This window comes from Rutidosis leptorrhynchoides, chromosome 8 (assembly GCF_046630445.1).
Source record: "Rutidosis leptorrhynchoides isolate AG116_Rl617_1_P2 chromosome 8, CSIRO_AGI_Rlap_v1, whole genome shotgun sequence".
In the NCBI taxonomy this organism is placed as follows: domain Eukaryota; kingdom Viridiplantae; phylum Streptophyta; class Magnoliopsida; order Asterales; family Asteraceae; genus Rutidosis; species Rutidosis leptorrhynchoides.
Genome location: NC_092340.1, coordinates 109,982,112 through 110,054,200, shown reverse-complemented (window position 1 = coordinate 110,054,200; position 72,089 = coordinate 109,982,112).

Genomic DNA, 72,089 nt, shown 5'->3' with positions numbered 1-72,089 from the left:
TCATATCCAAACGAGTTCCTAGTGCCTCCTGTAGTGATTGCCAGAACTTTGAGGTAAATCTACTATCACGATCAGATATAATGGAAATAGGTATTCCATGCCTTGAAACAATTTCCTTTATATATAATCGTAATAGTTTCTCCATTCTATCCGTTTCCTTTATAGGCAAGAAATGTGCAGATTTGGTAAGACGATCAACAATTACCCAAATGGTATCGTATCCCCAGGCAGTCTTTGGTAACTTCGTGATGAAATCCATGGTAATACCATCCCATTTCCATTCTGGGATTTCTGGTTGTTGAAGTAACCCTGACGGCTTCTGGTGTTCTGCTTTGACTTTAGAATAAGTTAAACACTCTCCAACATATATTGCAACGTCTGTCTTTAAATTAGGCCACCAATAATGTGTCTTAAGATCTTGGTACATCTTTCCAACTCCAGGATGTATCGAATATCTTGTCTTATGTGCCTCGTTCAATATCAACTTCCTTAATCCACCCAACTTCGATACCCAAATACGATTTGCAAAATATCGAATTCCATCTTCCCGCATAACGAGTTGCTTCTCATACTTCTTCATTATTTCATTTCCTATATTTTCTTTAGTAAGTGCTTCTCGTTGAACTTCTTTGATTTGTGAGTTGAGATTCATGCGAATTTTTATGTTCATCGCTCGTACTCGAATTGGTTCTCGTTCCTTTCTGCTTAGTGCGTCAGCCACCACATTCGCTTTCTCGGGATGATAACGAATTTCACAATCATAGTCATTTATTAACTCAACCCACCTACGTTGCCTCATGTTCAGCTATTTCTGATCAAAAATATGTTGAAGGCTTTTATGATCAGTAAACACAGTGCATTTAACCCCATACAAGTAGTGTCTCCATATCTTCAATGCAAACACGACTGCTCCCAGTTCTAGATCATGAGTCGTATAATTCTGCTCGTGAATCTTCAATTGTCGGAATGCGTATGCAATAACTTTCTTTCGTTGCATAAGAACACAACCAAAACCTTGTCGCGAAGCGTCACAATATATTTCAAAATCATCGTTCCCTTCTGGTAACGATAAAATAGGCGCCGTAGTCAACTTCTTTTTCAGTAATTGAAATGCACTCTCCTGCTCAGAAGTCCATTCATATTTCTTCCCTTTTTGCGTTAACGCTGTCAACGGCTTAGCTATTCGGGAAAAATCTTGAATAAACCTTCTATAATAACCGGCTAAACCCAAAAATTGGCGTATCTGCATTGGTGTCTTAGGAGTCTCCCATTTTTCAATGGCTTCAATTTTTGCTGGATCAACCTGAATTCCTTTGCTACTAACAACGTGACCAAGAAATTGCACTTCTTTCAACCAGAAAGCACACTTAGAAAATTTAGCGTATAGCTGTTCTTTTCTCAACAACTCTAATATTAACCTTAAATGCTGCTCATGCTCTTGCTCACTCTTGGAATAGATAAGAATGTCATCAATGAAAACAATAACAAACTTATCTAAATATGGACTACAAACTCGATTCATGAGGTCCATGAATACAGCTGGCGCATTCGTCAATCCAAACGGCATGACCAAAAATTCGTAATGACCATAACGTGTCCGAAAAGCAGTTTTCGGAATGTCCTCTTCTTTGACACGTAATTGATGATAACCCGATCTTAGGTCGATTTTTGAATAAACACATGATCCTTGCAGTTGATCAAATAAGTCATCAATTCTCGGTAGTGGATACCGATTCTTGATAGTTAACTTATTTAATTCACGATAATCTATACACATCCTAAAAGATCCATCTTTCTTCTTAACAAACAAAATTGGAGCTCCCCACGGTGAAGTGCTTGGTCGTATGAATCCACGGTCTAGTAATTCTTTTAACTGACTTTGAAGTTCTTTTAATTCGGACGGTGCAAGTCTATATGGAGCACGAGCCACTGGTGCAGCTCCTGGTACTAAATCTATTTGAAATTCTACAGATCTAAATGGAGGTAATCCCGGCAACTCTTCCGGAAATACTTCAGGAAAATCTCTTGCCACAGGCACGTCATTGATGCACTTCTCTTTTTCTTTCTTTTCGACTTTATTAACATGTGCTAAGATAGCATAGCACCCTTTCTTCAAGCATTTTTGAGCTTTCAAATAACTAATGAGTTTTAGCTTTGAGTTACCCTTCTCTCCATAAATCATTACTGGCGTTTTATCCTTACGAGGAATGCGAATTGCCTTCTTGGCACACACAACTTCAGCTCCTACTTTGGACATCCAGTCCATGCCGATTATTACATCAAAACTTCCTAATTCTACGGGTATCAAGTCAATTTTAAACGTTTCTCCGGCTAAATTTATTTTACAATCACGACAAATTTTATCAGCTTTAATTAGTTTACCATTAGCTAACTCAATCATGTACTTAGCATCTAGAGGTAATGATGAACAATTCAATTTAGTGTAAAAATTTCTACACACGTAACTTCTATCGGCACCAGTATCAAATATAATAGATGCTGATAAGTTATTAATGGTAAACGTACCCGTAACAAGCTCCGGGTCTTCACACGCCTCTCTAGCATTAATAACAAATGCTCTCCCTCGTGCAGGTCCGATATTCTTCTCTGGATTCGGGCACTGGCTCTTATAATGACCCTATTTCCCACATCCATAACAAGTAACAGTAGCCAAAGCAGTTCTATTTGCATTAGTGGCAGGAGTCTTGGTACCATTTGTATTTGTAACGAGAGCCCTACAATCTTCAGCAAGATGACCCTTTCGATTACATTTGTTGCATACCACATTACAGTAACCAGAGTGATGTTTGTGGCATCGGTTGCATAAAGGATTTTGTCCTTTGTAACCAAAGCTTGAACCACTACCTGCACCTTGCGTGGTTTCTTGTTTCTTAAAAGATTGTTGTTGGTTACCTTGATCATAATTTCCATTCCACTTTCTTTTGTTACCTGATACCTTCACATCAGTATTGGATGCTTTCTTATCCATGATGACCTGATCCATTAGCTCATTTGCCATGGTTATAGCTTCATGAATTGTCTTAGGTTTCGATGCTGTAACGTTTGCCTTGACCTTTTTGGGCAAACCATCTTTGTACATTTCAATCTTCCGTTCTTCGGTTGGAACCAATTCAGGACATAGCAAAACTAATTCCATGAATCGCTGATTGTAGTTGGTGATTTCAGTACCAATAACCTTCAGACTTCGTAATTCATCTTCCAACTTCCTAACCTCGTTCCTTGGACAATATTCGTTGATTAACATTGTTTTGAATTCTTCCCATGGAGTATCATAAGCTACATCTCCTCCTACAGCCTTCACAAAATTTTTCCACCACGTGAGTGCACTATCTTGTAAAGTGCACGATGCATACTTGGTCATGTCCTTTTCAACACAACCACTTATTTTAAACACAGTCTCCATCTTTTCTATCCACCGGGTTAAACCGATCGGTCCTTCCGTTCCACTGAATGATGAGGGCTTGCAAGCTTGAAAAGTCTTGTAGGTACATCCTACACGAGGATTTGGGTTAACTGCAGCAGATCTTGCAGCTTCGACCCATAACATTCTGTCGTTCACCCGCTGGTTGATGAATTCCTCGACTTCTTGTTCCGTCATTCGATTCAATCACGCCATTTCCTAATGAAAGAAAATAATTATTCACATGGAATATTATAGATGTACTGTGTATTTATAGTACATTATAGCTTGTTAATAATATGAACCAGGTATTATTATAAAAGCCTTTTCTTTTATTAGCATTTTATAATTATATCTAGGGTAGTACCTACCCGTTAATGTTCATACTTAATAGCTTAGTACCAAACCAATTACTAAAATCTAAATAATACTTAACCATGGAAAATTATTGCATTTCATACTTCACTATTTTACATATGCTTATCTTACATCGAACATTAAGCAAACCACACTAATAATATTATACAAAACATTATATGATCCCATGGTTTAATACGGCAGCGCATCGTTTGGTCTATTTTCTAGGACGTTTAGGTTCAAAGAATCGCTTAACGCTTATCCTAGCTGTCTGCCTATATTTTGGCGGTGGGGCTGAAGAACTGGATGCCGGGATAGAACGAATAGGTATAGCGGGAATAGGGGTGGTAGTGTCTAGTGGAGTTGGTGCCACATCATCCTTATTAAACTCAAGATTTGAATTTTCTAATTCATTAGCCTTTCGTTTCTTTCCTAGTTCGAACTTGTCTTTCGTAATTTCCTGTATTTCTTCCTCGGGTTCACTTTCCTCCTCGGGTTCACTTTCCTCCTCGGGTTCACTTTCCGGGTTCCCTATAGTTGGTTCATCCGGAATTTGTGAGTCTTCCCCAAAGATATTATTTTCGTCATCGGATAGGTTAATGACTGAAACGCCATCTGAAGATTCTGATTCGGAGTCGCTGAATGTGATAATAAGTTTTGAGCCCGACATCTATCACATAACAACTAACCCATTAGTACTACATAATATTTACATATAAATTTTAACCAATAATGATAAGCAATGGTTTTTAAATCAGACCCGGTCAAAGTCCAGACTTACTAATGTATCCTAACGACTTATCAGTTAGACACACTAATGCAAACCTGGTTCGCTAAGACCACCGCTCTGATACCACATGTCATAACCCGTCCTTAACCATAAGAACTTGTTAGATAACGTATGAATTCATTGCGAGGTATTGACCTCTATATGCGACATTTTTAAAAGAACAACTGCATATATTTTACATTACAAACCATAATTCTTATTTTGATACAAGCTTTAGACAAAATAAAGATGATTATCGTTTAGCGATAATCTTAGACTTACAAACTTTACATGTGATGATAACAATACGATTTCTAGCATATTTTACATTACAAATCCTCCGATATGCAGTTTTATTTTTGACACAAATATGCATATACTCAAGATCTTGTTTAAATTCAACATGTTGCAGCGGAAGCTTCTAATTATCACCTGAGAATAGACATGCTTAAAACGTCAACATAAAGTTGGTGAGATATAGGTTTAATGCCGGCAGCAATATATATATATAGACCACAAGATTTCATATATAAACATTTTAATAAAAATATTCTAAGTGGTTGAGCACTTGGTAACCATACTTAACATTTAATCACGTCGCATATTCCCTTTATTATGAAATCTTACTACACCGTACCAAGTGTAGTCACGAAACGAAGTACTGTGCAACCGTTAAATACTGGTCGTCCAGTCCGGTTGGGGTTGTCAGGCCCGATAGATCTATCAACAGGATTCGCGTTTACAATACCGCTGTAAATAATAGTTACCAAGCTACAGGGAAGTATGCCAGTGGTACAACTCAACGTAGAATATATTTTTCAGTTACTTGTGTCCATATCGTAAAACATAAAATACATGTATTCTCATCCCGAAATATTTAGAGTTTAAAAGTGGGACTATATACTCACTTTTGTCTTGAAGATATGTAATTTCGACTTGGTCTCCGATTGATATCACGAACCTATCCATATATAATATATCAATACATTTTCTTTTTAAAACAATCGTCACATATATATACTTATTATACTTTTAATACTTTTAATAATTTCTTAGTCCGTAGTTAGCAGTCCGATGTTAGTAATTCAATTTTAATGGTTCATTTTTAGGTGTTTAATAAACCCCCAATGAAATAAATAAAACCCCCATCGTATATGTATTGGTCGAGATTAATCTTGACCCACGGTACCGGTGTTGTCAAATGACGTGTTGCGTACATAAAGTACCGGTGTTGTCAAATGACGTGTTGCGTACAATCATGGGATCTTATGATTAATCTTCTCGTATTGTTTACGGGTGATCCTGAACCATATAAAATTAAATTATGAGTACATATATATAAAATATCATGTTATTTTAAAAATATGTGATTTATTTAATTTTCTCCAATTATTTTCGTAGCTAAACTAGTCTTGGATATCCGATTTTGTTTTGGTCGTAGTTTCTTCGTTACAACTCCGTTTTCATTGGTTCAACTTGCCACTTCCTTGGATCGAGTCCCTCTTTAAGACTATGAACTGTAAATACCTTAGTTTGTATTCGAAATCACAGGTCATAGGTCAAACTTTAGTGAAACTTATGAAGTTAATCATTTTCCATCATGTAAACAACCTTAAATGATTATTTTTCTAAAAATACTTATACTTTGAGTTAAATCATGAAATTTTTATGTGTTATCATATTCATAGTAAAAATCATTTTTCCAGAAAATAAACCTCCAATTCAAAGTTTAAGATGGTTTTTAATTATCCAACCCAAAACAGCCCCCGGTTGCACTCCGACGTCGTAAAAACAGTTTTTAAGATGTTCTTTGAAAAACTAAGTTATACCTTGTTAAATTAGCATATATTTAAGTTATATTACAGGTCTTGAAGTATTTTAAAAGTTAAGTTAGAAGGATCTATTTAGTTTGCAAACAAGTTTGAAAACATTCAAACTATGTTCTTGTTGTTAAAATTTTATACCACAAAATAAGATAGCTATATATATATGAATTGAATAAGGTTATGAACAAAGTTACTACCTCAAGTTACTTGGACAAGATTGCTGTAAAAGAGGAGTAAGAACCTAGAACCAAAAGGGTGATGGAATTGGATGAAAGATTGGAAGTAAACTTGTGTTCTTGGAAGGATTCTTGAAGTGTTTTTGTAAGAGTTTTCTTATGGTGATTAAGTGATGTTTTTATGGCTAGATCTTCATGGATATTAGCTGAATGGTTATGGAGGTTAAGGCTCTTAAAAGTGTGTGTGTTTTAGTTAAAGGAAATGTGTAGTAAAATGAAAATGGAATGGAGTATAAATGGTGGTGTAAAAGGTGTATAAGTTTGTAATTTTGTGAAAAAATCTTTTAATCATGTGAAATTGTCATACTAGATAACAAAAGTAGTTACCTTATACATAAGACATTGAACAAGGGCTGGTTGGTGGTGATTTGATGTGTATATACCAATAGTAAATACGTATAGAGGTTAGGTATGATACGAGTACATGTACTCTAGATATACGTATAGAAATCTTGTGAAAAATGGAATGAGAATTCAAATATAGCTATCTTTTGTGAATATACTTATATTGTTTTATGTATTTAAGTCCTTAAAAGTGATTAAATACATTACTTATACGATATATGTATAAACATTATAGGTCATAAGTATTTATGTCAAATAACGTTACGTATGGTTATCGTTTTGAAAACTTAGGTTAGTAGTTTCAAAATATACTTGTAACTTATTGTTATTAATACAAAATGAGGTATTAAAACATTCTTAGATCATGTTAAATATGTATATATACATATATATACACAAACGTATAATTATCATATGTTATATAGTTCGTGATATCATCGGTCAAACTAGACGGTCAAACGTTGTGTAAAACTCTTTTCGAAGGCATAAGTCTCAACAATTTGGATTGCTTGTCATGTTGGTAAGGTTTAATTTATGTAAATATTAATCTTATAAGTATAGAATGATCGAAAAAGTGCGGGTCATTACATAAACCAGCTCTGATACCACATGTCGTGACCCGTCCTAATCCATCTAGACGAATACATTACATTTGGTTACATCGCGAGGTACTAGACCTCTATATGATACATTTTACAAACATTGCATTCGTTTTTAAAATACAATCTTTCATTACATCGAAAGTTGACGGCATGCATACCATTTCATAATATATCCAAATATAATTGACTTTATACTAATCTTGATGAACTCAATGACTCGAATGCAACGTCTTTTGAAATATGTCATGAATGACTCGAGGTAATATCTCTAAAATGAGCAAATGCACAACGGAAGATTTCTTTCATACCTGAGAATAAACATGCTTTCAAGTGTCAACCAAAAGGTTGGTGAGTTCATTAGTTTATCGTAATCAATCATTTCCATAATTTTAATAGACCACAAGATTTCCTTTATCCAATAATCATACACTCGCATGTGTTTAAAAATCATTCATATGGATTGAACACCTGGTAACCGACATTAACATAATGCATATAGAATATCCCCAAAATAGAAATCCATCCGTATTAATATAAACTCAAAGTACTAAAGCATACCATTTTCCAGTATGGGGGGAGTTAGTGCCCGTAGATCTACCTTTAGGATTCGCGTCAATTAGGGTGTCTGTTCCCTAATTCTTAGGCTACCAAGCTAAAAGGGGTGATATTTGATTCGATAATCCAAACATAGAATGTAGTTTCGATTATTTGTGTCTATTTCGTAAAACATTTATAAAAGCAGCGCATGTATTCTCAGTCCCAAAAATATATATTGCAAAAGCATTTAAAAAGGGATCAAATGAAACTCACTCTACAATATTTTGTAGTAAAAATATTCATACGACGAAACACAACAATGCAGGGTTGGCCTCGGATTCACGAACCTATATCATTTGTATATTTATTGTGACGACCCGAGAATTTTCGACCAAATTTAAACTTAATATTATATGATTTTCGACACGATAAGCAAAGTCTGTAATGAAGAATCTCAAAATTTTGAAGTGTTTGCATTTATGCAATTACCCTTTGACCGATCTCGACGATTCACGAGCCTCTAATGTATATATAAATGATTATATATGTAAATAGTTATATATAATAAATTAAATATATTACTGAATTATTATAAGATAACTTAATATAACTAAAACTGAATATTTGAATATGTAGATTATTTTGACTATAAATGATTTCAAATATGATTTGTCAACGATTAAAATGTATACCTTGAATTATTTGTTTCAAAATAAATAATTGATATATTTATCTAAATAACAAAACTCAAATATAGTTGAATATATACATGATTGCAATACATAATTGATGATATACGTATATTGTAATATATTAAAATGTATAAATATTAAATATTAAATATATGTTATTATATATATATATATATATATATATATATATATATATTATAATTATTAAATATTACATAATTAATAATATGTAATATTTATTTATTAAATGTAATTATAATCTAAAATAGAGTTATAATAATAATATTTTTTGGTATTTTATTATTACTATTAATATTAAAATTAGTATTATTATTTTAGTATTATTATTAGATTTTAATATTAAGAATTATTATTATAAACTATTATCATTATAATTAGTATAGTTATTAGGAAATAATACGATTTATCTTTATTATTAATATTATTGATATTATTACTATTATTATTACTATTAGTATTATTATTATGTGTAAATATTAGATATTAAAATTTGTATAATTAATAAGATTATGCTTCTTTAAATATTTAATATATATATTTGATACATAATTATACAAATACATAGATATATACATATAAATAGACATATGCAGATATATAATACATATGCGAATTATATAGATATATATATTAGGCATCTGCATTATTATTTAATTATTATTATTATTATTGTTATTATTAATATATTTATTAATTATATAATTCAACCAAATCGTACTAAATCGTTAGCCATAGCTATCTTACAGTAATGAAATTTGTTTGTTTCCTAAATTGATAGACTTTATGAAGCAATCGTACTGAGTTGTTGGAATTGCACATCGACCTTTATTTTTTTTTGTTTTATACATATACCGAACGAATAATAGTTCTGGTAACCACTTGGGCTAAAAATCAAACACATTGTCAATGATTCTGGCTCACTGACTCAATTCCTTCATCACCATATCCAAATTATCAATTCAACAGCTTTAATAGATCGTATTCAAAATAGAAAAGTAAGTATTCAGCTCGTCATACTCTGTTCTTCATAAATTCATCAAAACCTCGGATTTGAACTCCATTTAAAAATCTTTAAATGCTGAGTTGCTAGAAATCTTTCACAAAAACTTTCTGTAAAGTTTCAACTGCCACTTTTCCTATCGAGTTGTAATTTTAAAGGTCAAAGTCTTTAAATCAAAAAGTCAACCAGTGTGTTCATCATGAAATTCAATCGTGTTTTGAGGGTTTGAGTTAAATTGAGAATTCAGGTAGTTTCTAGGAGTCGTTTACAACCTTTATCATTTTATAACTATAGTCTAAAACATCCTAAATTCTCGAATTGGAATTGAAGTTCATACGTGTTCTTAGTTTCCTGTTCGAGTTTATTTTATTTTATTTTATTTTGTTTTAATTAATTCCAGCAAATACATATAGCTCTGTTTAGTTTATAAATCCAGAAAACAAATTCAAAGTGTTGGTGTTGTGGGGGAATTGAACCCGAGTCGATTTAAATTAGGGAAGATGAAGTAGAAATAAGTTTGACAGGATAAACGGGTTATAAATTAATCCGATGGGAATTATACCAGAAAGACAGTCACGGAGCAATGGTGTAGAGTGTTAGCGGGTTATCAAGGGGTCGCGGGTTCGAGTCCCGTCCGGAGCATTTTTTTTTCTTTTCAGAAAAGCAATTTGAAGGGTATACACTTTTTATTATTATTATTTTTATTATTATTATTATTATTAATGTTATTATTATTAGAATCATAATTAATATTATTATTATCATTTTCAATTATTATTGTTGTTAATTGTTGTTATTATTAATATCATTAATATGTTATTAGAATAATTAAAAGTATTATTATTATTATTATTATTGTATTATTATTATTAGTATTATTATTATGATTTCAAGGATATTAAGCATATTAATAACATAAATATATAATAAAAGATAATAGGATAAAGATTATATAAAATAGTTGTAAGTATACGAATACATGTAAAAGTTATGATTATAGGTACAAATTAATGTTATAAGAAACTATTGTCGTTTTCATAGAAATTTGACACGAAGATTTTAATTATGAATAGGTTTATTATTATTATTATTGTTATTAGAAAAACAATACAAGTTATTATTATTTTTCACTAATATTAGTATTAATATCATTTTTGTAATTATTAGTTTTACTATTATTATTATTATTATTAACATAAGTATCAATTTTAGCAACATCGTTATTATTATTAGTATTATCGATATTAAGAAAGTTATTATTATTAGAAAATCATTATTATCAAAACTATCATTTTATTACAAATAGCTATTTTGTACCTAAAATATACTTAATACATATATTATAATTATATTAATAGCTTATATACCTACATATCAAACATAATAACAATATTTATATAAATACTTATATATAACAAACTAATGATATTTTTTTATAAAATACTAACCATATATATAGATATATTAATATAACTAAATATATAGATATTAAACATTTTGAATATATACACAAACTAAATAAGTATAATATATAATTTAAGATAATATATAAACTTGTTCGATTACGGTTATACATTTTAATTTATATACAAATGATATAGGTTTGTGAATCCGAGGCCAACCCTATACTTGTTCAATGTCGTCCTATGTATTTTTACTACAAAATACAGTATGGTGGGTTCATTTGATTCCCTTTTACTCTTTACATTTTTGGGACTGATAATACATGCGCTGTTTTTATAACTGTTTCCTAAATGCTTTCGAGATATATTTTTGAACTGAGAATACATGAACTGTTTCTATAAACGTTTGAAGAAATAGACACAAATATTCAAAACTACATTCTATGATAGAATTATTTGGATTCAGAGGTTCGATTTCTATAAAGATTGTATTATCGACCATCGGTGAGATGATTTCGTCATTGCACTACGCGTTAGCTATCGATATGGTTCGATTTAGTAGTTAGTAACGGTGAGATGATTTCGTCATTGCACTACGCGTTAGCTATCGTTTTAACTACCATCGGTGAGATGATTTCGTCATTGCACTACGCGTTAGCTACCGATGTATTATATTGTATTGTATTATAGTTGACTTTGTAGTTGGTAACGGAGAAATGATTTTGCATTGCGTACGCATTAGCCCCCGTTTCAGCTACCCTCGGAGGGATGATTTTGCATTGCGTACGCATTAGCCCCCGTTGTAAGAATTATATTGTATTAACTACCACGGTGAGATGATTTTGTCATTGCACTACACATTAGCTACCGTTGGTGAGTTGTTTGAAAGGTTACCAGGTGTTCATCATACGAATGATTTTTATACACTTGCGAGTGTAATGTTATTTATGAAAAATGTGAATCTTGTGGTCTATTAAAATTATGGAAATGATTGATTATGATAAACTAATGAACTCACCAACCTTTTGGTTGACACTTTAAAGCATGTTTATTCTCAGGTATGAAAGAAATCTTCCGCTGTGCATTTGCTCATTTTAGAGATATTACTTGGAGTCATTCATGACATATTTCAAAATATGTTGCATTCGAGTCATTGAATTCATCAAGATTATTATTAAGTCAATTATAGTTGGATATATTATGAAATGGTATGCATGCCGTCAGCTTTCGATGAAATGAAAGTTTATCTTTTGAAAATGAATGCAATGTTTGTAAAATGTATCATATAGAGGTCAAGTACCTCGCGATGTAACCAAATGTAATGTATTCGTCCAGATGGATTATGTGATGATCTGGAAATTTCTGACCAAATTTAAACTTAATCTTTGAAAGGACCCGTTCATATACATTATAAACGATTCACAATAGTTGATTACATCGCGAGGTATTTGACCTTTATATGATACGTTTTACAAACATTGCATTCGTTTTTAAAAGACAAACTTTCTTTACATCAAAAATTGACGGCATGCATGCCATTTCATATTACATCCAACTATAATTGACTTAATATTAATCTTGATGAACTCAATGACTCGAATGCAACGTCTTTCAAAGTATGTCATGAATGACTCCAAGTAATATCCTTAAAATGAGCTAATGCACAGCGGAAGATTTATTTAATACCTGAGAATAAACATGCTTTAAAGTATCAACCAAAAGGTTGGTGAGTTCATTAGTTTATCATAATCAATCATTTCCGTAATAGTAATAGAACACAAGATTTCAGTTTCCATAAATATTCGTACACTCGCAAGTGTATAAAAGTATTCTATAAGTTGTAGGCACCCGGTAACAAGCCTTAACGTTCATGTTTTACCCTCTGAAGTACACCAGACCAGGTGTGTTTAATATAACTTCGAAGTACTAAAGCATCCCATAGTCAGGATGGGGTTTGTCATGCCCAATAGATCTATCTTTAGGATTCGCGCCTACCGTACATAGACAAGTAGTTTAATGTTACCAAGCTAAGGGTATATTTCTGGTTTAAACCCACGTAGAATTTGTTTTAGTACTTGTGCCTATTTCGTAAAACATTTATAAAACAGCGCATGTATTCTCAGCCCAAAAATATATATTGCAAAAGCAATTAAAAAGGGAGCAAATGAAACTCACAATACTGTATTTCGTAGCAATTATGTATATGACGGCACTGAAGAAGTGCAGGGTTTGTCTCGGATTCACGAACGTATCAATATTGTGATTCAATATTGCAGGAAAGTACGTAGACGCAACGAAAATGATAAACGTTAGGTTGACCTGACGAGCAATACCCTCGAACAATACCCATAACCTCCATAGCTATAACCCATAATTTCCTTAGCTCTATCCCGTTTGAAAACTTATTTTGAAATCGTCTGAATATAACTCCGTAGTAGTATTTTATGTATACTAATAATATCTTGAAATAATACTAAGTAAATATATATATGTAATTCGATTGAGAGAGTTTAGAGAAATATATTTTCAAGTTTCTATGAAATAATGAAACCTATTGAATTCTATTTATAATAGATTTTTGAATTATTAAAGTGAATTATTAAAGTATGAATTATTAAAGTGAATTATTAAAGTATGAATTATTAAATTGAATTATTAAAGTATGAATTATTAAAGTATGAATTATTAAAGTGAATTATTAAAGTGAATTATTAAAGTATGAATTATTAAAGTGAATTATTAAAGTATGAATTATTAAAGTTAAAGTAAAGTAAAAGTAAAGTAAAGGTAAAGTTATAGTATAGTAAAAGTGTAAAACTATGTACGTATAATACGCGTATTAATTTAAATCGTTATATATATATATTTAATAAAATAAAATATAAATATCATTATCTTTATCATACTGGTTAAGTAATGAGTTGTCAAAAGTGGTTCTAGATATTTATCAAAGTTATATACGTTTTAATAATAAAGTTCTTTTTAAACTGAAAACGTTTTTGTACGCTTGAAACTAAATCGAGTACTTATAAATTTGGTTTTCCAAAATTAATTATATTCCAAATCATCCTTTAAAAAGGTTTTATCTATATCGTAAAACATTTTCAATATTATGAAAACTAATCATTATCTTACCAAAAGACACGAGACAATCATTGTAAAGCATGCATTGAAAGTTAAGCAGGAATCTCCACTAACTTTTGTCTAATTCTCGTTAATGAAACTTTTGTTCTTACTTGTAAATCACATTACCAAATATTCTGAATACCGCTAAAAAGAAATGATTTCTCAAATCAACGTGGACCTCATAACAGAGACTCGTAATCATAATTCAATGTATCTGATAATTTAATCATATGATATTATCTTTTAATTCCATCGATAAACATATTGAAACAAATACTTTTATGTAAAGTATTTTATATCTAATACTTTGTTAATGTTTTCAATTAATAAGTATATGTTATATATACATATCAGTATACACATAAATGTTCGTGAATCGTTGAGCATAGTCAAAGGGTAATTGATTACATGAATATATATTTCAAAACTTTCGAGACTCAATATTATAGATTTTGCTTATCGTGTCGGAAACATATAAAGATTAAAGTTTAAATTTGATCGGAAATTTCCGGGTCATCACAGTACCTACCCGTTAAAGAAATTTCGTCCTGAAATTTGATCGAGGTCGTCATGGCTAACTATAAAAATGTTTTCATGGCGAATATGAGTTGAAAATAGAGTTTCATCATCATTGAGTAATATAGATAAAGCAATTTGATTATACGAAGAGTATAAGTGAAGCTTTCGCAAGAGAGTGAAATGAGTAAATGTAGAATCGTTTTAACTGATGATGTAGTTATGATTGATTTCCGGAATTCATGCGATTTAAATAAAATCTTCGTAATAAGATTTGGTTCTTCGGCGATTTAGGAAATCAGGATATTCTTTGATTAAATGCAATAATCTGTTTCGATTGACCTGTCGGATATTTTACTATAAATCCACCCCCTTCTTTTCCTTATTTTCCATATCTAACATCTTCTATTCTTTCTCCTCAATTCATTCTTTAAACATGCGTTAATATGCTCCATCCAGTACTGATTCTTGATATACTCCTAACTTTCATATCTGTCATTCTTCTCTTTCATCTACCACCGGAGGATTTTATTCACTTCTACTATTACCTTGGGGTTATAGTGTTTTTAATTTTCCCGTGCCTTTACGTGGCAATACGTATTGATATGTACGGTTTGTAATTTATGTGTTGTTGTCGAGCTTTATATTTTCTTTTATATTCAAGAGTTCCATACTTTTGTCTCCTCTTTCCGACTTCAAGTCAAGCGAATAATGGTCCGGAATTCGTAGGTATGGATTTTGAAATGAACATAGTTAATGTTCTTAAGAAGGAAATCGTAATTGCACGATCTTGATTTGGTAAATTACCAGAATATCCGAAAAGATAGAACTATCAAGAAGATATGTTCTTAATATTTTTGGAAATTGGGTAGAATGTAAGAGTCGTGTAAATGGCACATGATGACGGTATGTTCTGTGAATCATCACGTTCCATTAAAAACTCAGCATGACTTAATGTAATATAATCACGTTGATCAAGTATCATTATATTATACTAACTCATGCTTCAGTTCCCAACACTACTTCAAAACATTCATATTTTAAACTCGAAGATTTCGGCATTTAGAACTAAAATAGTTTCTTTTATGATATAACACAGATAGCATGAAGAGGTAATGGTTTCAGGTAAGAATAGTTATGGAAATATCTTCAGAAATATGGAGGATATTTATAATGGAAGATATGATGATATCTTAGAATATTTAAGATAAGATGATGATGAAGAATATTGTCCACAAAGGTTTTAGAGTAAGGAGCAAGGTATTCGTTAATGACTTCATCAGAAACAGAATCATCAGGATTCTTTAAATACAGTGTTTGGTCCTTGTATTTGTCCTTGGTCTCCTTCATGGTCTACTCAATCCGTTTTTCAGTTCCAAACCTTCTCTTTTTCTCAGCTTTACCACCATACCATTCTTTATCATCAAACTTTTGACTGTTAAAGTCGTTTACAGTTTTTGCTGCTTCATCAGCATTTTGAGAACTAATTCGTAATTCAGGGTGTTTTTCAGAAACTTCACATTCAAAGTATGTAAGTATTGGCGTTAGGCGTTATATGTATACATATAACTGTTAGCGTAGAATCGCTGCGAATTTCAAAATACTGATTACTGATTCCCAGTAGTTGGTATGACAATTATTGTTACAGGATGTAGGTGAGTACATGATGGGGTTTCAATGAATAAGTATAATGACTTTTCAGAGAGGTTTAAGTTGAAGTTTATTAAAGTTGTTGATAAGTTTACTGCTAATGTGGCGAGATATAAAAGGTTCCCCGGTAACAATGATGAAGGGGTAATTGTATAAACAATTGAAGATGATTTGCTGGAGCCGTGAAAAAACTGTCTACTTTGGAAAGATGTGGAAAATTTATATTTGGTAATAAATGTCAAAGGGTCTGACACGGATACGTGTTAAACTATAACTTTGGTTTTGAGAGCTTTTCAGGTGCATGACGGTGGGTAATGTGTGGTTGGATCATCATCTCGCGTGTCTTCAGGAATTTCGAAGGGTTTGAACACATATGATGTTCTAGGATTTTGAATTTTACAATTATTCTTCTGGGTTCCATGAATAGAAATGATGTTCTAGTACAGTTTTGAAGTCAAAGTATTGTTTTGATAGGTGCAGGAATCTAAGAGTGATGATTTCGGTTATTTCTCGAATTGAATTCTGAAATTTCAAAATCAGAATATGTAATTAGATTCGAATGAGTATGGTTGTTTTGATTTCTATAAAAGAATGTGTATTGTTGTAAAAGTAGGGAGTATAGTTGATGATTGTTGAATCAGAATTGAAGAATGTAACATATTAATTGTGAATTTAAATATCTCTCAGGTATTACCTACCCGTTAAAAAAAATTTCACGAGTAATGTTTTGTACCAGAGAATTTTATTACAATCTTTATGAAAATATATGTATATTTTCTTTCGATGTAATACAGATTTAATGAGTTAATATCATATTAAGCTCATTTGATTTTCGGCTTGAATTAGAAATGAATAATCTCTAAAACATTAGAGATTACATAATCTTCACAAAGTATTTCACTACTGTGATTAATACTTCATTATTTATTCTTATAGATATTTCCTTAGTGAACTATGCTGATGCTCATAGAACTCTTGCTAACTTCGCAAGATACGAATGTTGTTTTCTAGAAAGTTTCGAGTGCATCGAAGATGAAAGTGTAAAATCAAACATGTTGTTGAATGATACACTTGGTTTATTATGAAACCGAATTCATTTAATTGAAGCAGATATTGTAGTTAACGATGGTTAGGTTGTTAACGAAGGATGTACATCATAGCATATTAGTAATATGAATTTAACCGAGTAGTATCTACCCTTTTTCAATTCATACTCAATAGCTTAGTACGAAAGATTTATTATAGTTTCAGAATTCATATATATAAATATCTATAAATTCTTCAGAAAGAATGAGTTAATACTTCATAACTCGTTGATACAATATACGTGTTGTTGATTTGTGATGATATCCACAGTAATTTCTTGAACTGGCGGAGCTTATATGTTATAAGTGCTGCTAGTGCTGATGATGCTGGTATAACAAGTCTAGTTTGTAAATCGCACACCATTCTTGTCAGGGTTTCGATTCTTCTTTCTATCTTTTCTGTCCACTTATTTGATTTATGGTTAAGGCTGAAATAGATAATCTCTAAGACTTTAGAGATTACATAATCACCACAGAATGTTTCTCCGATCAATACTTCATCGTTTGTTGTTGTTGGTACTCCTTGGTATTTATGGTGCATGTGATATTGATATCTGAGGTACAGGTTGCGATGTTGAGGCGTGTGATGCGGACGTGATTGTTGATGGTGGTAATGATACTGTTGGTGTTGATGATAGTGATACCGTTGATGCCGGTGATGCTGCTGGTGCTTAGGGTATTGAGGCTTGCGATGTTGATGTTACTGGCGGTACTGGTTATGCTGCTGGTGCTGCTAATGGTGTTTGTAATCTTTGCACCATATGTTCCAGAGCCACTACTCGAGCGCAAAGTTCGTTAACTTCTGCTAGTACACCGGGATGATTGGCGGTTGGAGCGAGCGGAATAATAAGATTCATAATATGAGATAGTATATAATCGTGACGAGATACTCTAGCAATGAGTGAGAAAATGGTGTCTCGAATAGGTTCGCCGGTAAGTGCTTCAGGTTCATCGCCAAGAGGGCAATGTGGTGGATGGAAAGGATCGCCTTCTTCTTGTCTCCAATAATTGAGTAGACTACGAACCCATCCCCAATTCATCCAGAATAGATGATGGGAGATTGGTTGATCCATTCCGGTGACGCTGCTTTCGGAGCTCAGGTAGATATTCATATCGGAATAGCAGTCGGAATCTGAGGAGTTCGAACTGGTTGAGAGATCCATCTCGTATGATCAGGGAAAGAATTTTTGGTATGAAATAGATTGTAGAATTTAGATTTGGTATTCTTCAATACATAATTTATATATGTGTATATAATACCAAAATCCCATAAATTACGGAGGAATCTTTGAAAGATGCCAGTTAAAGTTCACAGTAACAGATACGATAAGATATTAATTAGCAGATATGCTAATGTGTGAATTTGTCTATACACTATTTTGCAATAAATGCAGGAAAATGCGTCTAGACTTAAGAATGATAAGCAGGTAATTTCCTAAGGATGATAAGTAGATGATTTCCGACTAAAAATGATAAGCAAAACTTTTGACATGCAGACACGGTCGAAGTCCAGACTCACTAATGCATCTTAACGACTATCTGTTAGACACACTAATGTAAGACCTGGTTCGCTAAGACCACCGCTCTGATACCAACTGAAAGGACCCGTTTATATACATTATAAACGATTCACAATAGTTGATTACATCGCGAGGTATTTGACCTCTATATGATACGTTTTACAAACATTGCATTCGTTTTTAAAAGACAAACTTTCTTTACATCAAAAATTGACTGCATGCATGCCATTTCATATTACATCCAACTATAATTGACTTAATATTAATCTTGATGAACTCAACGACTCGAATGCAACGTCTTTCAAAGTATGTCATGAATGACTCCAAGTAATATCCTTAAAATGAGCTAATGCACAGCGGAAGATTTATTTAATACCTGAGAATAAACATGCTTTAAAGTGTCAACCAAAAGGTTGGTGAGTTCATTAGTTTATCATAATCAATCATTTCTGTAATAGTAATAGACCACAAGATTTCAGTTTCCATAAATATTCGTACACTCGCAAGTGTATAAAAGTATTCTATAAGTTGTAGGCACCCGGTAACAAGCCTTAACGTTCATGTTTTACCCTCTGAAGTACACCAGACCAGGTGTGTTTAATATAACTTCGAAGTACTAAAGCATCCCATAGTCAGGATGGGGTTTGTCATGCCCAATAGATCTATCTTTAGGATTTGTGCCTACCGTACATAGACAGGTAGTTTAATGTTACCAAGCTAAGGGTATATTTCTGGTTTAAACCCACGTAGAATTTGTTTTAGTACTTGTGCCTATTTCGTAAAACATTTATAAAACAGCGCATGTATTCTCAGCCCAAAAAATATATATTGCAAAAGCAATTAAAAAGGGAGCAAATGAAACTCACAATACTATATTTCGTAGCAATTATGTATATGACGGCACTGAACAAGTGCAGGGTTTGTCTCGGATTCACGAACGTATCAATATTGTGATTCAATAATTCAGGAAAGTACGTAGACGCAACGAAAATGATAAACGTTAGGTTGACCTGACGAGCAATACCCTCGAACAATACCCATAACCTCCATAGCTATAACCCATAATTTCCTTAGCTCTATCCCGTTTGAAAACTTATTTTGAAATCGTCTGAATATAACTCTGTCGTAGTATTTTATGTATACTAATAATATCTTGAAATAATACTAAGTAAATATATATATGTAATTCGATTGAGAGAGTTTAGAGAAATATATTTTCAAGTTTCTATGAAATAATGAAACCTATTGAATTCTATTTATAATAGATTTTTGAATTATTAAAGTGAATTATTAAAGTATGAATTATTAAAGTGAATTATTAAAGTATGAATTATTAAATTGAATTATTAAAGTATGAATTATTAAAGTATGAATTATTAAAGTGAATTATTAAAGTGAATTATTAAAGTATGAATTATTAAAGTGAATTATTAAAGTATGAATTATTAAAGTTAAAGTAAAGTAAAAGTAAAGTAAAGGTAAAGTTATAGTATAGTAAAAGTGTAAAACTATGTACGTATAATACGCGTATTAATTTAAATCGTTATATATATATATTTAATAAAATAAAATATAAATATCGTTATCTTTATCATACTGGTTAAGTAATGAGTTGTCAAAAGTGGTTCTAGATATTTATCAAAGTTATATACATTTTAATAATAAAGTTCTTTTTAAACTGAAAACGTTTTTGTACGCTTGAAACTAAATCGAGTACTTATAAATTTGGTTTTCCAAAATTAATTATATTCCAAATCATCCTTTAAAAAGGTTTTATCTATATCGTAAAACATTTTCAATATTATGAAAACTAATCATTATCTTACCAAAAGACACGAGACAATCATTGTAAAGCATGCATTGAAAGTTAAGCAGGAATCTCCACTAACTTTTGTCTAATTCTCGTTAATGAAACTTTTGTTCTTACTTGTAAATCACATTACCAAATATTCTGAATACCGCTAAAAAAAATGATTTCTCAAATCAACGTGGACCTCATAACAGAGACTCGTAATCATAATTCAATGTATCTGATAATTTAATCATATGATATTATCTTTTAATTCCATCGATAAACATATTGAAACAAATACTTTTATGTAAAGTATTTTATATCTAATACTTTGTTAATGTTTTCAATTAATAAGTATATATTATATATACATATCAGTATACACATAAATGTTCGTGAATCGTTGAGCATAGTCAAAGGGTAATTGATTACATGAATATATATTTCAAAACTTTCGAGACTCAATATTATAGATTTTGCTTATCGTGTCGGAAACATATAAAGATTAAAGTTTAAATTTGATCGGAAATTTCCGGGTCATCACAATCTTTAACATTTCTGACACGATAAGCAAAGTCTATGAAGTTGAATCCTAAAATTCTTGAACTATTCAAATACCCTTCGATTGTTCTCAACGATTCGCGAACAAATATATGTAAATAGATACATATATATACTATAACTTGAAAACGTAACAAAGTGTTATGAAAACGATACTATGCATTAAACTTATTGGTTTGATTATCTGATTGATATATTTAACTACGGAGTTAAAAGATTATGCCAAACGATTGAATTAAAAGATATTTATTGAGTCCCTTAAAGATTATGATATTATTACGAGTCTCTGTTGTGAGGTCCACGATGATTTGGGAAATTGTTCATTTTTAACGATATTCGAAATAAATGGTAAAGTGTTAGTTTAAATAACGTAATTTGGACACATACAATAATAAGGAATATTAACTGTTGGTTACAAAACGTTTTGATTTAAAACAATATTATTAAATATACTTTGTTAGATAACGAGCCATTGATTTATAGAAGTAAATGACCAAAACACTCAATTTTATAAGTTATATCTCAAGTGGTATAGTTTTTGAATAATTTAAATCTATATTTTGACAAGTTACGAGTCACGAAAGGTAAAGTGCCAGTTTTCTTAGTGTACGAAAGGACGTTCGAAAAACCAGAACCGGGACATAAGTCGAGTGACAACGTACGACTTATCAGAACAAAAATTACAAGTCAACTATGCACGTGAATTTAATATAATATATATTTAATTATTTAAATTAAATATATTATATATATTATATAAAAATATGTCGACAAGCTAAAAGTTAAAAAAATTGTGACCTGGATTTTGGGGCCATGCGATCGCATGAGAAATAGGCATAAAACCCATGCGATCGCATGGGGTTCAGTTTCAGCAAAAGTACTAAAATGCTCTAGTTTTTCTGCCGAATGTTTTACACCCTTTCTCAATATCTCTCTCACTCTCTGTAATATATATAAACATAAATATATTATTATTATTATTATTATTATTATTATTATTATTATTATTATTATTATTATTATTATTATTATTATTATTTATTATTATTATTATTATTATTATTATTATTATTATTATTATTAATTAACAAGTGAGTATTATTATTATTTATACATAAAATACTACGACGAGGTCATGAGCGAGCTATTTCAAAACGAGTTTTATGAGAGGGATAGAGTTAAGGAAATTATGGGTTATAGCTATGGAAGTTATGGGTAATGTTCATAGGTTTTTGTTCGCAAGTCAAACCTAGTGTTTATCATCTCCGTTGCGTCTACGTACTTTCCTACAATATTGAATCACAATATTGATACGTGAGCATTCATATCTTATCTTTTATATATTAATTGTGTATCCATATCTAGTGCTCAAGTATATATATTTGTGCATGCTTGTATGCTAAATTTCTTCGCTAAACAGTTTATGATGAATCACAAATTAAATACATATATTACTGATAAAAGGTATATGATATGCATGTTTTTGGAAAGCTGGCGAAAAATCAATAACGTTTCATTTAGATATCGAATAGTTTCGATGAACGGATTAAAAGATATGATCAACTGAATTATGATTGACGTTAATTGAAATTGCTTTTGAATCTGCAATTAAGATTTAAACAACTTGTTTACGAGATTGATAAAATGGATTTTTTAAATATTACCAGCTGAGTAAATGAATTCTTATATAAAGCACATCTCGTTTTATTGAACTATTATCAAAATTGACTTTTTGAAACGACTTTGGATAACTTTTGTATGTCGATCTCGAGCATTAAGATTGTGATACACTATGACCTGACCTAGCATGATAGACATTTATTGACCAACATATGTTCTCTAGGTTGAGATCTATGGTTATTTGATATTCCGAGTTTCGGTCACATTTCGGTGAACGACTTTATATGCTGCTAAGGTGAGTTTCATTTGCTCCCTTTTTAATTGCTTTTGCAATCTATATTTTTGGGCTGAGAATACGTGCACTTTATTTTAATCAAAATGGATACAAGTACATACTAAATTCTACACTGAGTTTGAACCGAAAATCCCTTAGCTTTGGTAACTAGTAACTTCCGGTTATAAGAACTGGTGGGCGCGAGTAGTAGTATATGGATCCATAGGGCTTGACATCCCCGTCTGTTCCAGGTATAGAAACTCTAGCCTGAACTATAAAATAGACGTATGCTATTTGAGTTTAGTACATGTTGGTTTGCGTGTATTGTACATGTTGGTTGCATGCATGTTAAAACATGGGTACTTATTATATAGACATTAAAGTTTAGTTACCAGGGTGCTCAATCTTGTAGAATATTTTGATAAATGTTTCTGGATGAAACAACTGAAATCTTGTGATCCACCTTTATATACAGATTATACGAAACAATAAAACTATGAACTCACCAACCTTTGTGTTGACACTTGTTAGCATGTTTATTCTCAGGTTTCCTAGAAGTCTTCCGCTGTTTGCTTATATGTTAGACAAGCTATGTGCTTGGAGTCATACATGGCATATTTTTTAAGGAAACGTTGCATTCACCAAATCATCACCATGTATCTTATTTTGACTGCATTGTCAACAGAAGTACTATTGTAAACTATTATATTACGGTGATTGTCTATATGTAGAAATCATCAGATGTCGAAAACCTTTGATTTAAATATTCATTTATGGTGTGCCTTTTCAAAAGAATGCAATGTTTACAAAACGTATCATATAGAGGTCAAATACCTCGCAATGAAATCAATGAATGACGTGTTCGTCCATATGGATTTGGAGCGATCGTCATAGATTAGGACGGGTCACTTCAGGTGGTATCAGAGCGATGGTCTTAGCGAACCAGGTCTTGTATTAGTGTGTCTAACTGATAGTTGCTTAGATTCATTAGTGAGTCTGGACTTCGACTGTGTCTGCATGTCAAAAGTTTGGCTTATCATTTAGTGTCGAAAATTATTTGCTTATCATCCTTAAAGTCAAGACACGTCTTACTATCTCTATTGCATAGACAGTGTATAGATAAATTCATATCTTAGCGTATCTGTTATTGTTACCTTTTCCTGACAGCTTTCGTAGATTCCTCCGTAACTTATGGGATTTTAGTATTATATATGCATATGTAAATTGTGTATTGCAGGGTACTAATCTACATCCTATAATCTATTTCTTATCGAAAATCCTTCATCTGATCGTACGAGATGAATCCCTCAACCAGTTCGAATTCCTCGGATTTCGACAGCTATTCTGATATGGAGTTTCACCTAAGCTCCGAAAACAGTGTCACCAGAATGAATCAAGCAATCATCCATCCCCAATTCATCTGATGGGTTCGTAGTCGACTTAATCAATGAAAACGCGAAGAAGGCGATCCTTTTCACCAACCGAATTTACCTCTTGGCGATGAACCTGAAGCACTTACTGGCGAACCAGTCTGAAACACCATTTTCACCCTCATTTCCCAAATATCTCACCACGATTATATTCTGTCTAAATTTCTAAACCTTATTCATCCGCTCGTTCCGACCGACAATCATCCCGGAATAATGGAAGAAGTCAACGAGCTTCGCGCCCGAGTTGTAGCCTTGGAAAATATGGTGCAAAACATACCAGCTTCGGCAACATCACCGGCATCAACAGTACCATCAATAACAGCACCCGTACCATCAACAATCCATGCTCAACATCTCATTCTGTACCTCGAGTATAATCATCGTTCTACGTATCGTTCTACATCAATTATCTTCGTTCTTCATGGCGATTATGTAATTCATAATGTTTTAGAGATTATGTATTCTAGTTCTAACGGTAAATCAAATGAGATTAATATTATATTAACTCATTAAATCTATGATTACATCTGAAGAAAATATATATGTAAGTATATTTTCATAAAGATTGTAATTAAAAATTCTTTTGTACAAACTGTTAATGGTGAAAATATTTTAACGGGTAGGTAATACCCGAGGAATATTTAGATTTCACATTAATAAGTTACATTGTACATTCTTCGAATTTGATTCAACAGTCATTTACTATCCTACTTACATCCACAAGATATACAAATCCGTTCACCACAAAATAACCATTTTCATTCAATTTCATATTTGGATTTTGACTTACCAGAATCCAACAAGTGTCATAATGAAGAAAACATTGGACAAAAATAAAATTTGTTAGAAACAAACAAATTAACTATTAGAAATTTTGTTAAGAAACCACGCTAACAAAATCCTAGCTAACTATTCCCAGCTAACTGTTAATTCCTTATTACATTTAATTATCGCAATTTAATTATCGCAATTTTAATTCTCGTAATTTTATTTATCGTCATTTAATTTTTGTTATTTATTTTACGCACTTTAAATATCGGGACACGTATACAAGGTTTTGACATATCATATCGACGCATCTATATATATTATTTGGAATAACCATAGACACTCTATATGCAGTAATGATCGAGTTCTCTATACAGGGTTGAGGTTGATTCTACAATAATATATATACTTTGAGTGGTGATCGAGTCTGAGACATGTATTTAATGGGTCACGATACGTGTTAATTAATTCGAATATTATATATTAAATTATATATGAATTATTGGACTGTTAACTGTGGACTATCGACTGTGGACTAATAACATTGGATAATTAAAATGAATTAAAATATTAATTATAACATATGAAACTAAACAATTCTTCAAGGTTGCCACTTGATTTCATCTTAAACCTCATTTGTATCTTGATGATTACAATCTGCGTTCAAATCTTTTATGATTCTTGACCACACCTCAATTGAGAGGATGAACCAACCGCACTTCATCTACGGAAGAAAAGATTGATGCGTATAGCTATGCACCTGAAAACTCTCGAAAACTGAGTAAACGTTTAACGTGTAACTGTGCTAATTCCTTTAGCGTTATTATTACCGAAAATAACTTTTCAATCTCTTTCCAAATTAGCCAATTTTTTCACAGCTCCAGCAAGTCAACTTCGACTTTTCATTCAAAACAACCTTATTATAACCTTAATATATATGCGTGCTCATTTAATGTTACCAGAGAACCTTTTATATTCCACCATATTACCATCAGCATTTAATCATCTAAAAGCACAATTCTCCTGAAACCACCTCGGATTGATAACCGATGATTCAGGTATGGTAGCATTAAATGCAGAGGAAACAGAAAAATTGTGGATGGTCAAAACGGGCAAAATATTGATGATAAAGAAGAGAGTGTTAGGAATGCTTGATAGAAAATTTGGTACTGAAAAACAGATTGAGCAAACCAAGAAGGAGACTGTAGACAAATCACAAAGAATAAATCTGCCTTCAAAGAATACTGATGATTCTGTTCATGATGAAATCTTTAGCGAATACCTTACTCCTTAATTGTTCTAAATCATTGTGAATGAATTTCTTCATCACAATTTGATTCTAAAATTTTAAGATATTATCGTATCTTTCATTATAAATATCCTCCATATTTCTAAAGATATTTTCATAACTATTCTTATCTGAAATCATTAATCTCTTCGTGCTATCAGTGTTACATCAAATAAGAAACTGTTAGTTTCTATTTTCTGTAAACTTTCAAACTTAAAAGATGAATGATATTGAAGTAGTGTTGAGAACTGATGCATGAGTTAGTATAATATAATGACACTTGATCAACGTGATTATATTACAGTAAGTCATGCTGAGTTTCTAAATGAAACGTGATGATTCACAGACCATAACGTCATCATGTGCCATGTTACACGACTCTTACATTCTACCTAATCTTCGAACATATCAAGAACATATTTTCTTGATAGTCCTATCTTTTCCTTGAAATCTGGTAATTTGACAAGTCAGATTGTACTATTACCATTTCTTCTTAGAACATAAACTATGTTCATTCCGAAATTCATATCTACGAATTCGGGACCATTATTGCTTGACTTAAAGTCGAGAAGAGAAAACAAAAGTTTGAATTGAGGGAGAAAGAATAGGAGATATGAGCTGTGAAAATGAGGAAATGAAGAGGGTGGATTTATAGTGAAATATCCGACAGAGAAATCAAGACAGATCATCGCATTTAATCAAAGAGGATCCTAATTTCCTTAATTATCGAAGAATCAAATCTTATCACGAAGATTTTCTCCAAATACCTTGAACTCCGGAAATCAACCATATCTACGTCAAAGGTTATGACGAAATATTATTTTCTCATTTCACTCTTTTTGTGATAGCTTCGCTTATACTCCTCGCGTAGACAAATTGTTTTATCCATATTACTCAATGATGATAAAACTCTAATTTCTAGCTCGTATGCATCATGGAAATATATTTATTGTTAGCCATGACCATCCCAATCAAATTTCAGGACGAAATTTCTTTAACGGGTAGGTACTGTGACGACCCGGGAATTTCTGACCAAATTTAAACTTAATCTTATATGATTTTCGACACGATAAGCAAAGTCTGTAATGAAGAATCTCAGATTTTGAAGTGTTTGCATTTATGCAATTACCCTTTGACCGATCTCGACGATTCACGAACCTCTAATGCATATATAAATGATTATATATGTAAATAGTTATATATAATAAATTAAATATATTACTGAATTATTATAAGATAACTTAATATAACCAAAACTGAATATTTGAATATGTAGAGTATTTTGACTATAAATGATTTCGAATATGATTTGTCAACGATTAAAATGTATACCTTGAATTATTTGTTTCAAAATAAATAATTGATATATTTATCTAAATAACAAAACTCAAATATAGTTGAATATATACATGATTGCAATACATAATTGATGATATACTTATAATGTAATATATTAAAATGTATAAATATTAAATATATGTTATTATATATTATAATTATTAAATATTACATAATTAATAATATGTAATATTTATTTATTAAATGTAATTATAATCTAAAATAGAGTTATAATAATAATATTTTTTGGTATTTTATTATTACTAATAATATTAAAATTAGTATTATTATTTTGATATTGTTATTAGATTTTAATATTAAGAATTATTATTATAAACTATTATCATTATAATTAGTATAGTTATTAGGAAATAATACAATTTATCTTTATTATTAATATTATTGATATTATTACTATTATTATTTCTATTAGTATTATTATTATGTGTAAATATTAGATATTAAAATTTGTATAATTAATAAGATTATGCTTCTTTAAATATTTAATATATATATTTGATACATAATTATACAAATACATAGATACATACATATAAATAGATATATGCATATATATAATACATATGTGAATTATACAGATATATATATATATATATATATATATATATATATATATATATATATATATATATATATATATATATATATATATATATATATATATATATATATATTAGGCATTTGCATTAGTATTTAATTATTATTATTATTATTATTATTATTATTATTAATATATTTATTAATTATATAATTCAACCAAATCGTACTAAATAGTTTGCCATAGCTATCTTACAGTAATGAAATTTGTTTGTTTCCTAAATTGATAGATTTTAAGAAGCAATCGTACTGAGTTGTTGGAATTGCACATCGACCTTTATTTTTTGTTTTGTTTTATACATATACCGAACGAATAATAGTTCTGGCAAGCACTTGGGCTAAAAATCAAACACATTGTCAATGATTCAGGCTCACTGACTCAATTCCTTCATCACCATATCCAAATTATTAATTCAACAGCTTTAATAGATCGAATTCAAAACAGAAAAGTAAGTATTCAGCTCGTCATACTCTGTTCTTCATAAATTCATCAAAACCTCGAATTTGAACTCCATTTAAAAATCTTTAAATGCTAAGTTGCTAGAAATCTTTCATAAAAACTTTCTGTAAAGTTTCAACTGCCACTTTTTCCTATCGAGTTGTAATTTTAATGGTCAAAGTCTTTAAATCAAAAAGTCAACCAGTGTGTTCATCTTTAAATTCAATCGTGTTTTGAGGTTTTGAGTTAAATTGAGAATTCAGATAGTTTCTAGGAGTCGTTTACAACCTTTATCATTTTATAACTATAGTCTAAAACATCCTAAATTCTCGAATTAGAATTGAAGTTCATACGTGTTCTTAGTTTCCTGTTCGAGTTTATTTTTATTTTATTTTATTTTGTTTTAATTAATTCCAGCAAATACATATAGCTCTGTTTAGTTTATAAATCCAGAAAACAAATTTAAAGTGTTGGTGTTGTGGGGGAATTGAACCCGAGTCGATTTAAATTAGGGAAGATGAAGTAGAAATAAGTTTGACAGGATAAACGGGTTATAAATTAATTCGATGGGAATTATACCAGAAAGACAGTCACGGAGCAATGGTGTAGAGTATTAGCGGGTTATCAAGGGGTCGTGGGTTCGAGTCCCGTCCGGAGCATTTTTGTTTTCAGAAAAGCAATTTGAATTGTATACACTTATTATTATTATTATTATTATTATTATTATTATTATTATTATTATTATTATTATTATTATTATTATTATTATTATTATTATTATTATTATTATTATTAATCTGATTATTATTATTAATGTTATTATTATTAGAATCATAATTAATATTATTATTATCATTTTCAATTATTGTTGTTTTTAACTGTTGTTATTATTAATATCATTAATATGTTATTAGAATAATTAAAAGTATTATTATTATTAGTATTATTATTATGATTTCAAGAATATTAAGCATATTAATAACATAAATATATAATAAAAGATAATAGGATAAAGATTATATAAAATAGTTGTAAGTATACGAATACATGTAAAAGTTATGATTATAGGTACAAATTAATGTTATAAGAAACTATAGTCGTTTTCATAGAAATTTGACACGAAGATTTTAATTATGAATAGGATTATTATTATTGTTATTAGAAAAACATACAAGTTATTATTATTTTTCACTAATATTAGTATTAATATCATTTTTGTAATTATTAGTTTTACTATTATTATTATTATTAACATAAGTATCAATTTTAGCAACATCGTTATTATTATTAGTATTATCGATATTAAGAAAGTTATTATTATTAGAAAATCATTATTATCAAAACTATCATTTTATTACAAATAGCTATTTTGTACCTAAAATATACTTAATACATATATTATAATTATATTAATAGCTTATATACCTACATATCAAACATAATAACAATATTTATATAAATACTTATATATAACAAACTAATGATATTCTTTTATAAAATACTAACCATATATATATATATATATATATATATATATATATATATATATATATATATATATATATATATATATATATATATATATATATATATATATATATATATATAACTAAATATATAGATATTAAACATTTTGAATATATACACAAACTAAATAAGTATAATTTATAATTTAAGATAATATATAAACTTGTTCGATTACGATTATACATTTTAATTTATATACAAATGATATAGATTCGTGAATTCGAGGCCAACCCTATACTTGTTCAATGTCGTCCTATGTATTTTTACTACAAAATACAGTATGGTGAGTTCATTTTATTCCCTTTTACTCTTTATATTTTTGGGACTGAGAATACATGCGCTGTTTTTATAACTGTTTCCTAAATGCTTTTGAGATATATTTTTGAACAGAGAATACATGAACTGTTTCTATAAATGTTTGAGGAAATAGACACAAATATTCAAAACTACATTTTATGATAGAATTATTTGGATTCAGAGGTTCGATTTCTATAAAGATTGTATTATCGACCATCGGTGAGATGATTTCGTCATTGCACTACGCCTTAGCTACCAATATGGTTCGATTTAGTAGTTAGTAATGGTGAGATGATTTCATCATTGCACTAAGCGTTAGCTACCGTTTTAACTACCATCGGTGAGATGATTTCGTCATTGCACTACGTGTTAGCTACCGATGTATTGTATTGTATTGTATTATAGTCGACTTTGTAGTTGGTAACGGAGGGATGATTTTGCATTGCGTACGCATTAGCCCTCGTTTCAGCTAACCTCGAAGGGATGATTTTGCATTGTGTACACAAATGTAATGTATCATATAGAGGTCAAGTACCTCGCGATGTAACCAAATGTAATGTATTCGTCCAGATGGATTAGGACGGGTTGCTTCATTTATTAATATATTAGTATTACATAAAATTATAGAATAAACATATCAACACTAACTATATAAATATTTACATATAACAACTTATTGATTTTCAACATAATACTAATCACGGGTATATATATAAAACTATCTAAATATTAATTATTTTAAATGAATACACAAACTAAATACATATACTATATAATTTAAGATATAATATATAAACTTATTCGATTACAATTATGTATATTAATAAATATACAAATAATATAGGTTCGTGAATCCGAGGTCAACCCTGCATTGTTCAATATCGTCATATGTATTTTTACTACAAAATACATTATGTGAGTTCATTTACTCCCTTTTACTTTTTACATTTTTGGGACTGAGAATACATCCGCTACTTTTACAACTGCTTTATTAATTGCTTTTGAAATAGATTTTGAACTGCGAATACATGAAATGCTTTTATAAATTTTTGAAGAGATAGACACAAGCAAAACATTCCTCGAATGAATTATTATGCAGACAGAAGTTCTGCGGATTATTATTGAATTATGTGGACATGATAATTGCCACCATTGAATTATGTGGACATGATAATTGCCACCATTGAATTATGTGGACATGATAATTGCCACCATTGAATTATGTGGACATGATAATTGCCAACATTGAATTATGTGGACATGATAATTGCCACCGTTGAATTATGTGGACATGATAATTGCCACCAGTTGATGTGAATGTTATATATCGAGAGAATGATTTTATACACATGTTATGTGTATGTTATTTTTTTTGCACAAGATATGTGTACGGTTACTATGATTTATGAAAATGGTTTCGTACACGAGAAAGATGTACTGTATTTAAAAGATATAGCATGTACATTACAGGTGGGTATAGGATTCGGGCCCATTTGTACCATGCAGGATTTAAATTTTGTGGTCTATCAAAATGATGAATTTTAATATTTTATGATAAACCTATGAACTCACCAACCTTTTGGTTGACACTTGAAAGCATGTTTATTCTCAGGTATGAAAGAAATCTTCCGCTGTGCATTTGCTCATATTACATGGAGTCGTTTATGGCATATAGAGGTCAGAACCTCGCAATGGGACCAACTGTTGAAGACTTTGTCCAGATAGATTAGGACGGGGCATTTCAGTTGGTATCAGAGCGATGGTCTTAGCGAACCAGGTCTACATTAGTGTGTCTAACTGATAAGTCGTTAGGATGCAATAGTGAGTCTGGACTTCGACCGTGTCTGCATGTCAAAAGTTTTGCTTATCATTTGGTGTCGAAAATTACTTGTTTATCATCCTTAAAGTCTAGACACATCTTACAGCCTCCATTGCATAGATAGTGTATAGACAAATTCATATCTTAGCATATCTGTTAATTCATATCTTAGCATATCTGTTACTGTAAACTTTACCTAACATATTCCGTAGATTCCTCCGTAACTTATGGGATTTTAGTATTATATATACATATGTAAATTATGTATTGCAGGGTACTAATCTACATCCTATAATCTATTTCTTATCAAAAATCCTTCATCAGATCGTACGAGATGAATCCCTCCACCAGTTCGAGTCCCTCAGATTTCGATAGCTATTCCGATAGTTATTCCGACAGCTATTCTTACATGGATATTCACCTAAGCTCCGAAAGCAGTGTCACCAGAATGAATAAATCAATCCGTCAACCCCAATTCATCTGATGGATTCGTAGTCGACTTAACCGATGGAGACGAGAAGAAGGCGATTCTTTCCACCCACCAACCTGCACTCTTGACGATGAACCTGAAGCACTTACCGACGAACCCATTCGAAACACCATTTTCACACTCATTTTCTGAATATCTCGCCAAGATTATATTCTATCTAAAATTCTAAATTTTATTCATTTGCTCGTTCCTACCGACAATCATCCCGGAGTAATAAGTCAACGAGCTTCGCACCCGAGTTGTAGCCTTGGAAAATATGGTGCAAAATGTACCAGCTTTAGCAACATCACCGGCACCAACAGTACCATCAGTAACAGCACCAGTACCATCAATAATCCATGCCTCAACATTTTATTCTGTACCTCGAGTATAATCATCGTTCTACGTATCGTTCTACATCAATTATCTTCGTTCTTCATGGCGATTATGTAATCTCTAATGTTATATAGATTATGTATTCTAGTTTTGACGGTAAACCAAATGAAATTAATATCATATTAACTCATTAAATCTATATTACATCTGAAGAAAATATATATGTAAGTATATTTTCATAAAGATTGTAATTAAAAATTCTTTTGTACAAACTGTTAATGGTGAAAATATTTTAACGGGTAGGTAATACCCGAGGAATATTTAGATTTCACATTAATAAGTTACATTGTATGTTCATCGAATCTGATTCAACAGTCATTTACTATCCTACTTACATCCACAGATATACGTATCCGTCCACCGAAGAATAACAATTTTCATTTAAATTCAATTTCATATTTGGATTTTGACCTATCAGAATCCAACAAGTGGCATAATGAAGAAATAATGGACACAATAAAAATTGATTAGAAACAGACTAATTAACAATATGAAATTTTGTTAAGAAACCACGCTAACAAGATCCTAGCTAACTGTTCCTAGCTAACTGTTAATTCCGTATTACATTTTATTTTATCACAATTTATTTATAGCAATTTAATTATCGCAATTTATTTATCGCAGTTTATTTATCGCAATTTATATTCTCGCAATTTTATTTATCGTCATTTAATTTCTGTTATTTATTTTATGCACTTTAAATATCGGGACACGTATACAAGGTTTTGACATATCATATCGACCCATCTATATATATTATTTGGAATAACCATAGACACTCTATATGCAGTAATGCGGGAGTTAGCTATACAGGGTTGAGGTTGATTCTACAATAATATATATAGTTTGAGTTGTGATCGAGTCTGAGACGAATACGGGTCACGATACATATTAATTAATTCGAATATTATATATTAAACTATATATGAATTATTGGACTGTCAATTGTGGACTATCGAATGTGGACTAAAAACATTAGACAATTAAAATGAATTAAAATATTGATTATAACATATGAAACTAAACATTTCTTCAAGTTTGCCACTTGATTTCATCTTAAACCTCATTTGTATCTTGACGATTACAATCTGCGTTCAAACCTTTCATGATTCTTGAAAACACCTCAATCGATAGGATGAACCAACCGCACTTCATTTACGAAAGAAAAGATTGATGCATATAATTATGCACTTGAAAAACTCTCAGAAACTGAGTAAACGTTTAACACATAACTGTGCTAATTTCTTTAGTGTTATTATTACCCAAAATAACTTTGCAGTTCTTCTTCAAGATAGCCAATTTTGTCACAGCTCCAGCAAGACAACTTCGACTTTTCGTACGAAACAACCTTATTATAATGTTGATATATACGCGTGCCCTTTTATTGTTACCAGGGAACCTTTCATATTCCACCATATTACCATCAGCGTTTAATCATCTAAAAACACAATTCTCCTGAAACCACCTCGGATTAATAACCGATGATTCAGATATCATAGCATTAAATGCAGAGGAAACAGAAAAATGGTAGATGGTATAAACGGCCAGAAGTTTGATGATAAAGAATGGAGTATTGGAAACACTCAATAGAAAATTTAGTACCGAAAAGCGGATTATGCGAAACTATGAAAGAAGCCGTGGACAAATCACAAAGAATAAGTTTGACTTCAAAGAATCCAAATGAATCAATACCTGCTGAAGTCTTTAGCGAATATCTTGCTCCTTACTCTAAACCCTTGCGGACAATAGTTTCCATCATCCTCTAATATTAGATATTCTAAGATATTATCGTATCTTTTATTATAAATATCCTCCATATTTCTGAAGATATTTTCATAACTATTCTTATCTGAAATCATTAATCTCTTCGAACTATCAGTGTTACATCATATAGAAACTGTTAGTTTCTATATTCTGTAAACTTTTGAGCTTAAAATATGAATGTTATTGAAGTAGTGTTGGAAATTGATGCATGAGTTAGTATAATATAATGACACTTGATCAACGTGATTATATTACAGTAAGTCATGCTGAGTTTCTAATGGAACTTGATGAGTCAGAGACCCTAACGTCATCAGGTGCCATGTTACACGACTCTTACATTCTACTTAATCTCTAAACATATCAAGAACATAATTTCCTGATAGTTCTATCTTTTCTCTTGAATTCTGGTAATTTAACCAATCAAGATCGTGCTATTACAATTTCTCTCTTAGAACGTTAGTCATGTTCATTTGAAACTTCATATCTATGAATTCTGGACCATTTATTCGCTTGACTTAAAGTCGGGAAAATAAAACAAAAGGGTGGAACTCAAAAATATAAAGGAAATGAAGAGGGTAGATTTATAGTGAAATATCCGATAGAGCAATCAAAATAGACTATCGTATTTAATCAAAGAGGATTATAATTTCCTTAATTATCGAAGAACCAAATCTCATTATAAAGATTTTCTCTAAACCCCTTGAATTCCGAAAATCAACCGTGACTACGTCACCGGTTAAGACAAACTTGAATTTACTCATTTCATTATTTTGTGAAAACTTCACTTATACTCTTTTTGTAATTGAATTGTTTTATCCATATTACTCAATGATGATAAAACTCTAGTTATCAACTCATATTCGTCATGAAAACATTTTTATTGTTAGCCATGACCACCTCACTCAAATTTTGGGACAAAATTTCTTTAACGGGTAGGTACTGTGACGACCCGAAAATTTCCGACCAAATTTAAACTTAATATTTACATAAGTTCGACACAATAAGCAGAGTCTGTAATGTTAAAGTCTCAAAACCTTTGAGCTGTGTTCATGTATATATTTGACCTTTGACCATGCCCGACGATTTTATATATATATATATATATATATATATATATATATATATATATATATATATATATATATAGGTAAATGTAAATAATAGTAAATTTATAATAATTTGAGATAAGAAAAATACAAATTAATCATTTGAATTTAATTAAATATTTAATGTAATACATAAAATTATTACGTTGCTACTAAAATATGATTTCTATATTATAATGTTTGATTATTGAATATTCAAATGTATGATATTATATATGTCATATAATTAATACTATGGAATATTAAGATCTAATATAATAAGGTTAATTATAATTTAAATTATAATTGTTATAGAAATATTATTATTACTTTCAATATTAACATCTAGGTTAGTATTATTAGTACTATTATCTTAAATATATGACATATAAGATATGAAATCGGATATATATAAATTGTTACCTGATTATTACTATTACTAATATTATTATCAGTAATAATATAAATAATTAGGATAGTGTTATGATTATTATTAATAATATTTATTATCATTTTTATTAATATTAAAAATCATTATTTTTAGTATCATTCTTAATATATTATATTGGTATTATTATTATTATAAATACTATTAATTCTATTATTATATTTATTAACAGAATTTATCTATTTTATTTAGATTAGTATTAGTAATATTATTTATTATTATTAACATTAAAAGGATTTCAATTACTTATATATATATATATATATATATATATATATATATATATATATATATATATATATATATATATATATATATATATATATATTAATTATCAATAATAATTTTATAAAAAGCAGGAGGGGATTTAATTAGTTCCTATCAACATCAATCTGTAGATAATTAAATCTCTAGTACAAATCAGGATCTTTAATTCACAGAATGAATCTGAAATTTGGTTACAAGTCATTTTCCTCTTTACCTTTTTTTTTTTGTATTTTACTTCTTAATTTGATTCTTCTGGTCGAACGATTATTACCATAAAATTTATCACATGTTCACTTTCTCTTATGATCTTTATATATATATTCTTACATATTACATACTCATGTACATACACATTCACCTTCATCTTCTACGAGAACCGGATCAACCGTCACCAATACTTTCTAACACCACTACCACCACCATGACCTTCATCTTGAAACCATCACCGGGAATCATTATAAACCCTCACCACCAAAACCATCTATCTAGATTATTTTCTATTTTGTGATTAATAACACCATCACCATCGGCTATTACTAGCTGAACACCACAGCCACCATCGACATAAACAACTATCATAAACCACCTACGTGTTCTTGTTGCTACTATGGTATTTTCTATACTTATAATCAAAAGACCCAATAAGCTGCCATGCTTGTTTTCACTTTACTGCTTCGAACAGACCGAAGTAACCACCATCACGCTTCACCGTCCTCAACAACCGACCAACCGGCGATCACCACCACATCCAACTCGCCATTTCATCTCTCTTCCTTCTCTCCTATTATCTCTCGTGAATCCCAAAACCACAACCGCTGTTCCTACCATTACGGTTATCTGTTTCCATCACCACCTTCATATTCGAATATCATCTTCATCAAACAAACATTCACCCCCTTAGTCGACACCAAGAACCACCCATGTAAACCCCCATAAAACAGCATTGGAAACCATAACTGATATCTATTTCTGTTTGTACCGTCTTCCTGTCAACAAACCCAAGATAAACTGCTATATCTTTTCCTTCTTGTTCGAAAAGGAATTGTCAACTCTACTACTGCAGTATAATCTCCATTAAAGGCAACTATCATTATTATTATTTTTTTCTTGTTTCAACCGATAGCCAATTGATCACTTATTGCACGTTCTTTATTCCCTTTTCTTTTTCTAAATTGTGGCCGACAAAATCACTAAGCAATGATAACCCTACCTCTCCACTTGTTGTTTAATATTATGGATAAGGACAACCTTTTTTTTTTCGTTGCTGTATCCCTCGACCAGACTTCACATAACTAAACTTAAAAGTGTGTTATTGAACTAATTTCGTGGGCTACTAACTTGCTTCATAAGGCCGAGTTAGTGTGGGCCGAGTATTGTTTTCAGTTGGGCTGCCATTGATCCGTGTATTTATATATTATAATTGGGCCGAGATTTATTGTTGGTTGGGCCGTTTACATCCTTGTATTGTTAAACCGAAAAGCTTTTAAAATTACCTTGGGACATTTGACCTTGGATCGAGTCTATTTTGTGAAGATGATGTTTATGACGATAAACGAAAGATGATGTTATGTTTGGTGCCGATGTGTTAGGTATTGGGAACATAGAGTTTCAAGTAAAAGATGATGTTAGATTATGATTACGGGATAGAATGATGAGTAATGATATGATTAGATGATGATTATGGTAATGGGAAAGATGAAGATATTAAATGAAATTATGATGATGATAAATGGGCTTGTAAGTTAAGAAAAACAAAACAGAAATATTGGACATATAAATTTAAGATGGGGAATTAAATCAGAAAATCATGAGCAGAGGAGTGGTTAGGGACATGAGTGTTTAACCGAGAGGTCTCGAGTTCGAGCCCTGTTTGGGGCATTTTTTTTGGAAAACACCTTAAAGGTAGCCTATTTTTTTTTCTTTCTATTATTATTATTATTATAATTATTATTATTATTATTATTATTATTATTATTATTATTATTATTATTATATTATTATTATTATTATTATTATTATTATTATTATTATTATTATTAACATTATTTTATCAAAGAAATATTAGATACATAAAAATATATTTGATACATAATATATTAGTATTACATAAAATTATAGAATAAACATATCAACACTAACTATATAAATATTTACATATAACAACTTATTAATTTTCAACATAATACTAATCACGGGTATATATATAAAACTATCTAAATATTAATTATTTTAAATGAATACACAAACTAAATACATATACTATATAATTTAAGATATAATATATAAACTTATTCGATTACAATTATGTATATTAATAAATATACAAATGATATAGGTTCGTGAATCCGAGGTCAACCCTGCATTGTTCAATATCGTCATATGTATTTTTACTACAAAATACATTATGTGAGTTCATTTACTCCCTTTTACCTTTTACATTTTTGGGACTGAGAATACATGCGCTACTTTTACAACTGCTTTATTAATTGCTTTTGAAATATATTTTGAACTGCGAATACATGAAATTCTTTTATAAATTTTTAACGAGATAGACACAAGCAAAATATTTCTCGAATGAATTATTATGCAGACAGAAGTTCTGCGGATTATTATTGAATTATGTGAACATGATAATTGCCACCATTGAATTATGTGGACATGATAATTGCCACCATTGAATTATGTGGACATGATAATTGCCACCATTGAATTATGTGGACATGATAATTGCCACCAGTTGATGTGAATGTTATATATCGAGAGAATGATTTTATACACATGTTATGTGTATGTTATTTTTTTGTGCACAAGATATGTGTACGGTTACTATGATTTATGAAAATGGTTTCGTACACGAGAAAGATGTACTGTATTTAAAAGATATAGCATGTACATTACAGGTGGGTATAGGATTCGGGCCCATTTGTACCATGCAGGATTTAAATTTTGTGGTCTATCAAAATGATGAATTTTATTGTTTTATGATAAACCTATGAACTCACCAACCTTTTGGTTGACACTTGAAAGCATGTTTATTCTCAGGTATGAAAGAAATCTTCTGTTGTGCATTTGCTCATATTACATGGAGTCGTTTATGGCATATAGAGGTCAGAACCTCGCAATGGGACCAACTGTTGAAGACTTTGTCCAGATAGATTAGGACGGGGCATTTCAGTATACTTAAACTATAACTCACCAACCTTTGTGTTGACGTTTTTAAGCATGTTTTTCTCAGGTGCTTAAGGTTTGCTTGCTTCCGCTATTGTACTAGTCATGCCTTGTAGACTCCCGCTGCGCTTATTCGAGATGTCACCGCATGAAACGTTATTTGCATTCAAACTTTATTACTTTTGAAACAATGAATTTGTAACGACCATTGGGTCACGTACTATTATTATTGCCTTCTATTCATAGAAGCACGCTTCCGTATGTTAAACATTTGACGTTGGTTAAAACGTCACCTTTATTCATTAATGCAAACTTGTTTTGAAACAACATATAGTATTTGACCTTGTAATGATCCTGTTGTTGATGATTCGTACACGATGGTTTTGTCAGGGGCATCACATTTGGTATCAGAGCATTGGTTGTAGGGAATTAGGTTGCATTAGTGAGTCTGGACCCGACCGAGTAGGATTCACTAATAGGACTAATATACAACTTGCTAGTTTACTTGTTTCTACGGAACTTACTGCATGCTGCTGTTTACTTTCACCGCTATATGTCGTATACTGCTACTTGCTTTCGCTACTGCATGATATTATCTGCTTTCGATTGCATGATACTTCTGTATGATTTGTTGTTATTTCGATGCTACTTACTGTTATACATGATCTATACTAACTTAGTTACTTTGCCTTATACATGCTTACTTTATGACTTACTGACATGAAAAAAGTTATTTTTCCTTATTCAGATGTCGGATATTCCACCTGTATTCATTTTGGAGAACGACTCAGACTCGTCCGCCACTTCGCCTGACACTGTTGCCGATTCTCAGATCCCGTCGTCGACACCCTCCAGTAACTCTGGCGCTTCATCCTCCGGAACCAGTAGCCATGCACCCGACCCAGTGGTCACCTCAGATGGAGCCGAGGACCTACAGGAGATTCCAGCTCCACTTGCCCCAGGACCCTCGGAGCCACAGCACCATTCCGATGGTGTTGTGATTTCCGCGGAACTTGGGGAAGGTCCAGTCCATAATGAGCATAACCATTGGTGTCGATGCCTTCCTGATGGACGTCTCGTGCCGATCCCGCCTTTCAGATACCGACCGATGATGGCCGCCCGAGGAGAGCCACCCGTGCAGCCACCCCCAGCCGATCTTGATGACCCATCATCCGGCGACTCATCATCCGACGACTCATCCTCTGACGACTCCAGTGACGAGGATTCCGATGAGGACCCTGATGAGGCACCCGTGCAGCCACCCTCTACCCTGCCGAAGAAGCAGTATCGTTTCGAAGGTACTGTTATTCCTGGGGTTAACGGAGGGAGATCATTAATTAACACACATGGACTGAGGACTAGAGTTACTGCCCGTAAGCGACTTGTGCCTTACCCTGCTGATCCGTTTGTGCGTAAGCCTTACCGTTACGCAGCATCTACTTCTGGAGCCAGACCGTCTGCACCACCGGCACCACCTGCACCACCAGCACCGCCTGCCCCACCATTGAAAGGACCCGTCCTAATCCATCCGGACAAAGTCCATATCGATTATAAACGATTCGCAACAGTTGATTACATCACGAGGTACTTGACCTCTATATGATACATTTTTACAAACATTTCATTCATTTTTGAAAAGACAATCTTTCATTACTTCGAAAGTTGACGACAGGCATACCATTTCATAATATATCCAACTATAATTGACTTAATAATAATCTTGATGAACTCAACGACTCGAATGCCACGTCTTTTGAAATATGTCATGAATGACTCCAAGTAATATCTCTAAAATGAGCAAATGCACAGCAGAAGATTTCTTTCGTACCTGAGAATAAACATGCTTTAAAGTGTCAACCAAAAGGTTGGTGAGTTTATTAGTTTAACATAAATAATCATTTCCATCATTTTAATAGACCACAAGATTTTCATTTCTCATAACTATACGTCCCATGCATAGAGACAAAAATAATCATTCATATTGATTGAACACCTGGTAACCAACCTTAACAATATGCATATAAGAATATCCCCATCATTCCGGGATCCTCCTTCGGACATGATATAAATTTCGAAGTACTAAAGCATCCGGTACTTTGGATGGGGCTTGTTGGGCCCGATAGATCTATCTTTAGAGTTTGCATCAATTAGGGTGTCTGTTCCCTAATTCTTAGATTACCAGACTTAATAAAAAGGGGCTTATTCGATTTCGATCATTCAACCATATAATGTAGTTTTAATTACTTGTGTCTATTTCGTAAAACAGTTATAAAAACAGCGCATGTATTCTCAGTCCCAAAAATATATATTGCAAAAGCATTTAAAAAGGGATTAATGAAACTCACGCATATAATTATTGTAAAACAGTTAATAAAACATTTGCATGTATTCTCAGCCCCAAAAATGTAAAGAGTAAAAGGGAGCAAATGAAACTCACGCATATAAATATTGTAAAACAGTTAATAAAGTATTTGCATGTATTCTCAGTCCCAAAAATGTAAAGAGTAAAAGGGAATCAAATGAAACTCACCTAATGTATTTTGTAGTAAAAATACATAAGATGACACCTAACAATGAAGGGTTGGCCTCAGATTCACGAACCTATATCATTAATGTATATTAACACGTATATTTGTAATCGAACAAATCTAGATATTATCATTAGTGATATAATTGTCATATTTAATAGTTTATAGGTTTCATTTATAATTTAGTTAAATATATCTATTTTATATACTTTGGATACTTAATTAGTAAAAGTATTAATATAGTTATGTTACACGTATTAAATATATTTTTAAGTAACTAATGTTTACAAAATAATATTGGTAATAATAAATAAAAAGTTGTTTCTTTTTTTTTATAATAATAATAATAATAATAATAATAATAATAATAATAATAATAATAATAATAATAATAATAATTATTATTATTATTATAATACTTGTAATACTAACAATATTAATTAATATTAACAATAACAATAACAATAATAATAATAATAACAATAATAATAACAATAACAATGATAATAATAATAATAATATTTAGAAAAATTAAATAAAAGTGTATACCCCATTATAATCTTTTTCTAAAAAGAATTGCCCCAGACAAGGCTCGAACCCACAACCTCTTGTATACCCAACACCTCTTCAGACCACTCCCCAGCCTTCTGCTTTTCAGTTTTACTCCTAGTTTATTTCTATTTAATCCGAGTAGCAGCAGCCAGCACAGCCCAAATAAAAGACTAGACCTCATTACGGCCCAACACAAGAAAATTGGCCCAACAGAAAAACGAATTCGGCCCAAGTGCACACACGGCCCAACAGTTTAAAATAAGCCCCAAGAGGTAGCCTGTTACTAAGAGTTCATTTGAATAATTCATGTTGTAATTAAATAAAAATAAAAAAAAATATCGATTCTCTCCTTGTTTTCTTGACTTTCGACAGGGACAAAAAAATAAAGTGAGAAAATAGAAAAGTGGGATAGCTGGAGCCATTCACCACTTTATTCCTCATGTTTTATATATATATATTTTTTTTATAACTCAATCAATATCTTCAAATCTTACGTACCACATCAACCATCATCTTCGCATCATTCTTTCTTCATCATCACAATATCATCTTCATTCTGTAGCACCGTAACATCATCGTCTTTATCATCATCATTGTTAACAGTTGCAGGTGAGGTTTTCGAATAACAAACACCCTAAAGCTTTGGCCCACAACAGCGAGAAGAAAATAGAAAGGAAATAACGAGCATCAGGTACACCAAGTGGGTTGTGATGGTATTGGCGTTCGATTTTAAACAAAGCAGAAATAGCATCGTAACAATAATTAACGGACTAGGGTGGGTGATAAGGTGTTTGGAGGCTCACTAAAGAAAACAGAATTTGTTAATAGGATAATATAAAGTGTGATGTTTAAGAGGTGGTGGTGAGTTACACGACTGAACCAGGATAGAAAATAGCATAGCAGTGATTTCGATTGGTTGTCTAGGGTGGCTGTAAAATGTGGTGGCGATTGTAACGTACTCTCGTGTATGTATATATATATATATATATATATATATATATATATATATATATATATATATATATATATATATATAATGAAGGTGATTATTTATGGTTTGGTGATCTACGGTGGTAATTAATGGTGGTGATAGGGTGAGGTGGTTGTGAGTGTTGGGTACCGGTGGCGTACGGCGGAGTGGTGGTGATGGTTGTCGGGTGTTCCAGGGTGGAAGAGTGGTGTTCTTGTGATGTATATATATAATTATAGAGAAAGTATGTGGCGGTTGTAGGTGGTTCTGGCGGTTGGGTTGGCAGCTCCGGTGACGTAGCTAGGTGGCCAGATGGTCGATTAAGAAAGGGTGCAGGAGTTTTGAGTGTTTAAATCTCAATCTCTCCATATAAATATAAATATATACACATAATAAGAAACATAATAAGAAGTTACATAATTATAATATTAATATTAATAATAATAATAAAATATTATATTATAACTCAAGTGGTGAATGAATTCAACAAAGGAGACTCAACACAGCTCAGCAGCCCGTTTAATTTGGTTTCTTTCTAACGACTGTTTTCACGGACTGTGTTATAACGTAGTTCATTGCTAAATAATTAAAATATAAAAGTGTTCCTAAAAATCCTAAATTTTTATATTAAATATATTTAATTATTTCACTCATTAACTGTTTGAAACCTGATCAAAAAGGTTCAATAATTATTTATTTTCTGTTCCAATTTATATGTACGGAGTGCTAATATTTAATCTTAAAAAAGTAAAAATATTTTTGACAAACCTACAATCTTAGTAATCAATTTACAGTCCAACTTTTATTTCAATCCTTCATGAACATGTACAATATCTATATTAAAACTAACAAAACATCAACCGAGTGTTACTGACGTTTATTAATTAAGCTCGAAATTATTCATTTTCCATTTACTCTCTCTCTAAATATAATCAGTTTTAAATAACAAGTTTTATCACATAAATATATATTATATATTTTTAAACAAATAAATTTAATATCATTTTATATATTTACAAGTAGTATTTATATACATATTTATATACACATAAATGTTCGTGAATCATCGGGAATAGTCAAGGTCAAATACATTTATGAAAAATAGTTCCAACATTTTAAGACTCGGTTTAATAAACTTTGCTTATCGTATCGAAATCATATAAAGATTAAGTTTAAATTTGGTCGGAAATTCTCGGGTCATCACAGTACCTACCCGTTAAAGAAATTTCGTCCCGAAATTTGTGCGTGGTCGTCATGTCTAATCATAAAAATGTTTTTATGACGAATATGAGTTGATATATAGAGTTTTATCATTATCGAGTAATATAGATAAAACGATTCGATTACTTGAAGAGTACGAGTGAATTTTTCAAAAAAAAATTGGAATGAGAAATAGAGTTTTGTCTTAACTTTTGACGTGGCATTGGTTGAATTCCGGAATTTAAGAGGTTTGAAGACAATTTTCAAAATCTAAAAGATTTGATTCTTCGGCGAATAAGAAAATTATGATTCTCTAATTAAATGCGGAGATCTGCCTTGATTTCACTATAAATTAACTTCTTCCGTTTCGTATCTCTTACCATTCCTATACTTAATTTCCAAATTCAAAAGATTGTGAAAATACTTAATCCAGTTCTAATCCTTGTCCTCACCCTTACTATCGTAACAATCATTCTCCTTTTCCAACTTTCATCAGAGGAATCTGCTTACTTCTACTTTGCCCTTAGGGTTATAGTGCTTTTAATTCTCCCGTGTCTTTATGTGGCGATAAGCATTGATATACACAGTTTGTAATTTATGTGTTATTATCGAGCTTTATATTCTCCCTTATATTTCCATGTTCTTATTTCCGTTTCCTATAAACACCGTCATTCACAGTTAATACTTCCTCCTATTTGCTGCGATTTATACTCCAGTTTCTATTTCGGAGCTTTGCCCCCTTCGTTTCTTCTTCTTGCGGTTATGCATCTCTTGTAATGGTCTAGAATTCACATATATAAAATTCAGAATGAACACAGTTAATGTTCTAGGAAAGAAATGGTAATAGTACAATCTGACTTGTCAAATTACCAGAATTCAAGGGAAAAATTGGGCTATCAAGGAAAACATGTTCTTGATATGTTTATAAATTTAGACAGAATGTAAGAGTCATGTAACATGGCACATGATGACGTTATGGTCTGTGAATCATCACGTTCCATTAGAAACTCAGCATAACTTACTGTAATATAGTCACGTTGATCAAGTGCCATTATATTATACTAACTCATGCATCAGTTCCCAACATTACTTCAATAACTTTCATATTTTAAGCTCGGAAGTTTACAGAATATAGAAACTAACAGTTTCTATATGATGTAATACTGATAGCTCAAAGAGATAAATGATTTCAGATAAGAATAGTTATGAAAATATCTTCAGAAATATGGAGGACATTTATAATGAAAGATACGATGATATCTTGGAATTTCTAATATCGAAGGATAGTGAAGAAAATTTGTCCGCAAGAGTTTGGAGTCAAAAGCAAGGTATTCGTTAATGACTTCAGCAGGTACTGAATCATTTAGATTCTTTGAAGTCAAACTTATTCTTTGTGATTTGTCCACGGGTTCCTTCATAGTTTGCTCAATCAGTTTTTCAGTTTCAAACTTTTTCTGAGCTTTGCCAACCTACAATTCTTTATCATCAACTTCCGACGATTAAGGTCGTTTACGGTTGTCTACGGTTTCTGCTGCTTCATTCAGCTTTTTCAACATTCAGAGTATTTGATTTGTACACTGAGTGCTTTTCAGGATTTCAGATGAAAGATCATAATTCTAAGAGATAAATGTTATATGTTTACATATAACTGTTGATGTGGAAATGTTGCGAGGCTCACAATACAGATTTGCTGATTCTCGGTAAGTGGTATGGCAATTCTCGTTACCAGATATGGATGAGAATATGATGAGACTTCAATAGATAAATGTAGTGGTTTTTCGGAGGGATTTAAGCCCAAAGAGCAACGAGGTTGCTGGTACGTCTACTGGTAATAAGATAAAATATAAAAGGTTCTCCGGTAACAATAAAAGAGTTCGCATATATATCAAAGTTATAATAAAGTTGTTTCGAATGAAAAGTCGAAGTTGTCTTGCTGGAGCTGTGACAAAATTGGCTATTTTGAAAAAGAACTGTAGAGTTATTTTGGGTAATAATAACACTAAAGGAATGGGCACAATTACGTGTTAAACATTTACTCAGTTTCCGAGAGTTTTTCAGGTGTATAACTATATGCATAAATCTTTCCTTCTGTAGATGAAGTGTCGTTGGTTCCTCCTCTCGATTGAGGTATTTTCAAGAATCATGAAAGGTTTGAACGCAGAATGTAATCGTGAAGATTCAAATGATTTTTAAGACGAAATCAAGTGGAAACTTGAAGAATTGTTTAGTTTCATATGTTATAATCAATATTTTAATTCATTTTAATTATCTAATGTTATTAGTCCACAGTCGATAGTCCACAGTTGACAGTCCAATAATTCATATATAGTTTAATATATAATATTCGAATTAATTAATACGTGTCGTGACCTGTATAAGTCTCATAATCGATCACAACTCAAACTATATATATTATTGTAGAATCAACCTCAACCCTGTATAGAGAACTCGATCATTACTGCATATAGAGTGTCTATGGTGATTCCAAATAATATATATAGATGCGTCGATATGATATGTCAAAACCTTGTATACGTATCTCGATATTTAAAGTGCGTAAAATAAATAACAGAAATTAAATAACGATAAAAAAATTGCGAGAATGTAAATTGCGATAATTAAATTGCGATAAATAAAATGTAATCAGTTAGCTAGGAACAATTAGCTAGGAACAGTTAGCGTGGATTGTTAACAAAATTTCTCATAGTTAATTTGGTTGTTTCTAACAAATTTTATTTTGTCAAATGTTTTCTTCATTATGCCACTTGTTGAATTCTGATAAATCAAAATCCAAATATGAAATTGGATGAAAATGGTTATTCTGCGGTGAACGGATTCGTATATCTGTGGATGTAAGTAGGATAGTGAATGACTGTTGAATCAGATTCGAAGATTGTACAGTGTAACTTATTAATGTGAAATCTAAATATTTCTTGGGTATTACCTACCCGTTAAAATGTTTTCACCATTAACAGTTTGTACGAAATAATTTTTAATTATAATCTTTATGAAAATATATACATATATATTTTCTTCAGATGTAATTATGGATTTAATGAGTTAATATAGTTTTAAACTCATTTGGTTTACCGTCAAAACTAGAATACATAATCTCTATAACATTAGAGATTACATAATCGTCATGAAGAATGAAGGTAATTGATGTAGAACGATACGTAGAATGATGATTATACTCGAGGTACAGAATGAGATATTGGGGCATGTTTTGTTGAAACTTGAGTTGTTGGTGGTACTGGTATTGATGTTGGTGGTACGGTTGGTGCCGGTGATGTTGCTGAAGATGGTACATTTTGCACCATATTTTCCAAATTGATTACTCGAGCGCGAAGCTTGTTGACTTCTTCTATTATTCCGGGATGATTGTCGGTCAGAACGAGCGGATGAATAAGATTTAGAATTGTGGAAAGAATATAATCGTGACGAGCTACTCTAGTAATAAGGCTGAAAATGGTGTTTCAGATAGGTTCACCGGTAAGTGTTTCAGGTTCTTCACCAAGAGGTTAATTCGGTTGGTGGAAAGGATCTCCTTCTTCGCGTCTCCATTGATTAAGTAGACTACGAACTCATCAGATGAATTAGAGATGGATGATTGGTTGATTCATTCTGGTGATACTGCTTTCGGAGCTTAGGTGAAACTCCATATCGGAATAGCTATTGGAATAACTATCGGAATAGCTATCGGAATCTGAGGGACTCGAACTGGTTGAGGGATTCATCTCGTACGATCAGATGAAGGATTTTCGATAAGAAATAGATTATAGGATGTAGATTAGTACCCTGCAATACATAATTTACATATGCATATATAATACTAAAGTCCCATAAGTTACGGAGGAATCTACGAAAGTTGTCAGGCAAAGTCTACAGTAACAGATATGCTAGGATATGAATTAGCAGATACGCTAAGATACGAATTTTTGTCTATACAATATTCATGCAATCATTATAGTAAGATGTGTCTAGACTAAGAATGATAAGCAGATAATTTCCTAAGGATGATAAGCAGATGATTTTTGACACGAAATGATAAGTAAAAACTGTTGACATGCAGACACGGTCGAAGTCCAGACTCACTAATGCATCCTAACGACTTATCAGTTAGACACACTAATGCAGACCTGGTTCGCTAAGATCTCAGCTCTGATACCAACTGAAAGGACCCGTCCTAATCCATCCGGACAAAGTCCATATCGATTATAAACGATTCACAACAGTTGATTACATCGCGAGGTACTTGACCTCTATATGATACATTTTTACAAACATTTCATTCGTTTTTGAAAAGACAATCTTTATTACATCGAAAGTTGACGACAGGCATACCATTTCATAATATATCCAACTATAATTGACTTAATAATAATCTTGATAAACTCAACGACTCGAATGCCACGTCTTTTGAAATATGTCATGAATGACTCCAAGTAATATCCCTAAAATGAGCAAATGCACAGTGGAAGATTTCTTTCGTACCTGAGAATAAACATGCTTTAAAGTGTCAACCAAAAGTTTGGTGAGTTCATTAGTTTAACATAAATAATCATTTCCATCATTTTAATAGACCTCAAGATTTTCATTTCTCATAACTATACGTCCCATGCATAGAGACAAAAATAATCATTCATATGGATTGAACACCTGGTAACCGACCTTAACAATATGCATATAAGAATATCCCCATCATTCCGGGATCCTCCTTCAGACATGATATAAATTTCGAAGTACTAAAGCATCTGGTACTTTGGATGAGGCTTGTTGGGCCCGATAGATCTATCTTTAGAGTTCGCGTCAATTAGGGTGTATGTTCCCTAATTCTTAGATTACCAGACTTAATAAAAACGGGCATATTCGATTTCGATCATTCAACCATATAATGTAGTTTCAATTACTTGTGTCTAATTCATAAAACAGTTATAAAAATAGCGCATGTATTCTCAGTCCGAAAAATATATATTGCAAAAGCATTTAAAAAGGGATTAATGAAACTCACGCATATAATTATTGTAAAACAGTTAATAAAACACTTGCATGTATTCTCAGCCCCAAAAATGTAAAGAGTAAAAGGGAGCAAATGAAACTCACGCATATAAATATTGTAAAACAGTTAATAAAGTATTTGAATGTATTCTCAGTCCCAAAAATGTAAAGAGTAAAAGGGAATCAAATGAAACTCACCTAATGTATTTTGTAGTAAAAATACATAAGACGACACCTAACAATGCAGGGTTGGCCTCGAATTCACGAACCTATATCATTAATGTATATTAACACGTATATTTGTAATCGAACAAATCTAGATATTATTATTAGTGATATAATTGTCATATTTAATAGTTTATAGGTTTCATTTATAAATTAGTTAAATATATCTATTTTATATACTTTGGATACTTAATTAGTAAAAGTATTAATATAGTTATGTTACATGTATTAAATATATTTTTAAGTAACTAATGTTTATAAAATAATATTGGTAATAATAAATAAAAAGTTGTTTCTTTTTTATAATAATAATAATAATAATAATAATAATAATAATAATAATAATAATAATAATAATAACAATAATAATAATAATAATTATTATTATTATAATACTTGTAATGCTAACAATATTAATTAATATTAACAATAACAATAACAATAATAATAATAATAACAATAATAATAACAATGATAATAATAATAATAATAATAATAATAATAATAATAATAATAATAATAATAATAATAATAATAATAATAATAATAATAATATTTAGAAAAATTAAATAAAAGTGTATACCCCTTTATAATCTTTTTCTAAAAAGAATTGCCCCAGACAAGGCTCGAACCCACAACCTCTTGTACACCCAACACCTCTTCAGACCACTCCCCTGCCTTCTGCTTTTCTATTTTACTCCTAGTTTATTTCTATTTAATCCGAGTAGCAGCAGCCAGCACAGCCCAAATAAAAGACTAGACCTCATTACGGCCCAACACAAGAAATTTGGCCCAACAGAAAAACGAATTCGGCCCAAGTGCACACACGGCCCAACAGTTTAAAATAAGCCCCAAGAGGTAGCCTGTTACTAAGAGTTCGTTTGAATAATCCATAATGTAATTAAATAACAAATAAAAAAAATATCGGTTCTCTCCTTGTTTTCTTGACTTTCGACAGGGATAAAAAAATATAGTGAGAAAACAGCAAAGTTGTGACAACCCAGAAATTTCCAACCAAATTTAAACTTTAATCTTTATATGTTTCCGACACGATAAGCAATATTTGTTAAGTTAAATTTCAAGAATTTTAAACTATGTTCATACATTCATTCAACCTCGACCAAGTTCCAACAATTCACGAACCATTAAATGAATATGATTATATATGTATATGTGTATATATATTATAACTTGAAACGTAAACAAAATATTAGATTAAATACTTTATATGATTGTATCTGTTTCAAAATGTTTATCAATGGAATTAGAAGATAAGATCAAATGATTGAATTATCAGATATATTGAATTTTGATTACAAGTCTCTGTTGAAAGGCCCACGTTGATTTGAGAAATCTTCCGCTGTGCATTTGCTCATTTTAAAGATATTACTTGGAGTCTTTCATAGCATATTTCGAAGAACGTTGCATTCGAGTCATTGAGTTCATCAAAGATTATTATTAAATCAATTTATAGTTGGATAGTGGATATTATGAAATGGTATGCATGCCTGTTAATTTTTTATTTAAAGAAAGTTTGTCTTTTAAAAACGAATGCAATGTTTGTAAAATGTATCATATAGAGGTCAAATGCCTCGCAATGTAATCAACTATTGTGAATCGTTTATAATGTATATGAATGGATCCTTTCAAAAGTGGGATAGCTGGAGCCATTCACCACTTTATTCCTCATGTTTTAAATATTTTTTTTATAACTCAATCAATATCTTCAAATCTTACGTACCACATCAACCATCATCTTTGCATCATCCTTGCTTCATCCTCACAATAGCATCTTCATTCTGCAGCACCGTAACATCATCGTCTTTATCATCATCATTGTTAACAGTTGCAGGTGAGGCTTTCGAATAACAAACACCCTAAAGCTTCGGCCCACAACAGTGAGAAAAAAATAGAAAGGAAATAACGAGCATCAGGTACACCAAGTGGGTTGTGATGGTATTGGCGTTCGATTTTAAACAAAGCAGAAATAGCATCGTAACAATAATTAACGAACTAGGGTGGGTGATAAGGTGTTTGGAGGCTCACTAAAGAAAACAGAATTTGTTAATAGGATAATATAAAGTGTGATGTTTAAGAGGTGGTGGTGAGTTACACAACTGAACCAGGACAGAAAATAGCATAGCAGTGATGTCGATTGGTTGTCTAGGGTGGCTTTAAAACGTGGTGGGGATTGTAACGTACTCTCGTGTATGTGTGTGTATATATATATATATATATATATATATATATATATATATATATATATATATATATATATATATATATATAATGAAGGTGATTATTGATGGTTTGGTGATCTACGGTGGTAATTAATGGTGGTGATAGGGTGAGGTGGTTGTGAGTGTTGGGTACCGGTGGCGTACGGCGGAGTGGTGGTGATGGTTGTCGGGTGTTCCAGGGTGGAAGAGTGGTGTTCTTGTGATGTATATATATAATTATAGAGAAATTATGTGGCGGTTGTAGGTGGTTCTGGCGGTTGGGTTGGCGGCTCCGGTGACGTAGCTAGGTGGCCAGATGGTCGATTAAGAAAGGGTGCAGGAGTTTTGAGTGTTCAACTCTCAATCTCTCCATATAAATATAAATATATACACATAATAAGAAACATAATAAGAAGTTACATAATTATGATATTAATATTAATAATAATAATAATAATAATAATAATAAAATATTATATTATAACTCAAGTGGTGAATGAATTCAACAAAGGAGACTCAACACAGCTCAGCAGCCCGTTTAATTTGGTTTCTTTCTACCGACAGTTTTCACGGACTGTGTTATAACGTAGTTCATTGCTAAACAATTAAAATATAAAAGTGTTCCTAAAAATCCTAAATTTTTATATTAAATATATTTAATTATTTCACTCATTAACTGTTTGAAACTTGATCAAAAAGGTTCAATAATTATTTATTTTCTGTTCCAATTTATATGTACGGAGTGCTAATATTTAATCTTAAAAAAGTAAAAATATTTTTGACAAACCTACAATCTTAGGAATCAATTTACAGTCCAACTTTTATTTCAATCCTTCATGAACATGTACAATATCTATATTAAAACTAACAAAACATCAACCGAGTGTTACTGACGTTTATTAATTAAGCTCGAAATCATTCATTTTCCATTTACTCTCTCTCTAAATATAATCAGTTTTAAATAACAAGTTTTATCACATAAATATATATTATATATTTTTAAACAAATAAATTTAATATCATTTTATATATTTACAAGTAGTATTTATATACATATTTATATACAAATAAATGTTCGTGAATCGTCGGGAATAGTCAAGGTCAAATACATTTATGAAAAATAGTTCCAACATTTTGAGACTCGGTTTAATAAACTTTGCTTATCGTATCGAAATCATATAAAGATTAAGTTTAAATTTGGTCGGAAATTCCCAGGTCATCACAACCATCTCCCTCCGTCGAGGAATTGACGAGGGAATTGGAGATCCTCCGTGCTCAGGTAACTGAGCTCGAGGACCAGATATCCCACATAATGGACATCTTTCACCCACCATCACTTTAGGACTTTTGTAGTAGATTTCATTATGTAATCTCATTTGTAGTTTTATGCTTCACTTATGTATTGTATGAACCTATGCGGATGTATGCAACTTATTATTATTAATGAATGGAACTTTGTGTTGTTTAATTCTTGCACAGTGTTCTATTTACGTTAATGTATGATGATTCTGTGGTATCTGAATCTATTTGCGATACTTAATAAACATGTGATGTGTTGATTCCATGTTGGTTACCATATACTGTATTATTACTTATTGAATACTGGATTTTGACTTGAGTCAAAATTTTTATTTAGAACATCAATGGCCAACGGACGATCAACACCTACAGCAGCCTAAATCGAGGAAATGATCGCTGAACGTGTGGCCGAAGCTTTAGCGGAAAGGAACCCCCAAGCTCCACCAGTTAACCCGCCCATTCGTAATGGGTGCACATACAAAGAGTTTCAAAGCTGCAAGCCCCACAACTTTAGTGGAACTGAGGGGCCGGTTGGTCTCACTAGGTAGTTTGAGAAATTAGAATCGGTGTTTCGAGTTAGTAACTGCTTAGAGATGGACAAAACCAAGTATGCCTCATGTACACTGTCTGACGGCGCCCTAACTTGGTGGAACATACTGGCACAAGCAAAGGGTATTGATGAGGCGTATGCTATGCCGTGGAAAGAATTCAAAGGGGCCATGATCGAGGAATATTGCCCTAGGACAGAGATCCAGAAGATGGAGATTGAGTTTATGCAGTTGAAGGTTTTAGGAAACGATCTTGATGGTTACAACTGTAGATATCTGGAAATAGCCCTGATGTGTCCTACCATGGTTACCTCGGAGTTTAAGCGCATGGAAAGGTACTTGTGGGGACTTCCTAAGTCCATTAAGGGAAATGTCACCTCATCTAAGCCACCAAACGTCCTGGAAGCAATGTGTATGGCGCACACCTTAATGAACCAAATTATCAGCGATGAACCAGAGAAGGCAAAATCCAAAGCGGATAGTAGTGATAAGCGTAAGTGGGACAACAACAAGGGGAGAGTCTATGATCAAACCCCCGCTAAGAGGCACAACAACGGTGGGAATCCCAATCCGAACACCAACTCGAACCCGAACTACAAGGGTACCCTACCGCAGTGCAAGAGGTGCTACAAGCACCATACCGGGTACTGTAATGTGGTTTGTGAAAAGTGCAAAAGGACTGGGCATATTGGCAAGGACTGCAAGATCACCACCCTGAATATGAAGACAAACCCTACTGGACCGAGAAAGTGCTATGAATGCGGACAGACGGGCCATTTCAGAAATGAGTGTCCCAACAAGCGAAAGGACGGCGAACCACCGCGTGGCAGAGCTTTCAACGTAAACACAAGGGATGCCCGTGAGAACCCCGACTTGGTTACAGGTATATTCACTATCAACAATCTATTAGCTTCTGTTCTGTTTGATACTGGTGCCGATAGGAGTTATGTATGTAGACACTTTTGCGATAAGATAAATTGGTCGTTAGTTCCTATAAAGGAGAGTATGCTTGTAGAGGTAGCCAATGGAAAATTTGAGAAAGTTGACCAAATTAGCCGATGAGCTATTATCAATATAGCTGTTGTGGATTTCGAGATTGACTTGATACCCATTAAGTTGGGAAGCTTTGATGTTATTGTCGGTATGGATTGGTTGACCAAGATAAGGGCTGACATTATCTGTGGAGATAAAGCTCTTCGTATACCACACGGAGACGGTGAGCTACTGGTTATTTACGAAGAGAGATGTAGCTCGAAACTGAATCTCATTAGTTGCATGAAAGCGCAAAAGATCATGAAGAAAGGACGTCTTGCTGTTTTAGCACACGTGAAAACATTAGAAACCGAAGAGAAGAGCGTGGATGACGTACAAATTATGAACGAATTTTTCGATGTCTTTCCGGAAAAATTTCCTGGATTACCGCCACCGAGAGCAGTAGAGTTTCAGATCGATTTAGTGCCAGGAGCTGCACCTATAGCTCGCGCACCTTATCGACTCGCACCTTCCGAAATGCAGGAGTTGCAGAGCCAATTACAAGAACTGATAGACCGTGGATTTATCCAACCAAGTTTCTCACCTTGGAGCGCACCTATTTTGTTTGTGAAGAAGAAGGACGGATCATTCCGCATGTGTATCGACTACCGTGAACTCAACAAATTAACAATCAAGAATCGGTATCCTCTTCCCCGAATTGACGATCTTTTTGATCAACTACAAGGATCGAGCGTTTACTCTAAGATCGATTTATGATCTGGTTATCACCAGTTGAGCGTGAAAAAGAGTGATATGATGAAGACTGCGTTCAGAACCCGTTATGGTCATTATGAGTTTCTCGTGATGTCATTCTGATTAACCAACACACCTGCTGTATTTATGGATCTCATGAATCGTGTCTGCAAGCCATACCTGGATAAGTTCGTTATCGTCTTCATAGATGATATCCTCATCTACTCCAAAAGCGAAGAAGAACATGAACAACATCTTTGTCTAGTGTTGGAACTCTTGAGACAAGAGCAACTTTACGCCAAATTTTCCAAGTGTGAGTTTTGGTTGAAGGAAGTCCAATTTCTGGGTCATGTTGTGAGTGATCAAGGTATCAAAGTTGATCCCGCAAAGATTGAAGCTATCAGCAAGTGGGAAACCCCCACTACTCCAACTCATATCCGCCAATTTTTAGGTCTAGCCGGTTACTACCGAAGATTTATTGAAGGATTCTCTCTGATTGCGCGTCCTTTAACCGCACTAACTCATAAAGGGAAGAAGTTCATTTGGGAACCCGCACACGAATCAACATTTCAAACCTTGAAGCAGAAATTGACCACCGCACCTATCTTATCTCTTCCTGAAGGCAGTGATGATTTCGTTGTGTATTGCGATGCCTCAAAAAGTGGTTTTGGTTACGTATTGATGCAAAGATCGAAGGTTATTGCTTATGCTTCTCGTCAACTGAAGATTCACAAGCGGAACTACACTACTCACGATTTCGAACTTGGAGCCATTGTCTTTGCATTAAAACTGTGGAGACACTACCTTTATGGAACAAAGAGCACTATTTTCACCGATCATAAAAGCCTCCAACACATCTTTGATCAGAAGCAACTGAATATGAGACAGCGTCGATGGATCGAGACGCTGAACGACTATGATTGTGAACTTCGTTATCACCCTGGAAAGGCCAATGTTGTAACTGACGCTTTGAGCCGCAAGGAGAGGATGACACCTCTTCGTGTTCGGGAACTGAACATCACCATTCATTCAAACCTCAATAGCCAGATCTGAGTAGCCCAAGATGAGGCTCTCAAGGAGGAGAATATATCTCATGAACACTTGAACATTCTCGTCTCTCGATTTGAGGTTAAGGAGACCGGACTTCGATATTTTGCCGGAAGGAATTGGGTACCTCTTTATGGAGATCTACGGAACCTTATACTTGATGAAGCCCACAAGTTGAGATATTTGATTCATCCCGGAGCTGGAAAAATGTACCACGATCTCAAGGAACAGTACTGGTGGCCGAATCTTAAGAAGGATGTTGCAACTTATGTTGAGAAGTATTTGACTTGTTCGAAAGTTAAGGCCGAACATCAGAGGCCCTCTGGATTACTTCAGCAACCAGAAATCCCACAATAGAAGTGGTAAAGGATAACAACGGATTTCATTACCAAGCTACCAAAGACGGTGGGCGGATACGATACCATCTGGGTTATCGTTGACCGCCTTACCAAATCTGCACACTACCTAGCTATGAAGGAAACTGTGATGACCCGGAAATTTCTGACCAAATTTAAACTTTATCTTTAAATGATTTAATGTTTTCGACACGATAAGGGAAGTCAGTAATGTTGAGTCTCAAGTTTTGGAACTATATTCATGTAATCAATTATTCTTTGACTGTTCTCGAAGATTCACGAACAATATAACTTAAAGTGTGTATATATATATATATATATATATATATATATGATTTTCAAGTTATTTAGTAAACGATAGTAACATTCAATTATTGATTCGATTGATATTTAGATAAGTTAACTAAAACGTTTAAGATGAACCAGTAAAACACTAATTTTCTATAGTATTTTCGAATTGCTACAGTACCCGAAAAACTACAGTGTTTTCGAAAATCACTATTTGCTACAGTAAAAAAGACTTTGCTACAGTAACTTTGCTACAGTAAAACACTATTTCAAAATGAAAATGTATATATGTATATGTATATACTACGAGACGATGATTTATAGAAGTAAATGACCAAAACACTCGAAAGTTTAAGATACACTTTGAGTGATATAGTTTATTGATAATTTAAGACTATATTTTATAAAGGTACGAGTCACGAAACGTAAAGAGCGAGTTTTCTCAGCGTACGAGGGGACATTCGAAAAACCGGAACCGGGACATAAGTCGAGTGACGACGTACGACTTATCGGAACAAAAGTTACAAGTTAACTATGCACGTAAATATAATATAATATATAAATAATTATATAAATTAAATATATTATATATATTATATAAAATTATGTCGACAAACAAAAAGTTAAACGATTGTGAGCTGTCATGGGCACCCATGCGATTGCATGGGATTTACCCCTTCAAGCCATGCGATCGCATGGCAGGAGATTTCAGGACTCATCTATAAAACGCGTTTTATTCTCGGGCACAAAACTCACACATATATCTCTGCTCTCTGTATTATATATTTATATTATTATTATTATTATTATTATTATTATTATTATTATTATTATTATTATTATTATTATTATTATTATTATTATTATTATTATTATTATTTATTATTATTATTAAGATTATTATTATTATTATTATTAATCTTATTATTATTATTAGTAGTATTATACATAAAATACTACGACGAGGTTTTGTCCAAACGGTTTCAAAAATGGTTTTCAAGCGGGATAGAGCTAAGGAAACTATGAGTTATAGCTATGGAGGTTATGGGTAATATTCATGGGTACTGTTCATAAGTCAAACCTAGTGTTTATCATCTCTGTTGCGTCTACATAGTTTCCTGCAATATTGAATCACAATATTGATAAGTGAGCATTCATATCTTATCTTTTATATATTAATTGTGTATCTATGTCTAGTGCTCGAGTATATATATTTATACATGCTTGTATGCTAAATTTCGTCGTTAAACAGTTTACAATGAATCACGAATTAAATACATATATTACTGGTAAAAGGTATATGATACACATGTTTTTGGAAAGCCAGCGAAAAATCAATAACTTTTCATTTAGAAATCGCGTAATTTCGATGAACGAATCAAAAGATATGGTCAACTGAATTATGATTGACGTTAATTGGAATTGCTTTTGAATCTGCAATTAATATTTAAACAACTTGTTTGTAAGATTGATAAATTGGATTTTTGAATATTACCAACCGAGTAAATGAATCCTTAAATAAGGTACGTCTCGTTTTGTTGAACTATTGTCAAAATTGACTTTTTGAAACGACTTTGGATAACTTTTGTATGTCGATCTCGAGCATTAGGTTTGTGATACACTATGACCTGACCTAGCTTGATAGACATTTATTGACCAACATATGTTCTCTAGGTTGAGATCTACGGTTATTTGGTAATCCGAGTTTCGGTCACATTTTGGTGAATGACTTTATATGCTGCTAAGGTGAGTTTCATTTGCTCCCTTTTTAATTGCTTTTGCAATCTATATTTTTGGGCTGAGAATACATGCACTTTATTTTAAACGCAATGGATACAAGTACACACTAAATTCTACACTGAGTTTGAACCAAAAATCCCTTAGTTTTGGTAACTAGTAACTGCCAGTTATAAGAACTGGTGGGCGCGAGTAGTAGTATATGGATCCATAGGGCTTGATATCCTCGTCCGAGCTAGAGCACTAGCCTTTTAACGGACGTATGCTATTTGAGAAGCGTACACGTTGGTTTACGTGTATTATTAAGATGATTATATAAAGGGTATAAATTATATATACGTTAAGTTTAGTTACCAGGGTGCTCAATTTTGTAGAATATTTTGATAAACGTTTCTGGATGAAACAACTGAAATCTTGTGATCCACCTTTATGTACAGATTATGCAAAACATTAAAACTATGAACTCACCAACCTTTGTGTTGACACTTGTTAGCGTGTTTATTCTCAGGTTCCTTAGAAGTCTTCCGCTATTTGCTTATAAGTTAGACAAGCTATGTGCATGGAGTCTTACATGGCATAGTTTTTCAAGGAAATGTTGCATTCACCAAATCATTACCATGTATCTTATTTTGACTGCATTGTCAGCGGAAGTACTATTGTAAACTATTATTTACGGTGATTGTCTATATGTAGAAATCATCAGATGTCGAAAACCTTTGATTTAAATATTCATTTATGGTGTGCCTTTTCAAAAGAATGCAATGTTTACAAAACATATCATATAGAGGTCAAATACCTCGCAATGAAATCGATGAATGACGTGTTTGTCCATATGGATTTGGAGCGATCGTCACAGAAATGGATACGATGGAGAGACTCGCTCAACTATACATAAAAGAGGTTGTAACTCGTCATGGTGTGCCCTTATCGATCATCTCAGATCGCGATCCCCGTTTTGCTTCTAGATTTTGGCGTTCCTTACAAGAAGCCATGGGAACCCGTCCCGACATGAGTACTGCATATCACCCACAGACCGACGGGCAAAGTGAACGCATGATTCAGACTTTGGAGGACATGTTACGTGCATGTGTTATTGATTTCAGAAAGGCCTGGGAAAGGCACTTGCCGCTAGCTGAATTCTCTTACAACAACAGTTATCATTCGAGTATTAATGCCGCACCTTTTGAAGCGTTGTATGGCCGTAAGTGCCGTGCTCCTATTTGTTGGGCCGAATTAGGCGAAAAGCAAATCACTGGACCTGAGGTAGTCCATGAAACAATGGAGAAGATTGCCTAAATTCAAGCGAGACTCAAGACGGCTCGTGATCGCCAAAAGAGTTATGCTGACCTTAAATGTAAAGACTTCGAATTCAACGTGGGTGACCGTGTAATGTTGAAAGTCACACCTTGGAAGGGTGTAATCCATTTTGGAAAACATGGGAAGTTAAACCCGCGATACACTGGTCCTTTTGAAATCTTGGAGCATGTTGGACCCGTTGCTTACCGTTTGGATCTTCCAACTCAATTGAGCTTAGTTCATCCTACCTTCCATGTATCGAATTTGAAGAAATGTCTTGCTGCACCGGAACTTGTCATACCACTGGAAGAACTTACGATTGATGACAAACTTCACTTCGTGGAAGAACTTGTCTAGATTATGGACCGCGAGGTCAAAACTTTGAAACGCGACAAGATTCCGATCGTACAAGTACGATGGAATGCCAAACGAGGACCTGAGTTTACCTGGGAACGAGAGGATCAAATGATGCAGAAGTATCCTCACCTTTTCCCGACTCCTCCATCTACCTCAGCTTAAAATTTCGGGACGAAATTTTCTTTAACAGGTGGGTAATGTAACAACCCGGAATTTTCCAACGTTTATTTATTAGTATTTATTATTAATACTCGCGCTTTAATAAATGTACTTATATACATTTACTTGTTACCGTATTTGATTTTTCATGGCCCGACTTGTCTTTGTGACACGCATACTTTTCACGAATAATATTTTCGAATATTATTTACATTCATGATTATTTATTATTAATCATTTTTAATTAACTAATGTTAGTAGTTAATTACTTGGGTTTTATTTATTTAATTGCATACTTACTTGGACTTGGGCTTTTATTTATGGATTTGGACTTGGAAGCCCACCCTACACTCTTAATGGACTTGTAAGCCCATGTATTATACTAGTATTACATTAAGGTTAAGTATGGATTTATTAAGCTAATTAGGAGACCAAGTTGTCTCAAGCATGCAAGGGTTCTTTTAACTTATTACTTCTTCTAGCTAACACCTTATTCCAACACTTGAAAGTAAGCTTTGACTTCCCCATTTTGTTCAAAAAAAAAAAAAAAAAAAACTGTCCACTCTTGTAGCATGGGGAGAGTTTCATTTTCAATTTTTCTTTGATATTTACTTGCTAGTTCACTTCATTTTTACACACACATTCAAACACTTACATTTTTCTCTCATATTCTCTCTCAAACTTGTAAGTAACAAGCTTCAATTCTTCTTCTTTTTCCTTTAACAAAAACGAAATATATCATCCATGTATCATCATCTTTTGCTTGAATTGTTACTTGAATATTGTTTGTTATTATTAAAGATCAAACTTCCTAGTTTGCATCTCCATAAATCTTGCCTTCTTCCATCTTTAATTTGAGGAAGAACTAAGAACAAGAACTTATACTTGTTAGTTTATGGTTCTACATTTAAATATTTTCAAGATCTAAAGTTCATAAACTTGATGATCTTCTTTATGTTCATGTTTTGTAGACTTGAATTCTTAAGATCTAAACTTTGATTTGAATCTTCTCAAGTATGAAGCAAACATGAACGTAATACTTGTAACTTTAATTTATTTCTTCATTTCATTTATTTAAAGTTGTGATGATGTTAATTTGGTCAAGTATTACTAGTTAATCTTGATCTCATATTTCTTGAAACTACTTTGTAAGTTCAAGAACATGTAAGTAAAACTTTTTAATTATAACTTTGTACACTTATGTTAGATCTAGACTTTTGGGTCTAGGATCTTCAAGATCTAACTAAGAACTATGTTCTACAACTTAAGATCTTGTTTATATAAGTTTACTTTCAAGTTTGTAGCTTAATATTACTTTTATAACTCATGTATGTGTTGGATCTAAGATCTTAACTTTGGTTCATAAAACTTCATACAACTCTTAAGTGAGTTGTGCTACATGTCTTAGACTTACACTAGTGTCATGATGGTCAAAACTTGATTAATATCACTATTAGAGTTCATGTATGTGTCGGATCTAAGATCTTGATGTAACTTTGGTTCATCAAACTACTTACAACCCTTAATTGAGTTGTACTACACAACTTAGACTTGAACTTGTGTTATGATGGTCAAAACTTGGTAAAGATGATGCAAACACATCAATGAGTTGTACACTTGAAGCTATAAGCATCAAGGATGAGAACCGTGATGAGCATCGAGCACCAAGAACTCACCGGAACACTTAACCTACTATTTTTTGGGTCTGATCAGAATACCTGGGCTACTGGAAAGTTGATTTTCAGTTATTTTGGTTCGATTATATGATTTTCCATTTAGATCTCGGCTTAATCCAAGTTACGGTTTAGGATCTAACACCTGCCGAAAGTCACTACACCCTATTAACGTTGTGCTGAAATTTCTGACCTACTCGCACTTAAACCATCACCGCGGTCAAACGAAGACGAGTTTGGTTCTGTATATTGGTCAGTACCTAGGGGACTCATATACGGAGCCATGGCCACTGGTCTCACCTCATTTCAGTTTGTATAGTGGCCGTGGCGACTGAACGAAATCAGCCTTTGTTTTAAACCCTATTCTTGAATGAAACCTTACTTTACCCTTTTGACTTAATGATGAATGATGATGATACTTATGACCTACTTTACATACATTTAAACCTTTGGGAATGATTTACTTACTTATTACTTTTGACTTGGGTTGAGGACTTTCGGACCAACCACTTGCTTACTATTTTCCCGCGTACCGACTTTTACTACTTTCCACTGTGAGTTATAGCATCTCTTTTTACTTTAACTATTTTGGGAACTGAGAATACATGTGCATTTTATGTTTTACATACTAGGCACGAGTACTTAAACTTATTATAAGAGTGGGTTATACAACGGCATAAACTTTCCCCTTAGCTCGGTAACGTTTAGTCATTGGTCTATGAACCGGTGAACGCGAATCTTAGATATGGATCCATAGGGTTTGACATCCCCACTCGGGCTAGTAGCGCTAGCATTTAACGGGTGTTTAATACTTCGTAAACATACGTACTCGCCAAGTGTACTTTTAGGGGGTGATAAATGTTAAGTTAGTTACCAAGTACCCACGGTTGAACATATACTTTTCATACTGTTTTGAAACGCTGTTGAAGCACTGAAATCTCGTGGCCTACCTTACATTACTGTTATACTTAAACTATAGCTCACCAACCTTTGTGTTGACGTTTTTAAGCATGTTTTTCTCAGGTGCTTAAGGTTTGCTTGCTTCCGCTATTGTACTAGTCATGCCTTGTAGACTCCCGCTGCGCTTATTAGAGATGTCACCGCATGAAACGTTTATTTGCATTCAAACTTTATTACTTTTGAAACAATGAATTTGTAATGACCATTGGGTCACGTACTATTATTATTGCCTTCTATTCGTAGAAGCACGCTTCTGTATGTTAAACATTTGACGTTGGTTAAAACGTCACCTTTATTCATGAATGCAAACTTGTTTTGAAACAGCATATAGTATTTGACCTTGTAATGATCCTGTTGTTGATGATTCGTACACGATGGTTTTATACGGGGCATCACACTTTCCACTTCACAAAAGTATTAAATACATCGGATTTAGCTTTAAGAAAATAAACCCATACCTTTCGAGTGGAGTCGTCAATGAAGATGACATAATAACGAGAACCTCCGTGTGATTCTACATCCGTTGGACCAAACACATCCGTATGAACTAGCTTCAATTTCTCCAACTTGGGTGCATTCCCTGATTTTCTAAAAGTCACATTCTTTTGCTTCTCATATACACATGGTTCACAAAACCCAAGCTCCACTTTCTTCAAATCCGAAATTCTCCTACTCAAAACAAGCATCTTCACACCCCTTTCACTCATATGTTCGAGCCTTCGGTGCCATAGAGTAGAATTATCTCCAACATCAACCGTAGCAACCACCGTATTTTCATCAAACACCTCAACCATATAAAGCCTTCCCCTTTTATGTCCACGAGCCACGACCCTACTACCCTTAACCAACTTCCATTGTCGATTTTCAAAAGCAACCGCGTTACCTTCCTCATCTAATTGTGTAACACCGTACTTTTTTTTAAAAATCACATCGGAAGTATTTAAAGCATATAATAATCGTATATTACAACACAACTGGTGTTACTTTTCAAAATAGTTATACATAGTTATATTAAACATCAGAGTTCTTCAGTGTGTCAAATATAACCCAAGCACGATTATCTTCTCCCGTCCCTAGCATGAAAAACAATATAACCTGCAGGGGAGAAATGTGGGGGATTAGCATAATGCTAAATGAATGAGATATCCCAACACATATTACTATCAAGTACCAAGTCTAGCCTTTCGAGATCATGCATCTGGTCATGGGCATGTGGACATAGCTTTACATAGCCATAATATAATATAGCATTACACATCTGTAATATACAGGGCTAGGAAAACAATCAGCTAATAGAGCAGCAATAGCATCAACAAGCTATTCACTAAAGACACCAAAGGCACTACACTAACATAGCCTTACATAGCTATACATTAAGGGTATCAATAGCTCTACACAGCTATTCACTAAGTATCAATAGCACTACACAGCTATTCACTCTCATAGCACGAACGGCTATACATAGCACTAACGGCTATAATTACAAGATGATCGTTGACCCTACCAGGTCTACAACTGCTAGCTGATCAAGTTAGAGCTGTGCCGATAGCCCTCGTTATTATCACACAGTATACCTCTCATGACGTTTACATACGTCAATTGCAATATACTGCCATTACAATAACCAATGAGCCCAACCCTTCTATACACGGTTGACCTCTTCTGTCCCTTCTATACACGGACAGTTCTCACATGTGCACATAAACCACCTACAACCATATAATAAACACGGGCACCCTAATCAAGCATACTATAGAATCAATCTAATCAGGCAACCTGATAACAGCAGTATCACCTACTACTTATAATGACAATAGTAATCAACATGCATATATAGATTATCATAATATTTACTAGCATAACAGCGGGTAGTAACTACACTTGTTACTAAATACCAATATCCATAAGGATAGTCCCACTCACCGATTACCAGCAAGAACTCAGTGGTCTAATGTTACTTAGTCTTCTTCGTTCCTTTATCACCTGAGAACATCATATACTGAGTTAGTATACTTTTCTAATCAATGATAATCATCAATTCATACTATAAACCACATCATATAATTCTACATTCATTATTTGACAAGGCTACATAATTGTCCATACGGAAACAACTCTTATACGTGTGTATAACGAAGCATACAAGCTATCACATCCTTTTGACATCAAATAAATCTGAATTATTATTTTAAAACCTTACCATTGGAAAGTAGACTTCATTACATTTCCAACGATATTTGATTCATCAAAAATGGAGTTACGATTTGAAAGTTACGGTCAAAACAAGTTTCCCAAAAAGCTGACAGACTGCAACCGCGCGGGAACACCTGCAACCACCCGGTTGCACCCAAAATGGCCCGGATACACCCTGTAACAGTACGGATGCATCCTGCAACTGTACGGGAGCTGTTCATCAGTACCAGGTCACTGTTTTCGTCATTTTGAGCCCTAAATCTCATTTTTGCACTATTTTGACACTACAAATCACTTAGAGAACATACATAACTCATATATAAATGTTTACTAACATCAATTTGACACAAACAACACTTTTAGATCAAGTTTTGATCAAAAACCCATTTGATATGAAACTTTGATAGACCCAAATTAAACACAGATTAAAGTATGAATTTGATATGTAAAATACCTTGTAATGATCACGAAATCACTGATAACAAGTACCCTAAATCGATTTAACACAAAAATGAGAATCAAGAACTAGGGTTTTGGATTAGGGATGCATTTGTATATGTGTTTGTGTACAGAGGTTTTCAAAAATGGAAACTAAAACAAATACAAAAGTATATATGACTAAGGGGTTTCTTCATGGTGAGGAAACCTCTTCCGTGTCTCACACGGGTATTTACCAGTGATTTGAAATATGAAACACCTCATTAAGTGGTCCAAACGAGGTCCAATTTAAATAAACAAACCTGTTATGTGACCCTTGTCACGAACTGGTCTCAACTATATAAATAAATAATTATAAACACGTAATTATGAAAATAACATATAATTATTAAAATCAATAATATTAACACACACAGGGTAAAATGGTCATTTCCTGCTAGGCCCAGTCTGAGGGTGTTACAAATCTACCCCCCTTAAAGAAGATTTCGTCCTCGAAATCTGGTCAATCACGATCACATAAGTCACAGGTTCTCATTACAACCTCTGTTTTCAAACTCAAGTTTGCATCCAAACGATAATACCCTTTTTACTCTAGCTCACATACTCGGTTGACTTACCCTCTACAAGCTTAAATCACCAGTCAATCCCAACTTTCTGTCATTCGAAATCGTCACTATTACCGGGAAATGCAAAGAATAACTAGTTATCATGACAAAACATCGTTTAGACAGTAACATTTACTTCAAATGTCATTCAACTAACCATTAATATACACAATTTATGCGGTTAACTGATCAATCAAGATCCCATTCATGTCACTGTAATACTTGGTACCATCAAATCCACCAAATCATTATCGAGTTTAACTCTTTATACAATTAAATTCCCTCAAATTTCCATGCAATGGTAACAAGATTTCATTTATTTTACTAAATTCTATACTTAATGTTCATAAAATACATCTTTGGTTGATCAAAATCGTCCAAGTTAATCATTTCATGCTCAACAATTCATTGTCCAACAGTCAGTCCACATTCCATGCACAATTTGAGTCATATATATTTCCTTCAGCTTCCCAGAATTTCTGTATGACTTACCCCAATATACTTCTGTTGGCCAGACACAAGTATATAATTCTAAATCAGACCTTCATTCTGAGTCACTTGACAAGAAAAATCCTAAATGATTTACACATTGGTTAAGGCACACAATTTCCTATTAAGCATCGATAATAGGGAAATTTATTATATCACTGGTCAACAAGTCTCATCAGTCATATGTCATCAACCATCAAAAGATTCATATATGGTTATCTAACTAAACCCGATCAAGTCATCATTTACAACATATCACTGTAGTCCAAATTCAGTTAACAAAATTCACACTATTTGCAAACCAATAATAGTCCATGTATTATTAATCCAATTCTCAAAGGTTATCACCGTTAACTGAAAATGTCACGCGAACATCCTAGCATAGGAATTTATCAAGTCACGCCATTCCATCCTAATGATATACTAGTCATAATCCCAAACATTGTCTAACACCTGGCTCTATCTTCCAGTCATAACACATACCCGGTATTAATCCCCACCCAGGTCAAGGGTTTCCTTATCTTATAAAAGATACACAAGGAACACTACCCACACTTACTTTCTAATGGTCACCACACATTCAAACGAGTCCAAGAAAGAAAAATAATTCCTTAAGGCTTCACTACATATTTCACGCAATTTACCCTATCAAGTATAGTAATACAGTAGGGCTAGCATCATATACAACATGCAACTCACATACGCATAGCAATCGCATACAGGGTTTGAGTCCATTATCACTAAACAATGGAAATACTACTCTATTCCAATTCATATGATGCCACTATATGTATCCCTTCAGTTCAAAGAAAGGAAACACAATTCACATAAGCCTTATGCAGTCTTATCAAATCATGGATATCACTATAACAAGTCAAATATAATAGACAAGTTTCATACGATAATCAGTCACAAAAAGCATGTCAAATCTATATCATGCATCACATTTGACAATTCTCAGAGAGCATGTCAGTCTGCAGTCCAAAGAGGTCAAGAAAACTAATCAAAGGGATCAAGATCACAGTAATACCTTTAACAACTCTAAACATAGTTGCTATAACTGGAGCTATTACATTACCAGCTACTTCTTCCTCATTAGGAAGACACAATTATATTCCAATAATCATAGTCAATCAGAACAGACTATAGACACATAAGGTGTTGCCAACATTCAACAATATATACTAAATATAAAATTTATTAAGAACGTACATTTTAGATTCAAGAGGATTTTCTCCTCTTCTGCCTCGTCACTGAGCGTGATGATCCTCCTGTTGAACCCCCGATTGATTCTGACCTTTCCCCAGAATATAGCTTTCTCGCGGATAGACATTGATCAGATCGATGACATTCACTCTGACAATTCCAACACACATTATCTTTATACGAACAAGACTAAACATTGTGTCCTATCAAACCACAATGGTAACATCGACAGGTCCTTTCAGAACACTGTCTGTGACGACCCGGAAATTTCTGACCAAATTTAAACTTAAATCTTATTATGATCTCGACACGATAAGAAAAGTCTGTAAAGTTGAATCTCAAATTTTTTTAAACCGCTTCGTATATTCAATTGACCTTCGACCATTCCCGACGATTCACGAACCACTATTTGTAAATAATTATGTGTTAACATTAATTGATTATATTAATACTAATACTAATATAAATATTAATATTATTAGTATTATCAACATTTCTAAAATTATTAAAATTATTATAAATACAACTTATTATTATTACCAATACTATTATTGTTAATATTAAGAGTATTGTTATCATTTATATATCTATATGTATCTATGTATTTATTATTAATACTAAATATCAAATAAATAATTACAAGCGACCTAGGCTGTTATACATCACTATCGGATTTCGTTTTCAAATTCTATCCGTGATTTATGTTCATATGAGCTGTAAAGAGAAAATGTCACAATCGGGTGGTACTAGCAGAGTTATAATCTATTGTTTGTTATTATCTCTGTAAATAATATACGTAAATATACATGGAATATTAGATAACAATTCACAAATCCAGTTTCTATTCGATTGCAATACCCCATCAAACCCATCATGCACCAAAACATCATCATCTTCTATTATTCTTAACAGTTGCCATTCTTCTTCTTCTTCTTCTTCTTCTTCTTCTTCTTCTTCTTCTTCTTCTTCTTCTTCTTCTTCTTCTTCTTCTTCTTCTTCTTCTTCTTCTTCTTCTTCTTCTTCTTCTTCTTCTTCTTCTTCTTCTTCTTCTTCTTCTTCTTCTTCTTCTTCTTCTTCTTCTTCTTCTTCTTCTTCTTCTTCTTCTTCTTCTTCCTGATTAGTTTTCAGTTCAAACATAAAAGCACAACAACACTATCATCGATTATTCTTGCTACGGTTTACTTTAGTCGTGTAAACCCCATGTGCGAACTAATGTTTCAGTTTGATCGCTAATCAAACAGCCACATCACCATAATTATTGTGTACGTTCTTGTTGATTAAACCGAGACCAAAACACTACTTAACATCGCTAGACCACCCTTATTCAAATACAACAACCAACACTATCACCTTTTATTACCTAATGATGCTGCACTTTCGTTCCTGTTTCTGGTTTAGATCAACAACCATCACCAATCATGCTACTGCTATCAAGCTCGAACCTATCTGTTTTGATGATCAACAACTATTGCTGTTTTTCTATCCCATTCATGAATCCAGCCATTACAACCTAAACGAAACCACCTTTTAAAATATGATAGTGGGATATGTCAAGATTTAAGGTAGGGTCCGAAAATGAGGCAAGGGTTACACTAATGAGCTAGTCGAATTATTTCTTATTATACAATTGATTGAGTTGGACGTTGTAAAGCAAACCGAACCCCACCTTTACAACTAGTCAATACCTACTCCACACAACCGAATATAAAATACAAATTGGGACCATTGCTTCCCTATTTGAACCGTATAAAGAAAGATGAGGATTATACAATGAATAAGAATGATAAGCTGTAAAGGAGTTGTTGTATAAAAGTTGTTGAGATTGTTGTCTCCTTTTTGTTATTTATAAACCGAACTTCTTTCTCTTTTACAATGGTGGCCGACACTTTTACAAATAACTAAACCCCCCACTTGAATAAAGTATGGTATAATGTTGTTGCCATTAATTTATTTACCTGCACCATAGATTAAAACCATCGGTATGGGCCGTAGAAGAGTTGGTCACGGTTTGTCTTTGATTTGGGCCGTACTCCTTGGCTAAGAAAAACGTGCTCCTTGCTGATTGATTGAACAAAGGAAGAATAGGGAGGCTGTTATGATATCAAACGTTTTAAATGATGTATGATTATGATTCATGGATCAGGGTGATAAATAATATGTAATAATCATATTAGTTATGTTAAGATGATTATATTGATGAAGATGAAGTGGTTATGATTTTATGCGGTTATGATTATGAATGTCACGTTTAGATGATAATTATAGCAAGTGATGATAAGTTACAAATTAATGATGATTCCATGATAACTAAATGAATATCGATCGATGATGTTGTGACGTTATATAAGGGACGATGGTTTAGATACGGTTAGTGAGGTGATTATGGAAATGAAGATGAGGTATGATAATGATGATGAGTACTACAAGAAGAAAAGGAAATAGGCAGTAATGGGTAGATAAATTCGAATATGAAATATTTTAGAAAATGACAAACGTTTCTATGGTTAAAGGCGTTAACGGGTTAGCGGGACGTCGCGGGTTCAAATC